A 72089-nucleotide genomic window follows, 5' to 3' on the forward strand; every position below is an offset into this window, starting at 1 on the left:
AGGGAGCCTCCTGTGTTCAATTTGTGTTCATTTTCTTTGGTCATGGGCACTACCAAAAAGAGCCTGGATCTGTCCTCTTTGCCCCCTCATTTCAGGTATTTATAGACATTAATGAAGGTCCTCCCGGACACTTTTCTCTAGGCTCAACAGTCCCAGCTCCCTCTGCATTTTCTCATAGGAGAGATGCTCCAGTCCCTTAATGATCCTAATGACTCTTCACTGGATTCTCTCCAGTATGTCTGTGCTTCTCTTGTTTCAGGGGCCCAGGACTGGACCCATCACTCCAGCTGTGGTCACACCAGGGCCAAGCAGAGGGGCAGGATCACATTCCTCCACCTGATGGCAACACTGCTCCTAATGCAGCCCAGGACATCATTGGCCTTTTTGGCCACAAGGGCACACTTGCTCATGCTATTGTCATATCACATGCTTGTCCTTGAACTGTTATTCCTTTTGTATTCCTATAAATTATTTGGAATACTTTCTCATTTTTTCTTTGTTGAATCCATTAATACTTCATCACAACATTCTTTTTTAAATTTAAAATTGTCTCCTTGGTGTAATAACTATATTGCTATCCATTTATCTTTTTTTTCTCCCCAATGGGAACTTTATTTTTCTTGATATATGTCCCATTTTTTTAAAAATCATAGAATAAGTAGGAGTCCAGTATCTTCTAAATTTCTTTTCAATGTCTGATTCAGACAATGTTTTAGGTTTAGAACACCTTGTGAATTAATTTGACTATGCCAGAAGGAAGCAATATTACCTTTACTTGAGTATACTTTACGTGGCTGTTTTCCTTTCCTACATATTTGGCTTTTGTCAGTGATGTCAAACTATGTTTGTAAACACATTCTTAATCTTATTTTTAAATGTAACAGTTAAAAAAATTAGATGTTCCTATGCCCTTTCATTGTGAAATAATTTATACACATTTAAGCAATCTCCTTCTAAAATATTGATTACTGTAAGTGGTTTTCTTTTCAGAGCTTATTCTTCATATAAAAATCCTTTTCTATTTTCAGTTTCAGAGAAAATTTTTTAGGACATTTGAGTGGCTGTAATCAGCAGCTCTGATTACTTGAAATTGTCCCTTTCACTATCACTGACCCTGAATTTTTTTCCAGCATTAACATACCACTGAATTGCCAAATTACCCATATATATTAGTTTCTGTAACGATGCTCATAGTAAACCATATAATCTGCATCATTCTCATTTTTGCTTAGTAAGGTCTTAATGAATTTTAGAAATTATGTAGTCAGGTCTGATTATGTAGGAGAAAAGCATCAATTATGTAAAAAATTTGGAGATTTAATATGGACAAAAAATAATTTAAAAAACCAAACAAAAACAAAAACAAAGAGAGAATTAATAGATTATGCAGTTTGAATTCTCTGCTACAAGCTCATGACCCATACCAAAATGTCAGGGACAATCTTGCCCAAGGCAAGACAAGTCCTAAAATGCTGTTGATGTAAGAGATATATTAACTATCTCCATTCAGGCATGATTTTTTCAAGAACACTTGCAGATAATCCATGGTAGTCTGTGGAGAACAAGTTGGAAATGTTGTAAAACTAGTGTCTTTTCTCAGGGAAAATAGTGAAAGTAGCTCAGGTGCTAAATTCATACCCATGGGTTTTGCTACACATTATCAGGCTGTTCCAGAGAGGGAAGGACCTAGTGAGGACCCTGCCAACGAAAGGGATATATCTATACCCTTACACATAAAACTAGAATGGCTGTTTCTCTTTATCTATGTTATCTAATCAGTTATTGCCAGCAAGTGTTTTGGCTGCTATGCAGTATCTGTGAAATTATCCATAAATTTCAAAAGTTCACAGTGGAAGTACATTATTATTGGTTTGCATTCATGTTGAGCATCTGTTTAAAATGTTTGTTATCCATTTAATCAGGAAGCAAACCTCCCTCCTGATCTGTGAATTACTCATTGGTCAAATGCCAAATCACCATCAAGAGCCAACAGCAAATAATCGACATGATTAGCTTTTAGCATTTCAGGGAGTGGGTTTTGATCTCAAACAGTGAGTGCCATATGGCTCATTGCCTTGTTGTACAATTCCTGGAGTGCTTTTCAGAAATTAGCATTACGTTATATTTTTATGAGACAATTACTTTCTCTTTTTTTTTCTCTCCTAAATCTTGAGTATCTAAACTTTATTGCATACTATGCAGAACATAAAGAGCAGAGACACAGATCTACTTCATTCCTGCCTCTCTGTAAATAGCCAGCATGGGTGCTTCAGGAGGAACAAAAGAGCAAGGCACCTGAATATACTTCTCAATATAATTTCCCAGGTTTTGGCCATCTGTGTCTCATGGGGTTCCTCAGACATGAGAGATGTATTTGTGTTCAATCTCTTTTGATACTATTTTCCTCTGTGAATTCGTCAACTTTCTTCTTGAGCCCATAACAGCAGTTGTCTGGATGTGTTAAATTTTTTTCTTTTTTTTTTTTTTTCTTTTTTTTTTTTTTTTGATGATGATGATGATTATCCAGGGTGGAGTGTGCCATTTCCTTCTGATTATAAAGAAGCTACATAAATACAAGTTCAAGCTTGAATGAACATTGTACAGGTTGAGGAAAAAAAAATCAGAGAGAAGCATGTCTTTATCAAAGTAAGAAAATATTAAAAATAACTAGTTTGAACTAAGCTTTAGAAGTCCTAGCTGTATCAGCAACTAAGGAAATTTGGTTAAAGAATAACAGTAAATCTATTGCTCAATAGTTCTGCCAAAGAACATTTGAATTCCTTTCTAAACTGGTGTAATTCTGTATTTGCATTTGCAGTTTTATTAAGAAATTAATAAATGGAAATACTATTTTGGTGCAATACAGTTTCCCCTTGCAAAATCCAGAAGTTTAACACTGGAAACACACTGCCCTTTGTGTTTTCTCGGTCACAGATGCCGATGTACACAAGTAAAATGTTACTTCTGTATATGTATTTTTACTTCATTACCCTCCATATTCCCATCACACTCACACAACAACTCTTAAAGCTCAGGTTAAATGCCTTCTGTACTTAGAGACTAAGTAACCAAAACACCAAAATAATCCAGGAAGATGTTCTTAGCAAGAGAGAATTTTTGTAACCACAAATTAAAACAGAAGACTAGAAATAAGGCTCAAAACCTATATCAATTTAGTAGGCCTTTTCCCAAAGGCTTATTGCTCTATTCTTTTGTCAGAAATGTTCTACATGGATATATATAAATATTAGAGAGAGAAAAAGGCAGTAAGAAATTTTTTTTGCTTACATGGTGACTATACAACCATATATGTTTTGAGCTTCAGAAAAAGTTACACTGAAAAATCAATGGCTATGTTTAAAAATGTGTCCTATATTACCTTCTTGAAAAGCAGATGATGCTGTGATAATGAACAAAATAATGAAAACCACTGATTTTTGGTGTGAGAAACACTTGTCTGATTTTCTTCTCATGTTTATCTTCTATGATGTTCATTCTACATAGGATACTGTATCTCCAATTCTTCTCTCATCCACAATAGAACATCCCAGTGCACAGCTGCTTGGATGGGTCAGTCACCCACCTGTAATCCTGCCCCACAGATGGTGCAGTGTGATGCTAAAGCATGCCTGGCATTATACACAGCCAAGGGACTTGAGGACCCTATGTTCATGTAATTGTAACTGATACATGACACAGCATGCTCAGTCTTATGCATAGCAACCTCTGGGAAAGTGAGAACACTACAGAATCAATAAGAAAAGTGCATCTGCTTCTCTGGGAAACTTTGTTTTTCTCAGGTACAGCAATTCAATACCACTTGTCTTCTCAATATTCCGTTTTCTACATCTGTTTTTGAGTGGATGTCAAATGGGGCTGTCCTCTGATGCTGTAGATCATTAAATGTCATGTCATCACAGCATTTTAGCTGCAGGGATATCACTGCTAACTCCTGTGGAACCAGGGTGAAAATGTGCTCTCACTTATATTTAACAACTCCATCTGAAAATTCTTTTTTATTTTTTCAGCGTAGGCAGCTTTTTGTATATAGTTCCTTATTTTATGAATGCTAGTTTTGTGGTTGTGCCACCGTGGGGCTGTGGCTGCTGTGGTGATGCCTGTTTGTCCTCAGTGTCCTGTGTGTCTATTTTACCACTTACACAAGCAGCCTGATGTTGTGGTGGGGACAGCAGCCAAAGGCTTGTGTGTGACATCCAGTACACAGAAGGCAATTCTGTGTAACTGCTCCTTAACGTATTAACCTATAATTAGTCCAGAGCCAGTAAGCTACAGAAGAAGAGAAGCTTGAAACAGAGCATTGAGTCAGATGGAAAGGATAGTTCAAAGCTCCAATAACCTCTCTGAAAAAGTTCACCTTTCCCTTCATGCAAGCACTGAAATAGTTTGTTTTCCAAATCATTTCCTTTTGTATACCCATCCACCTACTACTCAGCAACTTTTCACTGGTCTGAGCTACTTTTGTGCTTTACTCTACAGACTGTTTTGGCTTGGATTACAACTGTAAAGCTGCTGATGGTACTTGAGCTCAATGCTTGTTTGTCAGAAACGCGTCCATGCCTCCCACACAGAGCCCTTTGGGCTTGTGTTGCAGCCTCTCTGGAAATGAGAGATTCTAATTTGTAAATTATCTTGAGTTCTCTCCTTCCTCTCAGACTGATGTTACCCAGCAAGCCACGGTGATCCTGGCAGCCACTGGAATCACAGCACGTCAGTAGCCATGTGATAGATGATAGCCCACTGAGATCTCCTGTAACCTTAACTAGGTCACATGATTGAAGCCAAGTAGTCTTGTACTTTTACTCTTCCTTATCATGGCATAATGAAGAACTAGAAGTAAGCTATGTGTTTGCCAACAGCAAAAAGAATAAATGATGTTGCTTAAATTGCTCACTACATACAGTAGCTATCAGAAAACCAAAGGAAATATACAAAATAGAGGTGCTTTCACATTTTATTTGCTAAATGTTTTCTGAAGGAAATTGTAGATAATAAAATCTACTGTTATTTGTAAGGGCAGGAGTGAAAGTGCTAGGAATTAGTCCACTGGCAAGGTAAAGATAAGAAACCAAGACAAAGAACAAAAAATAAGAGCCTTTTCTTCAAACCATCATTCACGAAGGCAAATTTACAAGAGTTGTAGCAGTCAGTACAAAATGTGGATTGAGATTTACAGCAAACAGAAGTTTGGAAGTATCACCAGAAAACTACTCCATGAAAACACAGCTAAAAGAAGATATGTGGTTTAAGTGTCTTTGTCAGTGCTTTGTTAAATGAGATTTGGAGATTTGCAGAGACATTGAGAAGAGGTTATTCTGACTTCAGACACCTAGACTAGGACTCCAGGTGCTCCTAGAACAGTCAGTGTAGGCTTCTTTAGAGGGCTGGCCAAAGTGAGGAGGTTAACTTTGGTGTTCAAAGTCTCCTTCACAATGGACATATAGGAAAACCATCCTTACTAAGCTATCTAAAGTGTTCCTAGTAAGAAGTTGTAAATAATTTCTATCAGATGCTGTCACGTTAATAGTCAGCACATTTGTTAATGTGCTGACTATTCTATGAAGAAGAAGCCACATTCTACATATGATCATTTGACCTTGTGTTAGGAGTATGTGCTCTGAAGTTGTCACTTCAATTCACATAATTAACAAGTGGATTATTTGTGTTATTGCTGATAACTAGGTCTAAATAAGGTTATTGAAATAAATTGACTCTGCTGTGTGAGGAGAGTGAAAATGATGCTTGCCAGTGAAAACATTAATAAGTAATGAAAGCACAGAATAAGATTTAATTAAAAAGGCATATAAAAGCAGGCAGAAAGCCAGAATAAAAAGACAGAGAAGTAGCACTAACTAATAAATACAAATGAGGTATTGTATTTAGCAGGCCAGGAAAGAAAAGAGACAGACATAGACCAGTGTTTCACTTATTTTCAACTACAAAGAATTATCAACTATAGTACAGCCCCAACATGGAATAAAATATTTTTTGTTGTAGGCATGGAAAGATGATGATGCAAATCAGGATTTTCCATTAAATCACTTAAAAATTGCCAAACTGTAAGTCCAGATTCTATTAATAGTTTTTTGATAAGTCAAATGAATTCCTAAAAATCAAGTATCTGTCTGAAACTAGATCTGCAGAGATCTAGGATAATCTTTTAGGTGAGGAGAATTATTTCACTAACAAAATATTATTACAGATTTTCTTTTAATGGGGAAAAACAATGAGGTTCATTAGAATCACTTTCCTCACAAAGAGATCTTGTCTTACAAAAAATGTAATTTAGTTCATTATGGGTTGTTTCCATCAATTTCTTTTTCATCAACTCATCAGTTTACCTGTGCCACATCAGTGTTTCTTTTAGTGGATTGAAATTGCTTATCAAAGAATTTATTTTTTTATCAATCATGTTTTCAGAGCTTGGTAAGACATCTAGGGATTTTCTTCAAAGACAAATCAGATTTGAAATTGCTACAATTAAACGGCACACCTGGAACTCAGTAGAAATATTATAGCAAGCGTATTAGTTACTTTCTGTGTATGATCACTGAAGATGCTTTCAGACAATGAAAACATGTGGAAAACCATGGTAGGTAACATTTTTCAGCTCCTTACAGAGAAGTTAAATGCTTGCTGTAGTTCTTCACTCACTGATATTCCATAGTATGTTTAATAACCATAAATTGATCAATTCATCAATAAATCAGTCAATCAAGGACATTGAAGATAGGATCCATATCATATTCTGTAGCCAAGTGAGGGACTGAAGAGATGGGGCTGTCACATGAAAGGTGGTGGTGGGGGGAGTGCTTTCCTAAAATCCTTTTTGTTTGTTTGGTCTGTGAGCATCCCAGGAAAGCTGAGCCCCTTGTGGCTGACCAGTCTGTCTGTGTCCCACTAAGGGCACACTGCTGCTGGATCAAAAGGTGGTTTGGCTAATATGTTCAGGGTCACAGCATAAGAGGCACCCCTCCGTGGTCCCCACTCTTAGCTGAGTGTGTCACCTCTGCCAGTGACTGCCATGAACACTCCCTGTGCATGGAATAACACACTTTATTTATATATACACTGTCAACAGAAAAGTGTGGCAGGTTGATTTGAATATTTGAAAATTTGAAAAGGTTTGAAAAGTTTTGAAAAGGTGATAATATCTGACTGCAAAAATGTATTCAAAGCAGTATAAAGACATGCTCTAATCACCAATAAAAGTTAGGTCAAGGTAATAATTTAGCAAGCATAGAATATTGTTCCTTCACAATAGACATCCCAATGAGAGAGAAGACAGGTTCAGTCCATCAACTGATCCCACAAGTTACAATGGAGTCTTTCCTAACTTCTCCCTATTCTTAACTTACTTTTATACTTTTTCTTTACTTTTAGTTGGAGGTTGAGTGGCTCTAGTCATGCATACCTTTGTTAATGATGGGTGTAAAATTCTCTTGCTTCATTCTTAAAATAATAATCAATAAAATATAGAGCACGTGCTCAGTGAAATATGGTTGTACCTTCAAGGCAGATAATTTGGGATGTGTGTTAGTCTAACAATTAGATTATAATGAACCTAGTTCATCCAAGGAGAGTAATTTCACCCCAGTTGCTGGTTCAGCTCCATACCTGCCCTACATGCTATGCAGCTTCTACTTCTGCTCTATTAACTATTTTGCAGCAGTGATATTAAATTGATATTGTACTGTATTGCTACTTGAAGGGTAAAGATAAAAGCAGACATTGAAAAAAAAAAGAAAATGCAGGTATTTGCCATTTAATAATCAAACTTTTTCTGAAAATCTGATCTGTGCAACAGGACCCAGCTGTCTTCTATCATTGCTATATTTGGCATTTATAGCAAGAGAAGCCAGATTTTCCTGGGTCTCATCCAATGGTGTAGCCTGACCTACCATGTCAGGCTGGTGGAGTATGAGGAAATGACAGATGGAGAGAAGATGAGAAAATGAAGTCAAGGAAAGGGAAAACAACTGTTGAGGAGTTGAAGGAATATAGACAAAGAAACAAATGTCTGGTCTGTTCCAAGAATGAACAGAAAAAGACATAAGAACATAAGAAATGTGACAGGGAAGAGTTCAGGCTTGTAAAACAAACTGTGGAATGAAAGAGACTGAGAAAATTCATTCTAGGGGGCAAGAACTGGCTGGAACAATATTGTGGTGAGCAAAGAGTGGGAAATATTTTAAAAGGCCTAACTGGAGAAAGATATGAAATGTGAACAAAGATGGTTGTAAGTGCACAAAGTATAGGGTATAGTATTAAATGCTGCACACACAAAACAATCAATACATTCCAGTAAAACTTAGTGGATTCTTTGTACCCAATGGATGATATGTAACTGTTTATGAGTTATTTATACAAGCCCTCTGGAAAGGCTTCAAAATATATCAGTCCTGGTTAGACCTATTTTAGGCTCTATCAAGGATAGATGGTTGTCCACAAGAACTGAACTGGCAGCTGGCCTTGCTGGGGCTTCTCCAGGATAACTTGATACTTTCTGCTTTCCTAGGAGATGCAGTTGCAGGAGGCAGTGTGCAGCTTGCCTTGGCTTGTGTCAAGAAATGTACTGTGAGTTTAGGGAAAATGTTGAACCAGCAGAGGTCCAAAGCACGGTTTGAAGAATATCTGCAGTCCAAGGAGGAATCAAGCCTTCCCAAAGAGATTTGGGAGCATTATCTCATGCAGAAGAAAAAGCTGGTTGCAGACACGGAGGAAGCAAAGGCACTGTACTGAGAGCAGCAGCCTGGAAGGGTATGAAAGTTGAATAAGGAGTTGGTTGTGGGAAATGTGAAATACAATAGAAATATTTTCACTATGATATTTTAAATAACTCTTCTACACATGAAAATATATACATTATAATTAAAACTACTCATTACAAGCTTTATAATTAGGAGAACTTTGGGCTTTAGTCTCCTTACAGAAATCCCTATAGACATTACCATTCCAAAACATCTTTCTGCACTTAATGCTGTTTAGTTTACATGCCATTGTACCATAAACTGTCTTAAATTTAAATGTTGGAAGAAACTGCTTTCTTAGCATTTTTCAAAGAAGTGTGATATTTGTTATACATCTGGAAATAATGCATTATATAGCTCCCTCAGAACATTTTTTCTAAAGTGTATTTTAGGAACCTTAGAAATTTCAGTTATTTTTATCATGATTAGTTAAGTATAGGTGTTGAGTCTTGCTGACAGGCCATTTTTCAAAACCTTATCGTATGTCAATGAGTGGGTGGTCCTAAAGTCAGGAAGTTATTGTGGAGGGAAACCTGGCTGAGGTGAGAAAACATGTAGAGTTAAAATCTGCCCAGAGGCAGGTGGGTCACCACATTAATGCTGCGTGGCTTTTTATTATGATAGTAATGTTTTGAGTACGTGATACACTATCATTCATACATAGTAATTCCATTGTCAATTCACGTGTTGTGAAATATTTAGGAGAAAAAAGCCACAATACATAAAAAATGTCATCCACAAGTTTTCACCAAAACCACAAGGATCAGTTTTCACAATCTTCAAAAAAAACTTTCAACTTCTGAGAATTTTCTGAGAAGTATTTACCCCAGGCATAAGCACCCTTTAAGAAAACCTTCTTAATATGAACCCTGACAACTTTGCACATAAGTGGCAGCATTTTACCATTTTTACTATTTTTCAAAGTGTTATGATGAGACTTAAAAAAAGCACAAGCCCAAACCAAACTGCTGTGCACTTCTTGCAAAATATAGTACAAATCCCCAAGTATTAAAATGTCACTTTCCTAATAACAGACCGGAGACCAGAAATTTTGTGCTATTCTATTATGAGACTGAAAAGCAATATCAAAGGACACAAACACAGCAGTATTTTGATTTTCTAACTGCAAAGGACATACAGACTATCGACAATATGTGAGGGATATCTCTTTTTTTACCTCCATTACTGAGTCAATATGATTTGCACAGAGGAAATGAAGAAATCAAACTTTCCCCCTTTAGCCATGCACTCACAGATGGGTAAGTTGCACGTCTGGTGATAACAGTAGCAGATGGTGATATCTTTCCCAAGCAGCCCAAATGTCCCACTCCATGACATTTCCAGGTACACATCTCCACAGCACAATGTGACAGCCACAGACACTTCAGCATCCTCTTTGATGTGTGCCCAAAGGATGATGTGAAAAAGGCTTTCAAATCCCTGCAAAACCCAGACCACCAGTCCTACTGCAGTTTGAACATTTCACACCTCCTCTCTCAAATAGCACAAAATAATTAAAATAAAGCCACATCAAATTTCTTTCCCAAAGGAAACAGGCTTTGAGTAAATGTTGTTAGGTTGCTTCCACCTGGCTGCACTGAATTTTATAGCATCCTTTGGAGGATCATTTGCAAAAGACCATGTGGCTCACAAAGTTTTTCCTCAGACTGGTCAGGTACTACTGCAAAGACGCAAAGATCCCAAAGCTCTTCTCATCAGGAAAGACCTGTCACTTTTCCCCTTTTTTCAAGGCAAGAAGGATCTGTGGTGTATAAATACTGCAGTCCATACCCTCTGTAACAGTCTTGTTTGCACATATGAATACTGCTTCTTTAAGAAAAACAGACACTGGCACCAGTGTAAGAATGTATGTTTTAATACTTGCACACATACAGATATAGGTCTGTTTAGAGCAAAAAGGCTGAAGAACAGGCACACACAACTGGCACAAAAGGGGAGCTGACCTTTCAGTGTTTACCCTGGTGGTGTTTGCAGTGGCACCTACCTGGCTGACGTTGGCGACGGCGTTTTGGAAAGCGCCAATAGACTTTGCAAACCTGAAAGCTTCTTTGCAAAGCTTGTACTACACTGCTTGCTTGAACTTCCTCTGCTGGGGCCCCACATTCTGTAAGCAACTAATTATGTTTTATAACATAAACAGGTCAGTATTTTGATGTGTATATCCTGCACTCCTTTAAAAGGTTCTATTCCTTCAAAGCAGCAACTCAAATCCTCACATACCCTCTTGTTGCTGTAGCTGTAGCAGTAGCTGTGTGAATTTGCCTTCCACTGCAAATGCTGTGGATGCAGCATTTTCCCCACCCGTTGGCTGTGGTGCTCTGTTTTAACAGTGGGTTTGAGGAAAGAGGATGTTTGGATTATGGGATGCAGAACATCAGAATATGGAAGACGAATGAAATGGGAGATTCCTAGGGAAAAGCAGCTCTCTAATAAATATTCCTTTATATTTTTTCAGCCACCTGTATACCCAGGCCTATACCGTTGCTGATTTTTTTAATGCTCTTACTTTACAGATTTGCTGTACAGGCAAAAAAAGGTGGTAAATAAATGACATATCTATTTAGAAATGTGCACAGTTATTCTGAGTGGCAAGGTAGGAAGTTAAGGAATTGTAAGGACATTGCTCCTGCTCAGATTTCCCAATGTGAGGTAGGTAAGCAAATACAGTAATAAAGGTGAAGAGGCATAAAATTAAGGGCTAGGTGTTGCTGTGACAGTACGGAGTCCTGTTGCTTGTAGGTGGAAGACACAGCAGACATGGAGGGAGGGAAATGTGGGGCAAGGACACAAGGAAGTAGAGAGGAGAACTGGCTGATTTCCTTCTGTTAACATTTGACACTGTTCAGTTTAAAGGAGAAATAAGGGAAGAAAGGTTCTTCCTGCACCACCTGCACTGGAGGCACAGAGCTGAAAGCTGCTGCTGCTGAGGGTGGCAGTCCATTCACATCATGGTATCCTTGCAATGGTTTTAGTCTTCCATGTTCATATCTGTATCTCCTTGAGACAACCAAATGTGCCCCATGGATCAATTCCCAAAGCCATCATTGCCTCAAAAAAGACACTGCAGCAGACACTTTTCCCTGATGCTGGAAAATAATTTACCCAGCATGAGGAATGAGTATTTAGAGGTGCTAACAGTCAAGGCTACGCTCTGAATTGCAAATAACTGGCAAATAAGCTATTAATTAAAATAGAAATTGATTCCATCTTGTGGGATTTAAGGAGAAATAAGATTCTCACAAGGTCTCTTTTGAGTGCTCTTTTAGAACAGCTGAAGGCAGTATTTTAATTTTCAAATAATCCAACCCCATAATTAAAGTTACATTTTTTGCCACAAATTTTAAAATATTAATGAAACTTGAATAAGTCTGGCTGAAGTGCTCCTGGGCAAAATATAGAAATATGCTAATGACCACGTTCTTCAAAGATCTACTTATGAAAGAGCTATATTCCTACTGACAAAGTTCATTGCTTTCATTGTCCTTCATAATTGTAATTAAAACTTCTTTTATGAATCAATTTTTAAACCATTCTTCCCTTTCATGAGATTTTGGAAACTTATATTTAATTATACTTATCTGGAAATTTACAGGGAATACAATAATAACAAAAATTAAAAATATTAAAATCTTTATTTTAAACATTGTGTTGTTTTTTGTCATTTAGAATGAGCTGGTATTGAAAACTGAGATGATTTGTAGGATGACATAAATTAATTCTTAATAAGTTGACCATAATTGCATATAATGGTATAATTTATAAAGACCCTGTTTCGCACAGAAGGGTATGAGTATTTTATATAGAAGAAAAAAAAAGATTTCTAACAACCCATAATAGTAGAATTAGCATGTTTATTCATGCCAACGTAAAATTAGAATTAAATATTCTTACTGATTTTGCCCACATTGAAAAGACATGTGGTTGAGTCCAAGTAAGGCTTGGGACTTGTAAATCATGCTGTTTTTTACTGCTTGATGGATGTATGAGATCTCTAGAAGGTTGCTGCCAAAGGGACACTTACTAGGGTGGCATGGATGGTGTGAGATGTTGCAGGTGCTAATGCAGATGATTCTGTATTGGCACCTGAACACGTTTCTCACATGAAGGGCATCTGCTGGTGCCACTGTCAGCCTAGTTTGTTGTTCTCTTTCAGTTGTATGAAGTTTGACCTAAGCAAGTAGGCTGGCTCTTCTCCACTTCCTATCCGCACCACCGCACACAGATTTTAAAAACCAGGCTGATTAAAATGAATCCAAGATAGGGGCACAGACATGGCAGAGGCTTTCCCAGGGTAAAAATATGTTCTTTAGGAAAAGATTACTCTTGACTAGTCAAGACATGTGAAATCCTCTGATTATGCTGCAGGAAACTGAGTAAAGAGTGGCCCATGTAAAAGCAGTTCCCCAGGTCCTTTTCCATGTGTGTTTGATTTAAAAACCAAACAAATGACACTTTGGGACATGTTCTAGTGGTGGACTTGGCAGTGCAATGTTAACAGTTGGCTCGATGATCTTAAAGTTCTTCCCCAACCAATGATTCCATGATTCCATCATTATGTACGTAACAGGGACAAGACAGACCCAAGCATTTCTGTCAGCTGGAAACTTTCATGCCTTGCACTGTTTCTAGCTCTGGGGCTGGGCAGTGCTATTTCCTATACTTCTCATCACTTCATCCATCTCCCAGCTTACTTACAAGAGCTCTGAACCTGCAGGGTTTGGAGCATTGATATCAGTTCAAGGTACTTCACAGTGCCAGTCCTTCCAGTGCTGTGTAGCTGCTGCTTTTGCCAGAGACAGGGTGATAGTGCTGCTGAAATCTGACAAATTCACATGAAGTTATAGTTTGTAACCATCTGCCTTACTGCTACTGTGAAGGACAAAGCACACAAAAAGATAAGAGGACATCAAATCTGACACCAATATGTTTTCACCTTCCTTCCAGATAGCAAAATGCATAATTCACATGCAGTCGCACAGTAAAAGTCAGCCTGGAATTTGCTGGCAATACAATATTTGGAATCTTAAGATGATGGCTTGATACCCAGCATCTTCTTCACTATCAGTGGGAACCTCTAGTTTGCTCAGTAGCCAAAGCAGCTCAGCACAGATGCCTGTATCATTTTTCCCACACGGTAAAGGTCACCAGTCATTTCTCCTCCAATATTCCCAACCATTTTCAACACGGAGTAGAGATGAGGCCTTGTGAGGTGTTACAGCTCCATGGGGAACACGTGTGAGGCTGATACTCGCAGGCTGTGTGTGCCATAGCTGTGCACAGTTTGAGCTGTACAGGTTGTGCTGGAAGTCTCCCCAAACACCCCACATCTCTTCCCGGCAAGTTGCTCTTGCAGAGCTGTTCACTGGGTTGAGCGATAGCTCTCTTCACATTTAATATAAAATGTAAGAAAAACAATGAAATCTGATATTAGGTTTTGTTCCAGACTTATCCTTACAAAACTTCTCTCTTGAAGTACAAGTTAGTTTTGGGCAAAATGCTCCAGTCTTGTCTCTGCAGCAACACTGTGCACAAGAGCAACACTTAATTCAGTTAATTTTACAGGACAAATAGCTGGAGACAATAACCTCCAACAAAGTTCTCAGTTGTATTCCAAATCAATCAGTGGCAAAGGGATTTAGAACAAAGTGTTTCTGCACTTAAGGCTTGAATTTATTGGAGCTGTCTGGGTATATCAGTCTAGGCAGAAAAAACAACATGCTCATAAGTACCCTATTCCCCCAAAACAAAAAAAATCATATGGTGGTGAGCTTGAGAGTGAGCATAAATGTGAGACTACATCAATAAGAATATATATGGTACCATAAACCTGCCACAATTAGTTCTTTATTTCATATAGATTAAATGTAAATATTGGTTTTCAGTGTGACTGCATTTTACCAGAAGCGCCCTCACCACTGGCTTACAGAAGTGTTACTACACATCCTTCTGTCTCAAAGTATACTTGATTATTTTGTGAAATAGAAGTGACAGACAGAATGTTGTTCTGACTCACTCTAATGTACAGGTTGGGGAAATTAATCATGGGCAATCAGGCTCAAATTCCTTTTGAGAGGGGTGGAAATGGAAACCTACTCCTTCAGATGCTGGCTGATTATGTCTTGTGATACTGTGTAAAGGAAAAGGCAGTATGTGTCTTTTGCTTTATTTTATGAACAGCCATATTGAAATAATGATTCTATGTACTAAAATCTGATGTCAGAGACTATTTCAAAGGAGTCCAATTGTTCTTTATTTCAAGAGCTTTTTGTTTGGTAAACAAAATACTTTTTGATCTTGATGCACTTAGGAGTAAATTAACCAGTTATATAATAAACTGCTGTTCAGAAATCAGAACAATTTCCTGTATCTTTCTTTTAAAATGTATCTTCAGAGTAATTTAAATAATGACATTTTTATTTTTAATGGTATCCTGCCTTTCATTCACACCAGCTCCCCAGTGGCCTGCAGTTCTGACATTTCCCCATTGGTTAAAATCTTTGTTGGATTTCATACCAGTTGAAGAATGTTAATTGATGATAACTTTTGTTCATTGTTGATCTTAGACAAAATCAAACTAAAAAAATAAACAGTCCTTAGTCTGAATTAGAAACAGAGTAGAAGCTCCCCTTAGTAGAAATAATTGCTCCCAATTCCTGTAAATGCACAATAATGCCTTTTTCAAAGTAATGCAGTGATATAAAGTAATATTCTGAACTCATGCAATCACTGTATTAAAATTTGAAAATGAAATTTTCAGAGTAGTAACAAAAAAGTAAAAGCTTAATTCCATTTATTTATAACAAGTATAAAAACCTATGTTCAACTAATTGTTCTAGGAATCATTGCATGACTTTTTTTTCATAGATTTATATATCTTTATATAGCAATCTATATTTTTATATATGTTTATATAGCAATTTATATTTGACTATTTACTTTTGCAGATTTTTATGATTACTTTTTCAGTTACTTCTGTGAAATAGATGGTGAGGGTGGTGCAGAAAACATTCCTGCCAATCTTGCACTTTATCAATGCAATGGACAGTATATGATACCACATATGGCTACTTTTCCTGAAGGCCAGGAACTGTGATGTGCTAAAAGTATCTGTTAGATGCTGTTCTTTCAAATATTTTTCTGAGAGATGGATGGTAGATGTGATCTTTGGAAAATCTGCTGGTATACCACCAAAATAAATGGATACAAAATTTTCTCTATGATGCTACAATTGAACGTCACGTAGCACAAACTACACTGGGGAATGCACAGTAATACCAAAAGGAAAAGGTATGGAAGATAAAGGAAAAGGCATGGAAATGCTACCTGGTAAATGCAATTTGTTCAGGCACTTGTACACCTGCTGATAGGTGGTACAGGATCTTAATGAATCTTTTTTTCTGGTAAATCTAGCCAAAGGAAAGCTATTCCTCCTCATTGTTTTGTTGTGTGTTGGTTTTATTTGTTTGTTTGGGTTTTTTCTCTGTTTGTGTATGTGTGTGGTTTTTCCCCCCCAAGTTTTTTCTCTGCATTACCAATAAAGCTGTGCTTCTCAAGGAGAAGTCAGTTCACAAAGTCCTCAATAATGATGTGTCCAAGATATTTGTGGCTGAAATAATCCATCTATCAAAAGATTTTGCAGCACTGGAGTAATTTTGCACAGCTTTGTAATCTTGCACACCCAGAATAGCAGGGACACTGACACCCATCATCATCTCTTTACTTTATTTGTTGTTCTCCCCAGAAGCCTTTGAATTTTTTTTTTTTAATCTGAGTAGAAAATAAAAAAAAAAACCAACAAAAAACAAACAAAACAACAACAACAACAACAACAACAAACTACCAAAAAACCAAACAAAAAAAACCAAAACAAAACAAAAAAAACCCCAACAAAACAAAACAATTTTGGACAGTTTGGCAAAAGCTTAAAGCAAGGCTTTGAGCAGAGTTCATCCATTTTAGTCAGCAACTTTCTCATGGATATATTTACTTTCTCTAGCTCTATGTATATTTAAATGTAGAAAAAAAAAATAAAAAAAGAACACATTAAACAAGAGTCACCAAAAGAAAAGACCACTCAGCAACAGAGGAGGCATATTGGATCTCAGCAACGGAGCATTCAAGAACTTGCCCCACATTAGGAAGAGACTTAATCTGAAAATTGGTCTCTCACTGTACAGACGTGTCTGTTGAAATGTCTCCTGCTTGCCCATTTTTGTATCAGTCTGAAACAATTGGCCACATTGTTAGTACAGACAGATGGGGGTCCTGATTTGGGAGTCACTGGAGTTTATGTGTCTGACAGAAGGTTTGTGATAAACTCAGTAATATACAACTCCAAGAGTTAAACTTCAGGTGTATAGCAAGTGTTTCTAGCAAAAAAATGTTCCCATGATTATTAGTTGCCTTTTTAGTCACTGACAGGACCAGGTAACAACTAAACACTGTTTTTGTGAGTCTAATTTTTAGGTAAAAACAAGATGCAAATTGCATGGATCAGACTTTTTAGTGGCTATTTTAGTCAATACAGTGCTGTGATGTTATAACATCAAGCAGAAAATCACAAGGTGGATTAGCTAAAGACAATTAAAATCAACAGAAAAATGGCCTGGATTCAGATTCTTCCTTCTGTTTTAAAGTCCAGCTCTTATAGTTCGGCAGATTTGTTAAATATTCTTTATATGTATTACAGTCTTTCCTTGTCTTAATTGGCAGTGTCACTCTTTCTTAACCCAATTATCCATATTTGTATACTCCATATATTCTTTCTATTAGGAAAGCAAATTGATGGTGAAGTAAAGTATCTTTTATTTATACCCTTGTTTATGTACAATAACTTCTGAAACTTGCTCTCATCAAACACAGGAAGATTCAGAGAGCAGAAGATACTATTTTCCCCTCACACTTTACATCTCTTTTAGACAAAGTTCAGGCTAAAGTCTTCCTTTCAAGGATTTTCTTAGTGCCATATTGTCTTTGCTTGTGCAGCATGTACCTGGTGACCTATTACTAATTTCTTTTTAGTGGGTTTTTGGTTGCAATTTTTGTTGTTGCAGTTACAGCAATTCAGAAAACAATTACTCAGTCCATCTGTTTGAATATGCACATGCACTGTCTGCATGTGCCATTGGTAAGGGAGGATACTTAGTTTTAGTTTCAGGAGATGGAATGGTGCTTAACTGTTTATTATAATAATTTTAAATTGTGGGTGGCAGTTATTTATCCAGTGGCAGAAACTAATCCAGAAAAACAAAAACAAACAAACAAACAAAAAACCCAACCCCCCCAAAAAAAAAATCAAAAAACAAAACAAAACAAAACCATACCAAACCAAACCAAACCAAACCAAAACCAAACCAAACCAAACCAAAAAAAAGAGAAAAGGGCCCCTCTCATTCTGATTAAGAAAAGAGATCCAGCAATGTTTAATTATATTACACACAAAAATTAGTGGATATGTCAAAATACTGTTTGTCAAAATCATAACACTTTTATGTGGCTACAAACCATACAGCCATAAAACAAATTCAAAGGGCACAGTCATGGAGTGTAAAGGGTTTATTCATTTGCTGAAAAATTAATTGATAACCAAAAAATAAAAAAAAAAAGAAAAAACCAATTTCAATTAAGCCTATCTCTTTTTGCATTAACATTTATTTTAATGAATCTGAAACTTGCATCATAAAATGTCTTCAAAAGACAAAGAACAAATATGATCAAGTGCTTTCAGGAAAAAGTATGGTGAATACTCAAAATCAAAGACAGTAAGTGTTATTTGATCTATATTCTGTTTGAAGCCCAGCAAGTATCCACTGTTAATGGAAAGGGGCAACTATTGTAATTTCCAGTTGATGTGAATGCCATAAATACCCTCACTGTCTTAAAATTTTTCAGTTTCTTGTGTGCAAGCATTATTGGGTCTCATAATACAGCTATTCTACTGCTTTATAATGAAATAACACTTATGCCTGTACACAGAATTAAAGACACTTTACTAGGTGATAATGCTAAGCTATGCCTTGATGGCACAGAATCTGCATCTTGGCCTCCAGAGGCCTAAAGAGGATGGAAACAAGATATAGCAATACAAAAATTATTAAAAAAAAAATCCCAATGGGACATATAGATTCCAGCAAATACTTATAATATTTTGTTTCCTTCCTGCTTCTTTAAACTTTTCTGCATGGCTAGTCTGTAAGTATGGCTCATCCTTCTGTACCCAAAATGACAAGTGATAAGTTGTCCTGGTGCATGAGCACTGAGAAAACTTGCATCTAGTCTGTGTTGCAGCTGCAGAGTGGTGTTTTACCTCACACAGTATTGTTACAAAAAAAAAAAAAAGTTTAGTCCAATACTTGAGCACAGAAATCCAATTCCAGGATTGCAAGAAAAAAAAGTTATTGAGATCAACAAATATGAAGCATAAGAACTTTTGAATATCACAGTGTGTAAGTAAAAAAGTATGTATAGCATCCTGCACTTAGTTCCAAAGACTTTAGGGAAATTATAACTAAAACTGAAAAAGAGAGAGCACAAGAAGCAGCAGTGTGTTACTTGCATGGCATTGTTTCTCTTGGGCCCACAAAATTTGGAAGCATTTATAGGGCTGGTCTGAAGCCAGCTGGATTCTGATGAATTTTAACCTCAGCCTCTCAGTTTTTGAAAATGAAAATACAGAAAACTTCTGGAAGCTGATACAGCAGTCCTGTGAAGACTGGAAGTTGGTCAATCCGGCCGTTAGTTCAATGTAAGAAATTATACTAAGTAAATGAAATGTCAACCTCATCAGCTCGCAAAAAAATTTCAGTCTAGAAGACTTTGATACAAAAAAAGTATATGTATCTGATGGCTATTCTTGATTGGCACAGAAATGAGTGCTTACAAACTTTTGAATTCTATTTCGCAAAGAGAAGTCTCATGTGGCTGGTTTGAATCCACAATAAAATTCCTCTCCTGATACCTCCAGCCGTATTGACACGTTCTGGACTTTTGCGGAGCTCACAGCTTTTACTCTTTCCTGCGTCTCACCAGGAGCAGGCCAGTTTAGCATCCTCTTGCCGGCTGCCAAGGATGGAGGCGGTTGGGGACGGGGCCTCCCTCGACTTTTCTGGGCGATCGCTTTTGCAGGACCGCGGCCAGCTTCTGCTTGAGGCTGCGGTGCCAGCCAGCCCTTGCTGCCCGCCGGACTCCAGGTATCGCCCCGGGCGCTGCTGCGGGTTCCGCCGCCCCCGGGTGCCGATGCCGCTGGCGGGGCGAGGGTGCGGGGCCGGGGCCAGGGGCGGGCGCGGTGCCCGGAGCGCGGCCGTCCCGCCCCGCGGGATGCCGGGGAGGGCTGTCCGCCGCACGTCACCGCCGCCTGCCATAAATGCCCGGCGGGGCGGCAGCCGTGGGGAGAAGCGTGGAGCAACTCGGGGCGGTGGTGGCGACCCGGAGGCGGGCGGGGGAGACGGGGGCGGCGGCGGCTGAGCTCGGCGGCAGCCCCGGCCGCGGCTCCGCTGCTGGACACGTCCGCGCCGCTCCGCCGCAGCCAGCGGGGCGAGGCCGGCCCGCGCCCCCGGCCCGAGGCGGGCGTGGCGAGGAGGCGGGCGGCGGAGCGAAGCTGGCTGCGGGGAGAGCAGGCAGCCGCCGCCGGAGGGGTAAGGGACTGGCGGGGAGCAGCATCCTCCCCGCAGCATCCTCCCCGCGGCTGCGGGCGGGCCGGGGCGCTCCGGCCGGGTCGGCCGCCCCACGGAGAGCGGGGCCGGGCGCGGGCGGCGGCGCGCCGGGGAGCGCTGGGCTCTGCCCGTGCGCCTCTTTGTGTTTCCCTCCCAGCGGCCGGGTCCGGCGTGGCGGGATTCGCGCGTGCTCGCCCAGGATGAAGGAGCGACCTCGGCTTTCCTGCCTAAAGCGCTCAGTCGTGTGGCGGGCGTTGTTAGAATATCGCGTTCTTGGAAGTGGTGCTACTTTTTCTGAGCGTTTTCAGTGCTTTCCCTTGCTTGGTGGTTAGACAAACGCCCTCTCCCCCGTTTTCGTGTCCGAGTTGAATACCTTTAGTTTCATAGGGTTTTGCAAATCGTAAACCAAAAACTTTAATCAAGGTCATATTTTGAAATTCACTAAGAGGGGATACTTTCTATCAAGTGAATTGTGGATTTCAGTTTACACTCTGGCAATGACTGCAAGCCTTTAACCTTCTTTTGTTAAGTTCCAATACTGGAAGACCTTATCTACAGTCTAATCTTCATTCAAGTCTGGCTCCTTTTAAGTAGATATGAAAAGCATGCTTTTTGCATGCAAGCTCTGAAATGTGCATGTCAATGCAATATATAAAACCACTTGAACAAACTGAACTTCAGAAGACTGGAGATAAGCTATCTTCCCAAATCAACAGTGTGCACTTTTACAGTAAAAAATGCAGCCTCTTGCTTTCTCCCCCTAGAACAACAGTTACAAAATCTGTATGAAGTAGAGATTTTGTTGATTAATAAGTCCATACAGGCCAGTCCTTCAGTCTACAAATTACATTACTCTCTCTTATGCATTTACAGCCAGCAAACCTGGAAGAAAGACTTTGTCTTGGAGCTAACTGCTGAGCATTTTGAGATCATTCATCATGAAGTATGTAGTACAGGAATGGCTCAGAGTAACTACCTTGCTATTCATAGCTCAAGCAGTTTCTGCAATGGTTCTTCCCAATGCCACACTCTTAGAGGAACTTTTGGAAAAGTACATGGATGAAGATGGTGAGTGGTGGATCGCCAAGCAGAGAGGGAAAAGGGCTATCACAGACAGTGATATGCAAAGTATCTTGGATCTTCATAATAAATTACGGGGTCAGGTGTATCCACCAGCTTCCAATATGGAATATATGGTAAGGAAAAACGGATAGTGACATGCAGAAAAAAAAAGTGTTCTTAGAATAGTTGCTATCACTTTATAAAACAGCATACTTTCAGTATTAGCTTGCTTGTTTTCTCATTTAAAGAATGTGTCACTTGTTTGTCTTTTTTTTTGTACAGGTATGAGCTGTGAGATAAAAATGCCTGTTTGCAGATCAAGTGTCATGCTCTACTTATATTAATGTGTTTAATCTCTCATAGCTGTCCTAAATTTAAGTGGCAGTTCCTCAGTGTTAGGGGCCAATTTCCAAAACTGCAGTACTCAATGAAGTGGATTGCAATTGTGGCCAAAAAAGTTACCATCTGAGAAGAGTACTGAGCAATGAAGTTTCAAGACAGCATGCATGTATTCTTTCCCATGCTTCTAGGTCGGATGGCATTTCTGAACAAAATGAGGGTCTTACAACAAGGAAGTCTTCTATTTAAGTTGGCACATGTTACTGGAGGGCTGTATATTTCTGTGTTCAAGTTATTAATGTGATTTCTGTTTATTTTCTTTTCCTTAAGAAGCCTCTATATTTGGATTATTATTAGTGGCATTAAGTTGCATGTTTCTGAACTTTGTTTTTATGACATAGTTCAAGGCTAATTCTATCTCTCCTTGCTAACTAGATGAAATCAGGTCATTAGAGCTTTTAAGAAGTCTTGAGGTTTAACAAAAATGGGCAACTTTTCTTTTATCTGCACTCTTTTCCTGTGTCTACATGGTATATCTGTTCATGCACCAGAGAAAAAGCATTGGCATAGGTTGAGTTGTTTATATCAAATATTATACAGGTTTCTTGACACTTTCCATGACAGAGGTTTATATTAACACATTTCCAGATCAAAATATCTCTCCTAGACTGGAGTGGTGTCTTTCAGGTTGGAGATCTGTTTGAACTGAGCATATGTGGGTCCTGGAGAAACCATGCTTGCTTAAACCATCAGTAGAATCATAGGATGGTTTGGGTTGGAGGAGACCTTTAAAAGTCCAGCCCCCATTAAAGGCAGTTTAGCTTAAGTTTACCTATGTGAGTGTTATCGTATTAGACCAAGAGCCATCAGGAATGGAATCACAGGATATATTGCCACAGATCATCTCCAAACAAAGGGATGATAATACCTGTAACCGCTTTAACCAATTCAGTTACAATTGTCTGCACATACTCATATGCTTTGTTTTCTGTTGTGATTTTTTCAGACTTTGCTATAATAGAGGTTACCATTTTGTTCCCAGTCACTCAGGCTTTTTTCTGGAAAGCTCAAGAACAAACTATTAAGTATTTTGGTAAAAGAAGAATTGGGAAGATTGTTGCTTTCCCTTGTTAAAATACTGCAAGCCTTTTTCTTGAGATCCTCTGAAAGCGTAGATATTTGTAGCTATGTGGTTTTTTCCATTCCTAATGCCATACTACATTTGCCTGTCTTATATATCTTGGAAAGAAGAATTTGGATATATTCACAGAAGTAAGGTTTTTGACAGCTTTATTCAAAGATTCCTCCAGCACTGCACACACTTGGGCTTAAATTCTGTGTTAGGTCTACATCTGGAACACGTTTTTTTGATTTTGTTGTTTTTTCTGTGCTCTCCAGTGATGCCTGAGCCAGAAAGTACAAGTAGCATGGAAAAGCAATTACCCAGTTTTAACATCAAGGATGTTACTCAGAACAGGGCAGCAGCTTTCAAGAGGGTGGGATTCAATTTTTGGCATAATGTCCTAGGGAATGAGGGATTAGGATAGGCAAGGTTTTGAGACCTGTGAAGGCAAAGGGTCTGTGTAAAGTGTGTGGTCAGAGGGGTAGATACCTGTGGAGGGTAGAAGGGTGTGGAGAGAGCCTGAGTGGTCAAGAAGGTGTTGAGAAGCCATTGTGATGGAGAGAAAGAGCATTTGAGGAATAGATACAGTTAAACTACGATCTGTGACTGTGATTTGGATCAGAAGTTTATGGAAGGAGGTTAAGAGCACAGACATTTGCTAAGAGAGGCTATTTGAAAAGTCGAAACCTGTTAGTAAATGGGGAGGAAGATTGTATCTGGAGGAAGCAGGTGAGATTTGGTATTGGGAATGGAGACAGGAGCGTTTAGAAGACAGTGGGAACCACATGCTGCTTGGACAGAACAAGGAAAGGACAGGACTGCTGATTGTTTGCACATATATTTTTATGGTACTCTTACAGATTTTCTTTTCAATGTCTTACCAAAGAAAATTATTAGTGCTCCCGAAGAGGGAAACCAAGCATCCATCTAAATGCTTGCCTGATGTTTAGCAAGATAAATGAGTGCAGCTGAAATACTTTTCTCTACTTTTGGTGTGGTTTGTTAGTATAGATATGCTGGCAAACAGGTCTCCTGCTGTTGGCATACTCATGTCCCTGTAAACTGCCCTTTATATTAGTAAGCCCTCTCCTTGTGAATAGAGCTAGTTCTGCTTGGGGGAGTGAAGTTTTATGTCTCACTGAACCTGAATGGAGATGAGCAAGGTCCACGTGCCTCCCTGATAAACCTGTGTCTCGATAATCTGTGGCATAGTTGAGAAAGTTAAGATATTCAAGAGTGCTTGGAGCTGAGAGAAGTATGTGGGGGCTGCATGCTCTCACTGCCCTGTTAGGTTACCTAAGATGTTCCAGACTAAAAGGCAGCTCTGGTTGAAGTGCCTCTCTCCTGCTCCTGCTGATGGAACGCACCCGAGTTGATGATGAGACTGATCCAAGTACTTAAAGAATCAGATTTAATTTCAAAAAAATGTAATTTTAGGTTTTTATTTTCATTCTGAGTCATGACATTATCTCCCTGTGTGGCAGAATCAGATGAGTACCAGTGCTGATAAAAGAACATTGGAATGCATAACTAAGGAATGGGTGGGATGGAGAACCACATTGGGTAGGAGCAATTGGTTTTATTATTCACTTAAAAAGTCCAGCATTACCTTTGAGATAAGGCCTGCAGTATAAGATCTTGGTTCCATTAAAAACAAAACAAAACAAAACAGAACAAAAAAACCCCAAAACCCAAAAAAACCCAACCAAACAAAACCAAACCAACCAAACAAAACCAAACCAACCAAACAAAACCAAAAACCAAACCAACAAACAAACAAAACCCAAGAAAAATTTAAAAGTTGCATTACTGAGCTGTGCACTCTTTCCATATGCTTTAAAAAAGCAAACATTACTGGGCTGTCATAGTTCAGAGACCTAAAGTTACAGTAAGATTCACAGTAGCTATGAACAAAGTGTTCTCATGTTTGTCTGGCTGAACTTACTGGATGAAAAGTTCATCTTCCCGAGTACTGTGGCTCTGGTGGTGAGCAGTAATGGATTCCTAAGATAAGAGGATAAGAATAAAACATTTGAAAAGAGAAACTTCTGCAGTGAAGCACCCCAGTTTCCAGCAAATAGCAGCTTAGGGACTTCCTCAATCTGCTGTTGTACTTTCTGCATCAGATACTCTCACATGGAATTTTCTTTATGAATCTGAAAGCTTCTGAGTCCACTTGTATTTTTTGAATCCATGGCATCAATTTGCAGAGCTCTATAAATTTAATTATGCAGTGCGTGAGAAAGTACATTTGTTTTCCTTTAAACTTGGTCTTTTATTTGATGCCTTATTTTTCTTTATTGTGAGAAATTATAATTTCCTCAGTGATCACAAGGCTTTCAGCTGAAGAATCCTAATTCCTTTACTTGAAAACTGTTCTATCTGTAAAGCTGTTCCATTTTCCTTATTTCCTTTTAATGCAAAGGGGACAAACCAAAGTGTGGATAGTTATGGCATACTGCAGATTGTTATAGTTGTATTTATTTTCTTCACTTCCTAATAATTTTGAACATTGTTTTACTTTGTGACTTAGTGTCCTACAGCTGACATGTTTCATAGAGCTATTCACAATGACTTCAAGATCTTTCTAATGTGCTAAAAGGTCATTTGCTGTACTACTGTGTATATATAGTTGGCTGTTATGTGCAGCAATGTCCTTATTACTTTGTATTCATTCACGTTGCATGCTATAAATAATTTTGTCTTCCAATCACTTAGCGTTAATGAGTCTTCTGTCTTTATCTTTTATTTTTCCCATCCTGTTTTTGCCTATATTAAATAGTGAATACATATTGCATTCTCTTTTCTTGGGCTTTTGTGGAGAAGGTGTGCTGCAAAGACCATGGACACAACTTGTAGGGAATCTGAAAAAATATTTTGTATTCTTAAATCCCTTTTCTGTCATTTATCACTTCTTCCTTTACCTTATGATAGCTTAATTTTGTTTGTCTATTATTTTTATGTAACTTAGGAACTCTGTGGAAAACTTCACTGCACTTACATGTTGAAAACTTCAAAGTGAAATATATGTGGGAGTAATTATCTGTATATTTCATATTTTTTTTAGTTACCCTGTAAAATCATCACAGTGGAAGTCAGTTTTTAGTCTGTGGTTTCTCAGGATCTTCTAGAAGCTTTTAAAAATATTATCAACCATGTGCTGTTTTTTTGTTAATGTGGTAACAAGAGAGATAATGTACTTCACAGTAATTAGAAGTTTAATGAGCAAGTTCTTCCAGGTTCTTGAAGGATATTGTTTGGTCCTGGCAATTTGATACTGTCAGTATTTTCAGTTTTGGCTATCATTTCTTAAGGCTGATTTGGATTTTCCACCTCTCCTTCTGTCTCTTTTTCTATATGGAAGAATTCTGGTGTGAGAATGTACATAAGTTCCTCTGTAGGGAACAGTATTGCAAAATTTCATGAAACTCCTCTCAGTGGCCTTATATGACCTTATGACTGCATGTTAGATCATTCTTTCCTAGACCTCCTCCTTCAAAGCTGAGAGTATTTGGGTTGTTGACATTATGACTTAAATAGAAAAAGAAAAATCTTTTTTTGAGGTTATGATGAACAGTGTGCTATGAAAATGCATGGCAAATGCATGTCGTATATATTTTTTTATCTGGATTGCTTCCTTTTAAAGAAAGGTGTAAGGAACATTTTCTTTTTGCTGCGCACTTGAATTTAACAGCACTGGAAAGAAAGGAGAAATGAAGGAGGTTTTCCTGCTCTCCTTCTAAAGCACCTGAACAGAACTTAGAGCATTGTGTCATGCTTCCAGCATCTCTCCTGGGCTGCTGCCACCAGTGTGGCCTTCACACCATGTGTGCACTTGGGGTACATCCGTGTGGAAGAGGCACTTGGGTGAGTACTGGGAGCTGTGGCCAAGAGCTGCTGGCCCTGTTCAGTCTGACCAGAGCAGGGGGGCTGTGGCTCTGCTGCTCTGCAGATGCTCAGGTGTCCTTGCCTGGTCCTCTGCTCTGCTGGAACTGCCTGTGCGTGCCCAGCCTCTCTTGCCAAAGACCTGTCCTTTAGGGAAATAATGGGAGCTATCATGCTTTGTCAATGGGGTTTGTTGTGGATTCATGTGAAGTAGTCCTCTTATTCAGTTAGAAAGGGTTTGTTGCATATTAATAAATTCTTACTAGATTGTAAAGGCTTAATAAAACTTGAAAACTTTCTAAACTCCTAATACTTTTTTTAAGCATTGGTTGTGTATCATGAACAGAAATTGGAATAACTTTTTCCCAATAATTTCATTGGTAACCTTGCACCTAAGTAAATCTGAATATATTAATGTAAACCAATCTTCTAAATGATTATTGCAGCCAAGACTTCAGAAATAGCCATTATTATTTGGATAGTGGAAGTTGTTAATTCCTCTATATTCCAAACAGTTAGGTTTGCAAAATAAAATGATTCACCAAGAATAATATTCACAAAAGTAATTTTGGTTAATGAATTTATAATGCACTCTATTTTAATCATTCTGTTAGTATTCATTCCTTGATTTCATACATATTTTCCCAAACAAAGAAGTCAAATGATTCATGTGAGAGCCTCATTCCATGCATGTGGCTTTGCTGTACTTAAGAGTATTCAGGTTTCAGCCTGATAGATAGCAGAGCATTTCAACTTGGTATTTCTTGGCCCCGAGCCATGCACTGCATATTGTAATTACTGTAATTGGAGACACCGGTGTCTTCTAGGGCAAGGAAGTCTTTGCTTATTTCATTATCTCTAGTCTTTTGGACAGATCTTGCCAATAAATACCAGGGATGTCATTGCAAAGCCCATAACTTGTTTCTATAAAGTTTTTCTTTGGTAGACTTGTGAAGAAAGTACAAAGTTCTAAAGGTGCTTTTAAAACAGTTCAGATTAGAATATTTCTTTGTGTATAGCCGTACCTATATCTGAACATGTTTTGTTTATAGTTGTGTGTAGCTGTACATATTTTCTGTACAGCTGTGTGGTTCTTTAGGAAAATTCTGGATGTGTATCTGGCAGCAGTGTTGGACCCATATTTTGTTCACAGGGGGGAAAAAAAGAAATATTTTTTCTTAGTTTGGTATAATGTTTGGTATAATATCTCTGAAGGTCTTAGTTTGAAAACCTTGGTAGTGATGTGTTGAAAGTGCTAATACCGTATTATTCCTTTCAAAACCATTACTGATTCATAACTTCTATGAAGGGCTTTATATTTTGGGAGGTTTGAAGATTTGTCTCTTCATTTCAGTAGCTTCAGAAGAAAAAAATGAAGAAATACGGCTTATTTAGATTTTTAAAATTTTCCTGTAGGCAATCTTTTGTTATAGTTAAATAGAAACCATTGGACTTTGGATTATATGAACCCGCTAGTGGATAGTGCTCTTTCATGATAGTAAAACATTATTTATGACATCATAGGGACTGAATAGGGATCAAAATAAATTTTCATGCTATTTTGTGATGCATTTAGGTTCTACAATCAGTTTAATCAGGGAGTAGCAACTCCTCTCTGTGTATCTGTTCCTAAATGAGTTTTTTTAATTTTTGTGGTATTCCTAGGAGAATTGAAACAACAATAGAAAACATAAAGGAAAACCTTGTAATGGATATACCCGTTCTGGTGAATTTTTCTGTTCTGAAGTGCTCTTTTAAATTTCCTAGACCTTTTTGACAAAACATTTTGATGTTTCAGTGTATCTTCCCCATCTTGCCAAAACTCTTCAGGGATGCTTGATTAAAAACAATTCCTGTTCCTTTTGAGCAAAAGGCTTTGGTTTGTGGAATTGCCTAAGTGGCTGAAGAGCACTTTGGGTGCCAAGAACAGAGCAGCTCTATTCAGAGTGAACCTGCCCTCTTTCCCTCTGGTTTTCCACTTTTCTGCTTCACTTCAAAGATTGGTAAAAGTGCTTCAGCTCCTTTGCCTGTGCTCAAAGGCTACTGACTCTGCATCAAAGAACACAGTGACGTTGACTTATCCTCTTATTCTCCCTGGCAGTTTTAGCAAAGGATTGTGCAATGTGAAGTGGCCAAGGAAAAAAAAATGGTATGACTTCTATTGATGTAATGCCAACAACAACTAAGCAACTCCAAGTAAAGAAACTGAAAGTGGAAAGTAGCAAAAAGGCTCACTGTCTCAGAGTTTAAGGGAGCCTTCCCAAAATAAAATAATTAGCAACACAGGACAGACACTGTTCATCTTTTATTTTTGCTGTCAGAGAAGTTTTTTGTCCCCAAATTAAAGAAGATCGTTAAATATTAATCAGTAGTAGCAGAATCTAAGCTGAAGTATAAAATATGAACAGAACACAGAAAGGATCAATGAGATTTATAAAAGTAGCTCCCTCTTGCCTGTGATCTTCATGATAATAGCCTCAGAATCTTCCTCAACTAATTTTTTTCTTCTTAATTTAGAAAAAAATACTTATTTCTTAGCATTGAAATGCTAGATATGAAGTTATCCTGTTCTATGTAAATATAATCAGCCTTAGATTTGGCATGAGTCACTATAATTAAAAATCTGTGATTCAAGCAAAAGACTATCCTCTGGTAATATAAAATGGACCTCTGGTAATATAAAATTTCACTTCATATTTCCTCTGGAAATATAAAATTTCACTTTATTATGAAAGAAGATAACAGTTTCTTAAAATGAGGCTTTTAAATCCAGAATTTGGCTGCCTGATACATATCACAATAGATTTGTCCTGAATTTCCTGTTGGATCTTCAAGTGGTCAGGGATTCCTTTAATACATTTTTCAATGTTTTTTTAGATTTTATTTGAAAATATTTCTGAGAGTAATGCCAGGTCCCATATGATCAATGAATGCTTTCTGGCAGTAAGCTCCATTCACTTATGTCAAAATACAGTGGTCATCTTTTAAAAGTATTTAGTTTGACACATATTTGAGATACCATAGCTAATTCCTGTTCAAAGTTCAGGAAATTCTGTAACATGTCTAAAACTGCTGTATGAAAGCAATCAGTTACAGTGATTTTAACCTGGTAATCACTACTAGGATTTGAGGTAAGGGCCTGTGCTCTGGTCAGTCTGTGATTAGCTATAAATATTCATGAATACTATTTGTAATGAATGTGCAATTCATAATTTGATAATGGACAAACTAGAGAAATCAAGATCAGCTTTCATGCTGTTGCTTCTCTTCTATTCCTGTTAGAACATAGAACTGAATAGATGATTTTTAAGTCATGTTCTAATAGGCAGTCTCAATGCATTCCTTTTAAAAAGTAGCAAAGAAAATGCACTGTTTCAGAACACCTTGGAAAGCTGAATATTCCAGCATGGTTTTTTTAACATGCTTAGAGTACACAGAGAATTAAACGTGATTAGTCATGTCTGCTGGTTCCTATTCCTGGTTTTAGTTCTTCAACACAAGGAGCTCAAACACATGAAGGTGTAATAAGGAGATACTTCTAAATATTGGTGCAATTTTTTCAGTGTTTGGGAACAATATTTTTGGCCATATACCACTTTCCTGTTTCCAGGCAAAAGCCACAGTTTTCCTGCTTTCTACTCTTTTCCAAAAGAGTAGCTGAAACCTCAAGGTCTATTCAGGGATCTCTGCCCAGTTTAAAGCTCTATAAACTCCAGTCTGCCACATGGTAGCATGTAAGTTCCTTACATTTCACTTCTAGCCAGGTAGTAGTTTTCCAGCAGAAAATGCCTGTCTTAACTTTCTTGGTAGAGGAAATTTTAGCATTTTAGCTATTCTTTCTTTGTGCTTAAAGAATATACCAGTACTAGTTTTGTTGGGTTTTTATTTTCAAGGCAGTTTTGCCTGGTGTTTTTGCCTGAGTTTTTGTGGTCACTGCAGCATAAGGGACCTCAGGCTGTGGGGACCCCACATTTTTTTCTGACTCAAATGACTGGAGGTAAGTTATATGACTGAGTGCAAATTATTTGCCTTTCAGGTGTTCTATTTATGATTAGTTTTCATGGACTTCCTTCAGTATCTTTGTACTGATGAAATTGCCTCACTGAAGCATGACTCAAAGACAAGCTGATGAAAACTGCCAATGCCTGTTCATCAAGAAGAGATTATGTCAAACCAATCCATTTTTACTTTTTTAATCACCCAATAGTTAGGGAAGTATTAGGTACCATATTTTGGCTCTGGAAAGATCTTGACACTCTCTACCCTGATGTTTTTGTGAGAGAAAATTGACAGAACTTCCTTTTAAACAGGCAGAAGATTGAAGGTGTTGGAGCCTCTTCTGTTTTGGTTAAATGCTTATGACTTGTGTGAGCAAGGAGTACACCTGAAAACTGCAGTGTGTGTATATATATATATATATATATATATATATATATATATATATATATATATATATATGTATATATACACTCACATGCATACATATATAGGTATATATACATATTTTATATATATATTGTGGGCACAGGATGGGGTTGTTCTAAAGAACATGATCAAAATTAGAACTTGAGAAGTAGAAGTAATGGCCAGAGATGAACATTATGAAACTTAACTGCAAGGTATGGAACAAGGAAGAAATCAAACTGGTGAAGTACAAGGGATAAAATGTAGAGGTAAAACTGAGATATAAAGATGCAGGACTTGCACTGACTTAAAAAAATAATATGTGACACCAATCTGTAAAAGGAGTTGTCCATGTGTGAAACTGATGAGAATTTGCCTGAAATGGAAATGTCCATTTTTGGTGGTTTTTAAAGAATGGTCTACCCATTCTAGAGAGAATGAAAGAGATTAGTAAGATTGATTATGAAGGCAGGATATGTGATTTATAAGATCATTGAAGGAATGAAGCAGCTGAATTTGGTTAATCTGGGAAATAAATCAAGGTAGTTACAGAAAAGAGATTTCTTTTTATGTGACAATAAAACATCAGCTAGCATTGCAGAGCAGGAGGTTTAGGTTGCATACCAAAGATATCCTCTTTGCTCTTCAATCATAAAAATACAGAAAGAAATAAAAGTAAATATTATTCTGAAAGTACAATTACTATTTTAAATTATAAAAATGAGGATAATACACATATATTTGGCTCAATGGAAAAAGCTAGATAGACTACAGTCAGGATCAGTCTCTTGAAGTAACTTTTAAGTGTACCTTTCTGTTTTTCTGCATTGGTGCCATGCAGGTGATTTCTAGTTTTCAACTGTATTTCTGGCATATTTGCTTATTGCATTTCTCATTCTATGTTTCATCTTTACTTTTTTTTTCCCTTCTCAGTGTCATTAGCCTTAATACAGTGGATTCCTTTAAAAAGTAAATAAATACCCATACTGTACCGTGGTATTTACTTTACCACTCTTTCCCTATATTTAGAATGTATACAGCAATGAGGTATTTATACTATGCCATGGTAAATGTTTACTTTCAATGGTGCCCACTGTACTTACTTTTCCATCTTTACTGAGCTTGAATTTTAGCTCTTCTTTAATTTCCATATAGTCCCAGTCCATATGATTTTTTCTGCCTTCCAACATATGTGAAAATATATTCAATTAAACTGTTACCACTGCTGAGGTTTTTTTAAAAATTACTTTTACTGGAAAATGTTTTTTGAGCTACTGGCCTTTGCAGTTCTGTTGCAATACCTTTTGGTGTAATAGGTGGACTCCTGCTCGTGTGCCTTGGATGAGAATGTACATTTTTGATTTAACAGTTGTGCAACACAAATGGTGGGATTCATCTCACAAAGTTTTTGATGTTTGTGGTGCATATGTCTGCATTTGAGCCAGTCTCCTTTAATTAGTAGAGAAAAATGAGAACCTCCAACACACAGTTTATCTCGTTTAAAAGTGGGTGGCTAAAATTATCTCCTTCTATCGATGCTTATTTGTCTGTGTAACTGCAAAAGTTATTTAGATAATTAGCTCATATGTATAGGAATTTAAACAGCTTGGAGGCTGTTTAAATTCAGGGTACATTAATCCCACCTCATGTAATTTGTTTGGCTGTAGATGAATTTTAATTTAAGATGTGGTAGTCTCACTGAAACAGCAGCTCCTCCAATAAGTAGAGCATTGGTTTATGTCCACACTGTACCTGAACCCTGTGTTGGCAGAGGTTAAATTCCAAAATTTGTAGTCCAGTATGTAAAGCTAAACTGGCATTAGTTGTGGTTTATATAAATGGGATATGGTGTAAACCAGAAGCAGTCATAGGATCCATATTTTCTGCAACATCCCTGCTGCAAAATGTGGTGCAATATTCTGGGGTAGAAGAAGAGTCAGCAGCTGGAGGCAGTAACTACTGCTACCATTCAGTTTAACCTGCCCAGCTGGGTTTTGGCTTCAGCCAGGGTAGTGTTTCAGAACATTTGTGAAATACTGATAGTGCCACATCTGTATGTCTTTGATGGTGCATTAGTTTTAACAGGATACTGATGAAAGAAATGCCTGTGTTGACAAGTGTTGTGGTGCCATTCAAACAGATTTGTAGAGCAAAACAATTGGTGCTGAGAGCCCGACATTCATGCTAATTGCATTTCAGGGTTTGTTTTTTTTTTCTGCTCTGTCTCTCTGTGTGGAATGAATACCCATGAACAACTTCAAAGTGCACTCTAGCAGTGTTCTGCAAAACAAAAGGAATAGTTCCAAGGAGGTTCATACCGCTGAGCAGTTTGTATTGTTTTCATTGTGTGTCTATCTCAATGTAGAAAGTCAACCCTGATGACAATACCATATCCAAAAGATAGATCTCATGGTAGTTTTCTGACAAAGTGAGCATAACTTGATAAACAAGTTGAATTACCTTGAATGTAGTACCAAATGATTTCCAGTCAAAGTGCTTGTCAGACCTGGGAATCAGCTGCCTTGATGCACTTCCATCTTCTTGTGCTCCCTTCAGTACCCTGCATTTACCAAGGAATTCTCATAGAGCAAAGCCATTGAAACCTGGTCAATGAGAGCATGGATGAGGGAACTAGTAGATGAGAAGTCAGGTGCTGTGCATACCTCTTTTTCAAAAAATTATAGTCTCTCTTTCTTTGAAATTTCCTATACTTTTAAGTGACAGTGTTTGAAGATTTAATTGATACTTTGGCAAACAAAAGGATCCTTGACTATAGCTATGCAAAGGTTTCTTTTCAATTTTACCATTTCTTTCAAAGAGTTGTTTTAAAAGTGTCCTTAGGTTAAATCTGTAAATACTGACTGTTTCTGAGTATTGTGGAAGAACTTCTTGAATTAAGCTTAAAGCTTAATTTAGGTCAGCTCAATATATATTTCAGTAGCCATATTTTAATATCACTAATGACATTGTGGTTAAACTTTGAGAAATACTTACTTCCGGTAGGACATAAATAAATTGCTGTGACTCTTCATATTCTTCCATTTTTATTCTAGTTTCTTTTAAAATCCCAAGCATCTCGGCATTTTAAAGATCACTAATTAGTTTTCTATTTGAAGTTATTCATTGTGTTATTTGATCTGAATGAACATGAAAACTTAGGTGTTTATCTTTCTTTGTATATGGAGATGCTTTCATTGTTTGAAGCCCAAAGCTTGCCACCATGTAAGTGAAACAAGGGAATGCTATTAAAATCACAAGAATAAAATTTGTATTCCAGTAAAGAGGTATGTTTTAAGTACTAAGGCAGATTATTTTACCTGTTTGTTTCATTTAGCCTACTTTGTGAGTGAAATGCATTATATTTAGAATTAATCTGACAGGATTAGTATGAAAAAAACTTTAAAATAAACAGTCTTTTATCCTTAGAATTAAGATGCACAGTTTTTCTCAATATAATTTCAATTAGAATAATTAGTTTAGGAAAGAAATTTGGATCTCCTATTTTAATTACTGAAAGAGAAGAACAAAATTCAAGGTAGTATCAAAAATGTAAAGCAGTTCCTCCCTGTTCTTGATCCCATCTCTGAAACATGTTGGTAATTTGGTAGAAAATCTTCAGAATTCTTCAAATTCCACCCACATGTAACTGTAGAATTGGCCTTTAAAAATACCTTTAAGCTAATTTTCTCAGAGTAAGCTGTGATGTGGCATGGCAATCTTACAGATTTCTTGCGCAAGTTTTTAATTTGTTTTCAGAAATTTCATACGTATTCATGTTATTAGCACCCATGTATAATTTTTGCATTACTGGAGTAGTCAGATAGAAATTAAAGATGACTTTTCTAATCCATCAGGGATTAGGATACCATTTATAGAATCACAGAATTGGTAAGGCTGGAAGGGACCACTGTGGGTCACCTGATCCAACCTCCTTACTCAATCAGGGTTATTCTAGAGCCCATGGCAAAGGATAGCATCCAGATGATTCTTGAATATCTCCAGTGAGGGGGACTGAGCAACATCTCTGGGCAACCTGTTCCAATGCTCAGTCACCCACACAGTAAAGTTCTTCCTCATGTTTGGGTGCAACTTCCTATGCATCAGTTTCTGCCCACTGCCTCTTGTCCTATTGCCTGGTACTACCAAGAAGTAGACTGGCTTCAGTCTCTTGGCATCCTCACACCTGGAGTTTTTCCTCCCCAGGTGCAGGACCCTGCATTTGCCTTTGCTGAATGTCAGATGGTTCTTCTCTGCCCACCTCTCCACCCAGTCCAGGTCCTTCTGAAGGGCTGCACAGCTCTCTGGGCTATTGCCCACTGCTCCCAGCTTTGTGTCAACAATGAAACTCATGAAGAGACATCTGCCCCTTCATCCACATTAAAAAAGTTAAACAATATTGGGTCCATTATTAAACCCTGGGGGACACCACTAGTGACAGGCCACCCTCTGCCACTGATTACAGCCCTCGGAGATCTGCTGTTCAGCCAGGTCTCAAACCACCTCACTGTTCACTCAAGTCCACAGTTCCTGAGTTTGCCTGTGTGGATGGTGTGCGAGACAGTGTAAAGAGCCTTGCTGAAGTCATGGTAAATGATATCCACTGCTTTCCCCTAATCCAGTCAGGTAATTTGTTCATCATAGTGGGAAATCAGGTTGGTCAAGCACGATTTAACCTTTGTGAATCTGTGTTTACTACGCCTGATCACCTTGTCTTTCATGTTGGTAGAGATGGCCTCCAGAGTGGGGTACTCCATTGCCTTTCAAGGGACTGAGGTGAGGCTGATTCTGGTAATTTCCCGGGTCCTCATTCTTGTGCTTTTTGAAGACTGGGATGATATTTGCATTTTTTCACTCCTCAGGCACCACTCTGATCTTCACAAGCTTTCAGACACGATTATAAGCAGCCTCACTATTGTGTCTGTCAGGTCTCTCAGCACTTTTGGCTACATCCTGTTAGGGCCCATAGACTTGTTGATCTCAAGTTTGGATAGGTGTTCTTTGACCCAATCCTACTTGACAGAGGGAAAATCTTGCTGCCGTCATTCCATTACTCTGATCTCCTAGACCAGAAATCTCTGAGGGCTGGTCTTGTCAGTCAAACCCAATGCAAAAAAGGTGTACAGTAACTACCTTCTCTGTGTCTGCTACCAGGGGGTCTGCTATCCCCTCCATTTAGTAACAGGTCCACACTATGCTTAGTTACTCCTTTGTAATTGATATTTTTGAACAAGTCCTTTGTTTTGTCCTTGTTGTCCTTGACCAGATTCTTGAAGGGCCTTGGGCTTCCATCTCTCATTTTTTATTTATTCTGGCAACCCTGGCCTGACCCTGCTTCCATCTCTTGTGCATTTCCTGGCTATGGCTGAGTAATGACTGGAGCTCCTTATTCATCCACACAGGTCTCTTGCCCCCTTTGCCTGATTTCTTGCTAATCAGGATGCCTCATCCTTGGCCCTGGAGAAAATGTCTTTGAATATCTTTCCCTCTTTTTATTAAAGGTCATTATAGACATCCTGGAGACTGGGAAACCTTTTCATTTCTACGTTGATTTGGATTTTTGTTTTATGGCTTGTGCCTTCATAGGTCTTGGAGGCACAAGTAACTACGACTTCTAGCACTTGTATCTCTTTTTCGTCTACTGGCTGTAGGAGATTAGTGATGTTTTATTCCCATTTTTTCTTTGAAGTCTCTGGTAATCAAGAAAGTGACTCTAATCTCTAGGAAATTCTTTGTAACTGAGACATTTGGACATCCTTCCAGAATGTTTTATAAAATTTGTGTTCCTTAGCAGAGAGTTGGTTTTTTTGTTTGTTTGTTTGTTTGTTTGTTTGTTTTCGGGTTTTTTTGTTTTGTTTTGTTTTTGCTTTTTTTTGTTGTTGGTTTTTTGTTGTTTTTTTTGTTTGTTTGTTTTTTAAATTTTAACTTCTATTGAAGTCATTTCAGGAAGGGGAGGCTTTGATGAGAAAATGAGCCCATATAACAATAAACACTGCACTTAAGGAGGTTTTTTCCCCTATAGTGCAATTTACACTTGACTGATTTTTTTTTACATCTGAATATGTAACACTTTTGATATTTACTCCATCACATCTCAAAATATACTTGAGTGATTAAAATAAGGAAAAAATTAAGTTATGTCTTGGTACTCATAAATTAATTTGCTTCGAGGAAAGTGTATTATGATGAGGGCTAGGAAGTGGGAAGTGTGCTTATCTCTATCTAGGTAAGGTAAAGAGAGTAAAACCAATATTTTATAGTGTGGATTACGACAGAGAAACAGTTAAAGAAGACGGAACTTTTTTTCAAGACCATATCCAATTTCAACAGTACTTAGAGTGTGGGTGTTCATCTGTCAGGAGGATTAACGATGAATTTCAGTTTTTCATCGAAAAGCTCTACTTTCAGTGTTCTGGATGTCTCTGTCATGCATAGCTTTCATCACTCTTTAAAGAAAATTTTGTTAAAGGTAATTACTTCACAGGCTTGAAGAGCTGATTCAGGCAGCTGCTATTGATTGCCTAGCTCTAAACTTAAAAAAAAAAGTATAATTATTTCAGTTGAAATAGCTGCATAAAATATTTTTAAACTTGTGTGGTGAGAAAAATAGAACAATAGTGCAATTCCTTTAACCATGACTGATATCTTAAAAGTGGAAGATGTGGGGGGATGCTTTACAAGAGAATATCTTCTGGCTTTCTGAAGGTTGTAAGAGCTATTAGATATTGTAGCTAGCCTTGGAGATAGGAAGGTCTAAAACTGAGCAAGTGCCAAAATTTTTGTTCTATCCTAAGTCTAATTTATTCTAAATTTGTATTTCAGAGTCCACTTGGCAAACCCATTCTTAATAGCAATTATCTGGGAAATATATTAACTTTATAACTTGTTCATCCTAAGAACTGAATCTACATATTATAAAGATTTTGAGGTGACTTAATACCATACAAGATATGCAACAAAGAAAAATTATAGTAGCTTTTATTTTAAAATACTATGATCTTGTGATTTTGTGGTAGAAGATGAAGCAACTCTGCTACAGCCATATAAGAAAAAAGTATAAATGTGGAGGAATTGTGTTAATCTTCATGTGTTTTTACAATGGGTACAATAGGGAGAAGAACATTTTATGGTGGTGTGACAACTAAAGGGAAGGGGAAAAGAACTATACAAACTGTCACTTCATGATTTAAGATTAGAATATTTTCTTCTGAAGGTTAAATGTTGTGGTTTATGACACAGAACTAATGGCCTAGGAGAGTGAATGGAAAATTTGTACAGTTTTCTAAAGTCAGTGGTCTTTGTATCCATTGGTGGGTTAAAAGATTTATTCTCTCATTATTATACTGTTTGAGTATTTCTGTCAAAATAAATGTTGCATTTTGGGAGTCAAAATATACCCTGAAAATTGTTTACTTGCTAATAATATTAATAATAACAGACAAAATGCCATCCAATGCATAACAGATTTCTGAAATGAAACAAGAACAGATATTCCAGGATTAAACTGAGTGATAATAAAGACTTTACATAATAATGGTCTTGTATAACGAAGGACATACTTGTTTTTGTTGAGTTATCTAATTAATAATTTGAAAACTGCATGTCAAAATCCATAGAAAAATAAATTTTAGCATGTGGAATTTGTCTGTTATATTTGTGCAATCTTTGCCTGTGTTAACGAGTTTTCTACCTTTTATCTGTGCCAAAAATTAGTAGACATGATCTCCAGTGTCTGCATGGGAATTTGGATCTGGAAATATTGAATTACTGTTATTTAGATAGCATAGTCTTAATGAGATTTAGTCTGAATGTATGATGAAATACTTCAAGTTCTATCAACATGTTTTTCTTTCCTGTAGGCATTCTAGTTTCCTAACCTGAGTGTTGGTATTAGTCAGGTATCTGGAAACTATTTCTGCAGCTATCAGAAAATTCCAAAAGCCAAGCAAAATTATGGATACTTTGCCCTAGCGCAATGAACCACTTTGAGCAAACCCCAGCTTAGTGCAGTAGAAACTATGCATTCACAGTATGGTATGACTTCTTCAAGAAGAGTATATCTTAGTATGCTTTTGAAAGAAAGAAACTTGGATTTGCCTTTCAGCTGCAAGCTTATTCTTCCATCTTCCTTCAAGAATAAAAATTGAGGATAAACAACAATTCATAATATTTATTTTTTTTTTACTTCTTCTAATCATGCCTCTTTACTATCATGAATGTCCCTTTTTTTGCTAGCCTATCCATAAAATCAGTGAATGACAACCTTACTCTAGTTTTCATATTTTGCATTGGAATTGTGTATTATTTCAACAAAAGGTGATTATAGGAAAGGAAGAGGAAATCTCACTCATTTCGCATAGGTTATTAGTTTAGAGGAAATAAAGCCTTATTTGAAAGCAGGTTGGATAATACCCTTTCAGTTAAGAAAAATGCCCATTACTGAAAAACAATCTCACAAGACAAAAAGTGCACTTAATTTAGCTTGGAAAATTGAACTAAACCTTTCAGTTTCATATTTGTGCTTTATTCACTGCAGTGTGGCTGCACATGGTTTCTAAAGGGAATGCTGAGAAGGGATTAAAACTTTTTTTCTCTTGATGAAAGCATTTTTCTTTCTTACAAAACACAAATGCAGTGTACATTTTTCAATTCTAACTTTTCAGTCTTCTGCCTCAGTAAAAAACTTCAAACATTAAAAAAAAAATTGACAATTTTTCTTTTCTTTCTTTTTTTTTTTAAAGAATAAGATGCACAGCAAATATTTTTTAAGAAGATTTCCCTTTGTTTTCTTTTAAATTTCAGACATGGGACACAGAACTGGAGAGATCTGCAGAGTCATGGGCTGAAACCTGTCTGTGGGAGCATGGACCAGCAAGCCTTCTTCCATCAATTGGACAAAATCTGGGGGCACATTGGGGAAGGTAGTTTAAGACATTATTTTGTGCAATATATGAGATTTTTAAAAATCTAACAAAGTTTACTTGTTAATAAAAGGAGAAAATGTCTGAAGCTGCAACTTTTGAATTATCTAATACACTGCTACTGGCTTTCCTAGGTACAGACCTCCAACATTTCATGTCCAGGCATGGTATGATGAAGTGAGAGATTTCACATATCCCCATCCTCATGAATGCAATCCATATTGTCCATATAGATGCTCTGGTCCTGTTTGTACACATTACACGCAGGTATGTAGGTGTGCTTGATTTTAATCACCTATGGAAAAGAGTGGTAGAGATTTTCAGCTAGGTTGCTGTCTGACAGAGCACACTGAACTTGCAGTACATTCCACAGCATAAAAGCACAGAAAGGGTTTGTTTGGACCCCATAGTTACAAGCACTGGGTATCACTGACAAAGTAAGGTTGTCATACAAATCTTAAGATTTCAACCTCTTAAATATCAGCAGGATTGAGGAAAAAGCTCACAAACTCCAGTGTTAAAACTGAGCATTACTGCTCAGTGCTTTTTGCATAATCTGGATAGCCCTTCCTATAATATGTTGATGAAACAGCTCATTAAAAAAAAAAAGTATTCTTAGGTGAAATCCTCAGATCAAACAGTAGTCTTAAAAACCTTGCTTTAACTTTAGGAAGATTTTTAAAATTAGTGATAATTTGCTTCCTATTTCTGAAATCTGTGTATCTAGCCTCAATTTTTGTTGAGGGGTACCAGTCATGCTTTCAATGAACAGAACATGATCTTCAGATTATACTATGGTCCACATATAATTTTTGATATAACATTGGAAAACTTAAAAATTATTAATTTTAGACACTTCTGTTTACTAGCATAATTTACAATTGTATCTAACTTTAATATAAAGTTACCTATATATTCTTATTTACTGTATATATAACCTATAATTACATTTACTGTTACATGCAAGATCAATACATGTATACAGCTTTTTTATGGTACTAGTTCTTCACAATTGTTATCTCTTTCAACTCCTAAATCCTGCTGGATCTACAGATTTGGCTTACCTTGAACAAATAGATTTTCAACACCTGTCATATTTTTATCATTTGAACATTCCAGACTTTGTCATTTTGATTATTTTTGAGATTTGTGGTGAAAGGTGAATAGAGGAGCACAGCCACCTTAGGTTGCAATAATATAAAAGCATATTCATTTAAAATCCATTACTTGGGTCTATTCAGTGTATAAGTATTTTTGTTAATGTTTTTATCCTTTCTTACCTCCTTTTACTGCTGAAAAATATCTGCTGTCTCAGTCCAACCAATCAAAACCCCTCTGGGTCTTTAGGTTGTACTGGGAACTCCAGCACATGGGACCATACCTTCTAGCTCAAAATTATCAATTAATTGTGATTCCAAGAATCAGATCTCCAGCTCATGTCTGTAAATGTTTTGCTACACTTTCAAATATATGCTTAGAGCATTTGTAAAAAATTAGAGCCATATTTTTACCACCTAGGTAAAACTTTTCTCTCTAATAAGTCTCTAATGACCTTTGGACATCTGTAATTAGGCCACTTCAAGTCTTTTATAACAGAGGAGAACACATCACTTTGGTAATTTGAATTTTGTATTTTGGAGATAGTTTTGATTTTAAGTTGATCATCTTTGGTTTTCCTCTTTTCTTTTCCATAGGTTGTTTGGGCTACAAGTAGCAGAATCGGTTGTGCAATTAATTTGTGTCATAACATGAACATCTGGGGGCAGATTTGGCCAAAAGCAGTTTATCTTGTATGCAATTATTCTCCTAAGTAAGTAGATTGACACCCAAAAATATCTTGAGAGGACAAGATGTTTTGTAAAAGTTTTATAAAGGAAATAATCTGCAAGGAAATCAGTCTGGATTTTCTGGTTTTTATACCATTACAAAATGGAGCACTGTTCCTATTCGGCTGCGCAAATACTCTTGTGAAGTTTCTGGTGCTTCAGTTCTCTGGCCTGTATTTTAGTGCATATACAGCATTAGAGACTTTTATTATAGTGTTATATTTTTCTGAAAACTAAATGTATCTCTCCACTGTGACTTAAAGGAATGTAAAAGGAAGTCCATGGTTAAGATAAAATTTTGTAGGATATTCCTTCTAGGAGAGAGTGGAGCCTATTCTCATGAAGTGGAGGAGTTTAGTCTTATGGTGCTATGCCAGTCTGAAAAGATCTTACAGTGATTTATGTCAGTTCTTAATTTTTTTTCTTCATGGACTTTTCAACTAGATCCTGTATATTTGGTCTAGAATCATAGAATCATTTGGATTGTGAAAGACCATTAAGACCATTGACTCCAGCCAGTAACCTAATGCTGGCAAATCCATCACTAAACCATGTCCTTGAGTGCCTCCTCTACACACCTTTTAAATACTGGGATGGTGACTCCACCACTTCCCTGAGCAGCCTGTTCCAGTGCTTGGCAATCCCTTCAGTGAAAAATGCTTCCTAATAACCAATCTAAATGTCTCCTAGTGCAACTTTAGGCCATTTCCTCTCGTCCTATTGTTTGTAACTTTGGAATATCAGAAGAATGTTATCATCTCTGTGCCTGCTGGTTTTCAATTTCGTGATATATTAAGTGCTGTTTAATATTAGCATGTTAATATGCTCATTGATGAAGACTTTTCTTGCTATTTTTTTCTGTAAAGGGGTAACTGGTGGGGTCATGCTCCTTATAAACCCGGGCGCCCCTGTTCTGCATGTCCCCCTAGTTTTGGAGGAGGCTGTAGAGAAAACCTTTGTTATAGAGGTATGTAGTATTTCACCATTACAACTATGAACAGGAATAGAAATGTAACTTTTCTTTTGATTTCTTTCCTCACTGTGCTTTAACATAGTGGAATAAAATATATTATGGGTGTGCCCAAAGACCAGTTAGGCCCTACTTTACTGTGCTGGATGGGAATATGTACTTGTGATACAGTGACACTGAGTTTCACCAGAGGGAATGAAGTGCACTGAACTCCTGCTGATAATGCTGATTCAGGGGTTCTCGTACACAAGGATGGAGACACATTGTGTGCTCTTTATATGCCTTTCTGGAATTACACTGGCAGTCTATGAAGTTATTTGTTTATAGGGAAAAAATATCTCAGTGACATAGACATGTAATGCGTGTGAAAAACCAAGAACAAGACCCAAGAAGACATTGGTAATTAAATGAAATGTCAGCTAAGATGATTATTACTTTACAATTTTTGGAATAGCATTTATAGCATTGAAACACAGCATATTACAAAGCTGCTACTTCTTTTTGTTCTACTCTGTGAACAACTCATTTAGCAATTTTTGTTAATAACTTCTGAGATTTCATATGGACCATATGAAAGCTGCATGTGTGTGCCCAAATAGCTTTCTTATAGTTCTAAGTAAGAAATGTAGATACAGTTATGAGTGTTTCAGAATTATTTTCACTATGTATGAATAGAAGAGCCTCATTTTCAGGTGAATGTTACTATGAAATAAGCTTTAATTGCATGCTATCTATGAGCTTGGTAAAACTTTGCCCATGTGTAACAGAGATTGTCCTTTGCCAGTTGGTTTTATGATGGCATGAAGATACGAAAACAAGAGCATTAAGAGCAGTTTCATACTTCAATTGTGCTACATATGCTGGGGAAAAAAATGTATCACAAACATAGTTGAGGTGTTTTATTAATCTTGAGTTCTCCATCTTATGAAGCAGTGGAGAGTTTTCCTTGCTTTCTTCCTTTTGTCCACCATTTTGTGAGAACAAAGCTGTTTTACTGAAACATGGTAAGGGATTTACATTCCGCACTGATTTCATTTTTCTTCTGAGAGATTTTTTTTTCCCATTTTCTGAAACAGAGGATTCAGAAAGGCCTTATTCCCCCCATGAACCAGAAGAGGAAACCAATGAGATTGAACGTCAGCGATCCAAAGCCCAGGATGCAACTGTGCAAAGCCGGCCAAGAACACATCAACCTTCAGCCTCCACAGGCACTGATGACAGTGAGAAAAATGAAGTAATAAGCACGCAGCAAATGTGTAAGGAATTTACCTGATTTGCAAGTGGTCAACAAAATTGAATTATCTAGTATCAAATTCATTACAGTGAATTTGCTTTTTGCTTGTTTTAGCTCAGATTGTTTCATGTGAAGTAAGGCTAAGAGATCAGTGCAAAGGAACAACTTGCAATAGGTACGGTAAATTTTACAGTTGTCATTTTGAGATTTTTCTGAAAGGCTATATTTGTACATGACCTGGAATATTTTCCCTTTTTGTAATCCCAGGATTTAAAACCAAGTTGTATTTAATTCTCTTAGGTATGAATGTCCTGCTGGTTGTTTGGATAGCAAAGCCAAAGTTATTGGAAGTGTACATTATGAAATGGTAAATACTTTTAAATTAGATTTTGTACGAGTAGAGTGTTTGATGAAATGTCTTTTCTGTTGGCATACTAGTTAAAATTGTATTAAGAATGGATTTTGAGGATGTCAGCATTCACCAAAATTAAAAGCTTACATCAAATGTTTAAGAAAGCTTCAGATGAGATAAATTTGCATCTGCTATTCTGTGTATACTATACAAATGTACTTCATACTTACACATACACAGAAATAGAATTTTTGTGCCCACATATTTACATGCAAATATGTGAAGGTGTGACTAAAGGAGGAGTACAGCAATTTGTGGGTATGCTTGTATAAATTGTTTCAGTAAGATGGACCTGCTTGTGTGTAACCTGAATACTACCTGAGAGTATATAATTTACTCTGTAGAATGGGAAAAAAGTATAGGAAATGATAGCTACTGTGAACAAGTGTACTGTAAATGAGAAAAGTTTATCTCTGAGTAAGGAAAAGTGGTGGTTTTTTTGCTTGAAATAACACCTTCATAGACCAAGTCAAACATAAAAGACTCTCTACCAAGTTGTTAATGACAGATTTTAAGTAAAACCTGTTTTTTGTCTGACATGGATCTGCTTTTCCTGCTCTGTTTTTCAGCAATCCAGTATTTGTAAAGCTGCCATACATTATGGCATCCTAGACAATGAAGGTGGTTGGGTTGATGTGACTAGGCAAGGGAGGAAAAATTACTTTATCAAGTCTTACAGAAATGGTGTTCAGTCAATTGGGTAAGTTTTTCCTTAAAATTAAAATGTATGAAAAGTTTTTAATATATTTTTATTTCATACAAAATATATCACATTTTTAATAATATTTTTCTATGCTTTTTGTCATAAAGAATAGGAAAATGCTGTAAAAAGGCATGTGGATATAGAGATAGTGTATCCATTCTGAAACTTTAGCCAGTGTTTAATGGTGGACAGAGAGTTGGCGCAATAGTAATGTGAAAGAAGGTGAAATAATTTACAGAATGACTTGGGCAGTAAGATAGTGTTTGTAATTAAAAATGTTGAGAGTATTCAGTTAATTAATTGATAAGACTACATACTTATTTTCAAAAACTAGCACATACTGGCAGATTATTTATGTTTTTTGGACATGGACAGAGCAATCTATGACAGTTAACAAAGCAATAATATTACAAGTTCATGTTTCTAAATGACCCTCTTGCAGTGTGCGTATGAAACAAGAAGAAAAGACGTCTCTTCCTGTATGCTTCAGTAATTTCATCACAGTTCCACAGTTTACATATGACATTTTTCACAAATATTTTGTATGATTTTTACATTGGCCAGTGATGGAATAATAAGTGGAAACTTAGTTTGGAGGTATACTGCACTGCTGAGGTGCCTTCCCTAAGACTGGTATGGGAAACAGCTACAAATACTTGTAGACATGCTAAAGAAAAACCCAGAAAAGGAACACACAGAAATTGAGAATGCTTGGCTGTTTCATATATAATTATCCAATGATAGGAAAACATCAGTATTAATATATTTGAATATAAGATATTAGTGGTGTTTGCAAATTATGCTTCACTGTATCATAATGTGTTTTTCAGAGCTTTACACTGATGTCTTTATTTCTGTCTATAGTTGGTACATGTGTAATAGTGGTATGCGCGTAGCTCAGACGGGTAATATTGAGCTCAAAGAAAACAGGATTTTTCTGAGTGATATATTTGGCTCACATGCAAACCCAAGAGTCAAGGACATGGGTAATCATCAGTGGCCTTGCTCTCACTCTGTGCTGTGCAAACAAATGATGCAGGCTATGACACCTGCCATCATTTCCCTTTCCAACAGATATCTCTAAGCCAGCATTGAGAGGAGCATTGACACGATAGACCAAATTCAGTGGCCTATAATTTGGGCTACCTGTGTAGCACTTTAAGGGTTCATATCAATCAGTTTCTTTGGATCATCTGATGACTGGACTCTGGTTTGATGTACCTGCCTAAAAAATGAAAATACAGGCAAACATTTCTCTTTTTTACTTGCTTTGATACAAAGAGAGAAGTAGATCTTTATTATATCAGTGCTAACATATGAAGAGCCAGCACGCTTACAAATATAGGAGTAGATAAGCTGTAAAAAAACTCTTTAAACTGGAACAAATTGATTTCCCATCAGTTGAAATCTCTGAGTCTCTGTGTTATATGAGAAAAAACTGTATGATTTTCCAGCCTACAGAGTGTATTTAGCACCTATCTTCTGAGAATTGGAACTCAGGGCAAGTTATTTTGGTTGTTTGCCGAAGTTTCAAAGCTTCAAAAGGTCCATCAGCAAGGCAGGGGATCCCTTGCAGCTACCTGACTGTCTCCAGTGTCTGTAGGTGAAGCCTTGCATAAACTACTATTTAATCTATTCGAGAATAGATTAAATAAAGTGGATCTCGCCTATACTGTGTATTGCAAAACGAACACAGAATACAGAAATATGTCAGGGCAGCAAGTGTCCTAATTTTCAGCTCCTTGGACTTCTTATCAGGATAAGAATACCAATGTTTTTTCAGCTGTTGGATTTTCTTAAGATAGGGTACTGTTCTGAGTATCTCAACAAGCTAGTGAACAGTAGAATACATATTTCTATATCAGTGTTTCACAGTGCTGGGGCAACAGAAGTATGAGCTACATCAGTGAAAGTAATTGGAATCCAATAAATGAGCAATGTGCAATTAATGGGTCAGACAAGTAAATAAACTGATGCAGGCAAACGGTGAGGTCCGCAGGAGCAATTTGCTCTAAAATAGGGAATAATTTCCTTGGTTTGTTGTTATTTCTGTTTTGTTTTTTGTTTTTTTAATTTTTTTTTAATAAGTAACTTTATGGGTGCCAAAGACATCCTCAGCTTTTTTGTTACAGATGCAAAATACCACAATCAGAGGCATATCCTAGGAGTCAAAAGAGAAGGAAAATAGAAGATGGGGGGAATAAAATAGAAACATTCATCAACTTGTAATGAAACAACATAATCTATGTATCTGACTTTTTATAACAAGAGGAAGCAGGTACACCTGAGTGCCATATAATTACATGCAATGTTATAGTAGGTTTTTAATGATGCTGATGACAGGAGATGCAAGATCCAAAAGTAAAATTTAATGTAACATTTCAGGAAGGCTGTGAGGAGAAACTCATCTCAGTGTTGGAATTGTTTATAGGAATGAACCTTTAGCAAAAGGTGAATGAGCTCTTCTGGTAGATGAAGGCTTCTGAGCAACCACATGCTGCATTATGAGACACCAATATATTGCTTAATTGGTTCCTATCACAAGTTCTCTTTGAAAATTAAACTCCTGAAAGAGTTTAACACACATTCCTGTTTTTGAAACACATTCACTGGGAGTACAAAGTAGATGTGTCATTACAATAAATATATTTCCAGCTGGGGACAATGGGGTGCAGTGAGTAAAAACTGTTTGGGGACATTCTCTTGGGTTTACTTCCATATTTTCTCATAAAAACAATTCTAGCTAAAATAAATCACTGAAATATGTTATTTACTGATAATTTCTAATATGTCTTTTTCAGAAAATACCAATCTGCTAACTCCTTCACTGTCTCTAAAGTAACAGGTCAGTATTTATTTCTTACAAGCTCAGTACTACTGCTTTTTCTAAATGGTAAACATTTACTTGTTTCTATTTTATTTTCTTCAGTTCAGGCTATCACCTGTGAAACCACAGTGGAACAACTTTGCCCATTTCAAAAACCAGCCTCACACTGTCCGAGGTAAAATTCATAAAATGTTATTAATTTAAAGTGCTGCTCTATTTTCTGCCATTTACTGATTATTTTAAGTCATCTTAATTTGTTGAGAAAGGTGACAACAGTAGCTGTAAAAATAAAGTAAAAAATGTTCAAGTGATATTTTAGTCTTTGGTCTCAGTAGAGGCAAGGTAGGTAAAGATTATCTGCAGGTTTTTTCATTAGGAAAATCTCTTTTTCTTTCACTCATTAAGATCCTGTTGCTAATCTTAGTGAAATCCTTACACTAAAGACTGTGAATTAAAGTACATTTTTATTTTGCTTTGTCCATTATTATATATATGCACCTTGGGTAAAGTACACTTTATTTCAATTTATTTACCTGTAAAGCAGATACAATAGAAGGATAAAATTCAGATAATTATCATAGAAGTTAGCAATTTGCTTGGGAGTTCTGGAGAAACTGGATTAAAAAAAATTTTGAAATATATCTGTTTAAGGTGAAGCCTAGTCTGCAGGCTGGCTTTAAATATCTGTGCCATTTCTTTGAAGCCTGTGTTTTAACTCTTCGAAAGGCACCTTTACCGCAATATTTTGACAAAAGAATTTGGTAACAGTTCTTAAAACCATAGATGAGTCAAAGGTAAATACACCGTAGCATGATTTACCACAAATTAAGCTGGAGATATCCACAGGATTACTTTCATAGCAATCCTACAGCCAACACAGGAAACAAGTACAAAGCCAAAACTGCTAGGAAAACATCCTTTCATGTAGCACTTGGGTCCATGGACTTGGTGTTTGGCTATGACTCCTGGCTTTCTAGCTGGAAGATGTGAAGAATTAAACTAAGAACTGGAACACAGGAATGGATGGGTACAATCTCCTATATGTTTCTTTTTCTTTTCATTATTAAAAACTAAAGCTAGCTTCATTAAGAGAAAAACAGGTTTTGTCTTTAGGAAAATTAAAGAATATGTACAAGGTTTAAAATGACATAATTCTGATGTGTCAACTTAAGGAACTTCACAATGGCAGTGATTCATTCAAGATTCCGTGCATGCTCTTCATTCTGAAAATGTAGTCTTGGGAATTAGAAGCAGTAGTCAGTCATGGCACTGATTACACAACCTCATTTTTCCCTCTTACTCCCAACTCATAAATCAGCAGGTCTTCAACTTCTTTCTTCTGACAAAAATATCTTTCCTGACTCTTATCAGCATGTTTTCGTTACCCATCTGGCAAGACTCTAGCACGCCCAAGTGATTTGACTTCCCAAATATTGATTGGAGCCTGGATTACATTTCAGAGAAGAACACTTGCCCAGGGCTGTCCCATATAGGTGGCTCAGTTTTTCAAATGAAGTAGCTCAGAGTAGACCTAGAATCAGCTGATAGTTCTTGCTTGTAGCATATCACAGTTAGCAAATAAAATGCTGACACCTTTTGTACTACACTTAGGTTGCCACATGGTTTTCCTGTGCATTTTGAAGGTATAGAAGAGGTGAATCACAGAGAAAATTTTCCTCAAATGTTGACAAAATGCAGTTAATAAAGACAGTGTTTGTTTTAGTAGGTTTCTGACCTCCCAGAATCAGCTAGGAGTTTCACTGTTTTCCAAGATTTTTCATTCTAGCCACATATGCCAATGCTCAGTTTCATTATAGGTTGCTTGTGTCACCAGGTCATCATTATCAAAGCAGGTCCTCAGTCACATCTGCCTCCTCTGAGAAGGTATCTGACTGTACATTTTGTATAGGGCACTTAGATAAATTATAGAATAATGAAAAGGCTGTCTTCTCACTGACTTTTCTACTTGCCTCACATATGTTTAACAAGAATACCATTTACTTATCCAAAGGAAAAAAGACCAGACTTGTTAAAGTATGATTTTAAGCACTTCATATGAACTTCAACACATCAGCAATGCTTTCAGTTGTATGGTCAAAGCCTCGCAAACTGAGAGGTTTTAGATAGCATTATGGACCCATATGTATAGACAATCAACTTGATTTATACTTAATAATGCTGTCATTGAACATGATACATTAATCCTCTGATACTCTTCCTAACTGTATGTGGTTTTTGTTTTTGATATTTCAGGGTGTATTGTCCTCACAACTGTATGCAGGCAAATCCACACTATGCTCGTGTAATTGGTACACGAATTTATTCTGATGTAAGTACAGGGATTTACATTGTGTTTTAAAATGAGACATAAAATTCTATGAAAAAATTATAAGGTAACTATAAGACAGAATATTGATATACAGTTTTCTGTATATCTGTATATTCTTTTCAAAAATTCTTTTTCACAGGCGTCCATTTAATTTAGCAGTAGTCAGATGCTGAAGATATGGAGAATTATTTAGAAATTCATTGTAGGCTTCACTAGGCTCTGGACTCATACTTTAAATTTTTTTATCAAAATTCCCACTGTTCAACATTTGTCCAACATTACCAGTGTATACTCATTTAAACCCTTGCACTTTAGATCCTGATGCAACCATAACTTCTATCAGACTATACAAAAAACATTGCTCTTAAAATAAATGTCTACAGTCTCATTATTTTGAATATTTCTTATCTGTGTGAATAGCTACATATTTGTGACAGAGTTTTGATATATTTGTGTAAAGTAACTCACACTGTCATATTGTTTTAACAGAACATATTATTTTGACTTTTTTTTTTTTGTCATTCTGTTTGCTAGTCAAAGTTTTTCCCTGTCTTTTCTACAGCATGTTTAGTTCTGAGGTGGGTAGAAAGTCTGAAAAGAGATTTCTAATTTATGCCCCTCCTTTGTCATGTCTCTATGAAGAAGCCAGGATATAGTGGCAGATAAAGCTGTTTGTATTTTTGGCAGTAAACTCTAGTTTAACTGTCTTGTGGATGTCATAAAGAGTAGTATGGCAACCAGCTGGTCAGATGATGATTTTCACTACTTTGCAGTTCTTTGAAATGTATGAAAACAGTATGTGAATATTTACTCCTCAGCACTGTGAAACTAACTGATGTCCACTGGATTACCTGGGTGTCGTGTCCTGAAAACACTCTTGTCCATAAGTGGTGTCATGGGTGTGAATAGTATTTCCAGTTCAGAAAGATAATTGATTTGTGAAGTGGATGCTTAATGTGCATAAAAGGGGCAGTGAAAATAGATTCAATGCAAGTCCAGATTGTGGAAGATTATTTTCTTTCAGCCGTGTGGTTGCAATTAAGAACTACAGGCAAAGTTTCCCAGTGAGTTAGAAAAAACTGTTGTAGAAGAAAGACATGCTTGTGTTTAACCTTGACAGCAGGAAGTCTAGAATATGTATTTTCTTTGGCTGCAGAAGTCCTAAGTGACTTTAATTAGAGATATAGAGTTATACTTTAAAATTATTTTAGGTATACTATCTCATTATTCATCTCCATTATATGGAAATGCGTGCAGCCATTCTGTTTTCATGAAAGAGTGGGCATAAATACAGGTCAAAAAATAGAGATGCGAGTCTTCTTATCAACTTCACATGCTGTCAGGATAGACATTTACACTGAAGGTGCTGCTCTAGATTATGTTTTCAGTAGTTTTTGGTAAAGACAGTATAGTGGTAAAGGAGATAAAGAGGTGTCTGCAGAGCAGAATTCTTTTGACTTTTTCAGTGTGTCTGTCTTACTTCTTCCAGGGGCTAGAGACCAACAAATATCTTTTATCTACAGAGTTTGATGGAGTTGTATAATTTTATGCCATTTGAGGACTTTGGTCATACTAATTTTTGCTTCAGTAACTGTATATAGAAATATGTCCTGAAACTTTTGCAAAAGTATTCATAATTCTCTACTATGGTAAAATATAGAGAACATGATGTAGAAAGCTCCATATTCCTATGATGGTGTGTTAAAGACACTTGTGGTCTTTGTAGAGTAATGCTATGCTGTTGTAGATACTGGTATTTGTTGAGTATCTGAAGAAGGAAAATAATTAACTTGATATTCAGATCCCATGACCTGTTAAAAATACTAACAAGCTTAGGAGTGTTCACAACACAGTAATAAAGTGTGGCCATATAATGCTGTATGCAGCGTTCATACTAACTTTAAAATACTGCCTTATGTGTCCTCTGGAATTTCTTCATCAAATTTACAGAAACAAACCCAAATCTTTGAAGTTTTCCAGAAAGTGACACCAATATACTGATGTATACCACAAATAATATGCTGAAATTTATGATAGACATAGTGAAATCATGTTTTGCTTAAATCAATAGGAGGCTTGCCTTTGTAGTTCAGGGAAGTGTGATCTGGATGACATAATATTGAGCATAGGAAATACTGTGACATCACTACTGCAATCTGATTCCATTTAGATGCATGTCTAATAGTCTCATTCCAAGACAATGAGAAGTTATTGAGAGATGAGGCCAGATAATGCTTTGTAAAAAAAGATATTCTGTATAAGTTTATAAAACTATAGGCATCTATTCATAGCTATTCCTACATAATTCATGATTTTGAGTTCATAGTTATGAATTTATACTCATGTAATTGTTCATTTATTCGAAAACTATATGAATTTGTTCTCCAGTCTCATCTGGAATGTAGCATCAGACTATCAGTTTATTTTTCATCTGAAAATAGCCTTTGAGCTGGCTTCATGAACCTCTGTCTTCTGACCTCTCCTTTTTCACATTTTCCATTCAAGTGTCTTGCCATCATTTTGAAATGTTGTGCATTAGCCCAGCCATACTTGATTGGTCCACTTGTGGTGTCAGCCCTAACAATGGCCCCATCCTTTGCTGGAGATCGTTTCCAACAAGCAGTCAGCCTGCTCTGTCAAAATCTCCATCCCTTGACTTTTCCTTCCCTTTTTACTTGACTAGAAACTTCCAAATAATGTTGGAACAGCCTCCACATCTTAGCCATCCTCAAATGTAATTATGAAAGTATACCCCTATGTCATGATGTATACGGTGAGGGTACATTTTGGTTACTATTATAGAGGTGAAAAAGCTGATCTTTCTTTTCCCCTGTTATAACTCCAGCCTTTTTTATATCTCCAGTGGGAACTGAAAACAAAGTTACTGCTGTGTTATTGTACTAGGAATGAATAGAATGAATAGTTTTCTTCTAGTTCTTCAGTGTAGTTAATTGCTTGTAAATATCATCTTTTATTTCTTCTGACTGTAATCCTGTACTGCAGAGGCCATTATTCCCCCTGGGTATTTGAAATAGCACATGATCAGTCTACTCTTTAGTTACTCCACAGTGTGGATAAATAAGGCATGCTATAATCTTAACAATAAGGCATCTATTGGTGTTCAGGGTATAAAGAACATTTTGCAACATTGGGAGGAGGAAAAGTACAGAGGGGTATAAATGACATCGTTTCTGGCGTGTTCAAAAACTGCGCCCAGCAGTGTGGAAAGAAAAAGTCTAAAATGATTATTTGGATAAATTATTTCAGATTTTTACTTCTTTAAATATTGTTACATTAAAAGAGAAACTATATATGAGTGAACCTGGCAAGTCCTGTGCTTCAAATGAAAGTAGGAAAATAATTGTTGTTTTAAATTCCTGATTTCATATAGCATTGAGGTTGAAAATGTCTATGATAACATATATAAATTATTCCAATTATAACTGGAAGAAGTGCAGTTTATTGTTTAAATTGTGGCCTGTTTGAAAACTTTTCCCACCAAAAAAACTTGTCTCTTAAGTGGAGATATACTGAAGCTGGAACTGCACTTTGCTATGCTATGTTTTAAAGATTGGGGCATACCTTCTGGAATATCTAAGTTTCATTCTTCTGACAATTATTAAAATACTGAAAGACTAATAGAGTACTGCAAGTTTAAATCAATTATTTAAATTAACATTATCAAGACACTCACTGAGAAATCCTTCTGTGGATATTGTTTATTCCTCATGCGTTAATAAGGGGAATTCGTGACCAGAAAATAGAGGTTTCAAGCAGCTATAAGTGCTGTTAACAGAGAACTTTCATTTTAGACCTCTGTCTTCTGATGCTCACATTATACCCTTCATCTAATTAGCTTTTAGTATTTACCCATGCCTGGATAGAAAACCATGATGCTTCCTTTAATCATGAATAATTTTACTAATGTTTGAGATTTTGGCTGATAGATCATTTAGTTTGAAAGGCTGAAGAATTCAAACATCTTCCTGATCTTTGAACTGAAATAGCCTGAAATAAATTATTTTTGCATCATGGTGAATGTGATCTGAAATCTCTTTCTGAATTCCTATAAAATGGCCTAATTTCTAATGAAGCTGGTTTAAATATTGTAAGACTAATAAAATTAGTCATGCAATAAATAGAATTATTTTATATTTCCTAGACTTGGTTTAAACATCTGTATTTGTCTTCTTCTACAAAATGGTGAAATGAAAGGATGAGTGCAAAGCTAATGTGTGTCTTCACTCCCCAGATCTCCAGTATCTGCCGGGCAGCAGTGCACGCGGGTGTGGTCCGCAACCAGGGCGGCTACGTTGATGTGATGCCAGTGGACAAGAGAAAGGTCTATGTGGCTTCCTTTCAGAATGGGATATATTCAGAAAGGTACAGAACCCGTCTGCAAAAGTTACACTTTACTCTTGGCCTCGATAAGGTTCTCAGTCTTGCATTGTATCTGCTTGTACCTGGGCAGTGCTGGAAGCCAAAGAAACGGGCGACAAGGGGTGATTTACAGAGCTTGTGCAACAGCAGCTGCAGTGACTCTGGAGAAGCTGTGCTAGTGGAGCTGCCTGCCTCCTCTAAGCTCATGCAACATTACCCTGAAAAGCTGCTTATGAAATAAAGTAAAGCTCTTGTTTGCTTTGCTGGTTCTGTTGCAACTAACACAATAAGAAAATTGCAGTTACTCCTTTAAGGATTTTTGAAAAAATTGTTAATGATGCAGGTTCATTGGTTCCTGATGAACTGTTCATTAGTGATTTACCGAACTAGTGATCCTGGATCATACTTAGCATTCACAAACATTGACATTCACAATAATTTAAACATATTTTTATGTTCTTTTTTAATAATTTGTTGTTAACAGTGTTTTTTGAAAGACAGGGGGATGCTGTGAAAATTCACTGCTTGTATTGAGTGTATTTGTACATTATGTAATGATAATACATATGTTGCAGATTTAATTTAATCCCTGAAAGGGTTCTCCTGGTTCTAAAGGAAGAAAGAGAAATCACTTTTAAAACATTGTACCACTCTTTCTGTCCTGTAAAGCTAAGAATGTTTCTTAGACTAAAAATTATGATTACCTTACCAGACTATAGTCTTTCTGAGACATTTAAGTGGGAAAAAACCTCAAAAAGTTTCTGTAGAAAACTCAGAAGTAGGAAACTATTAAGTATTTTCGTCTTGTTTTTAATTGTGGGTAGGAGAATGTCTTCTCTCTTACCTTTCAACAATTCTGTAAGCTTGTAAAAGACAGATTTTCTTTGCTCAATGGATGACTTATTTTACATATTTTTTGGCTTTTCTTTGTGATAATCTAATTTCCTTAGAGTGCTTCCTTACTGACACTTTTGCTCTCAGTATAAATATTCTTGAGTAGAGAGGCAGACAGGAAGAATACTGCAAATTTGACCATTACTTATACTATTAAATATTAGATACTATCTGTAAATATAAATTTAAAATATGTACAGATACACATATATTAATCTTCTTGGTAAAGTTTGGGAGGTCAGAAGTTTGGAAAAGAGTCACATACAAGTTTTCTGAAGCAGAAATGATGAATTTTGATGCTGTTCCAGCCAACCTGTTCCATTGTGCCTTTCCTTGATTCCACCTCCATTTTCCTTTCCTTGCCAGATAATCTTCAGGCAGGGCTGGCTAAAGAAAAAACAATGGACCATTAAATAGGACATGCTGGTCCAACTTTTAAGGCAAAAATACTTATTTTATCAACATTTCATTGCAATTGGGTACTTTTGTTTCTTGTCTTTGAAGCCAGATACTTATCCATTCAGAAAGCATTCCCTTTGGTTTTGTTAGACATTAAGTCTGCAGAAATCTATTATTTATTGTATAAGCAACTAACAAACAAGTGATCTCCTAGGTGTGCAAGTTCTCTCCAAATACAGTTGCTAGAAGAGTAAGAATAAGATGTATGTTTTCTCTATTTCCAAAACACTTCTAGCATTTTGCTTCAATTCTTTAAACCATAATCCCTCATCACAAAGGATTACTATTAAATTTTTCTATGTTGTATTTCATTTCTATTAAGCTTTTTGGGGAAAAAAAAATCTGAAATGTAGGTATTTTTTATTTGCAGCAGTTTTAAAGAAATCCTAGATAGATAAATTTAGGAGTTGTCACAAGAAGTGCTGCAGGACAATAGAATTAACAATTGAAAATTTTAAAAAGTTGTTAGTGGAATGTCCTAAAAATAACATAAAAACTGTTTTTATCTTTCAGTTTACAGAATCCTCCAGGAAGCAAGGCTTTCAGAGTATTTGCTGTTGTTTGAATCTAGCAAGTAAAACATTCAACAGGCAAGTGAAACCCAAGCACTTGGAAAAGATTAATACAGGCCATTTCTTGTGATTCCTAAAATTTGTATAAAGCTGTAACATTATTGTACAGAAGATGTATACTGCTTTCCACCAAAAGAATTTAAGTGACATATAAATCTTAATGAAAAAAATCTGTAAAAATAAACATGGGAGAAAAATTCATTTGAAAATCTATAATGATATATAACATTACTTTGAATCCTGTGTTAAATATTGCTATATTTTCTTAGCAGTTACTCTTATACAGTTAATTCAAAGCTCATAAATGTTCTTTGTTTTCTTCATCTGAATATATTATTATATGGTGCTTTATATATGCCACTAACAGTAACCTTAAAACTATACCAGAGGGAGGCCTGAGTTTTTATTTTCAATGTACGTAAAAAAAGTCATCCCAATATTTAGATAAAATAAATCATGCCTTAAAGTAACGTAAATACATATATAACTTTTTGATTTAAAGTAGCATTAGCTATGAATGCATCAATGAAGAGCTAGATTGTTCTCAATTTCACACTAATCATAACAGATAAAAATACCTATTTTGAAATAAATTGGGATAAATTTCATATAAAATATAGGAAGAAGCCCGAGGTCATGCTAGCATGTTTTCCTCCGAAAAATATTCTTAAGACACTAGGCCATTCATGTCTATTATTTTAAAAATAGATTAATAAAATATTTATTGGATGCTGCTAAGCTCTTTATTTCAAATAGCCATAATTCATTATGACCCAATCCTTCACAGATATTCCACTGTTTTGGGATGGGTGTGTGAAACAGACATATATAACCTTGAAGGATCTCATAAAATCTTTGTATTGAGTAGTGCAGTAACCTGAAATTAAGGAATAAGCTTGAAGTCCTGCACAAACACATGCTTTATTTTTGCCGTGTGATTCCTTCAATTTACCTAAATTTGGGTTCACAAAAAATGTAATATTGTACAAATCCAAAAAAATTTGCAAGCTTATAGCCTTGAGCTGTACATGTTATCAATATGCTAAACATTAATATGGGAGTAAATGTTTAAAAAAACCAAAGAAAATGGTAACAAAGGCTAACCTTTCTCCTTGTGACCTGGCAAATACTCCTGCAGGCCAGGAAGTATAGTGGCACGAAGCCCAGTGACAATTATGTCATTTGTTGCTTCACAATTTTAAAGAATTCATTTATGATGAACAGCTTGATACATTAATTTTACCATATTATGGTATATGAAGAACATGTAGTGGTGATACTATGTTTCTTTCTATGAAAAGTGTATTGGTGCTTTAAGACTGAAAAGCTGTTAAACTTTATTTTTGGTATATTTTGTTTCTGTTGTTGAATTTATTTCACTCCAACTTGTAAACTTATTCATATTCTTCATATTTCAGAATACTATATTCTGCCTTCTCTTTTGCTACATGTACTACCTCATGTAGTTAGGCAAGCTTTGTTAGTTTTTTTAATCGGTTTTGAATAAAATTAATTTACATTGTAAGAATACCTTTCTTTGGGTTTGGCTTTTTTTTTTTTTTTTTTGGTCCTGATTCAAGAGAAAAAATGTAATACCCACCCTGAATATTAGTCTTTGTTTGTTTTTCTGACCTAAACATTGCAAGGAGCCATAATCTGAGGTGCTAAAACTGTAAAGGCAGTTTAGACCCAAAACTTTCATTAATTGCATCAGAAGTCTTATGGATAAATCTCATTTTTTCAAGTTTTGACCAGGGTCAAATCGATGAGGGAGACTAAGAGTCTTTTATTTACAACCCTTTTTTTTTCTGCAAGTAGTAGCCATTGAAAGAAGCTTTTTATATAGATTTTGCAATACTGGCATTAACAATTTTTCAGGATTGAAACCAAAGTGCAAGTTTCTGTGCAACAGGGCATGGGTGGACCCTTGGGGCCATAACAATAAAATTAGTGCTTGGTGGGAGGAGAAAGAGAGCTCCAACATTCCATGTGTGAATAATTGCTGTGAGCAGCTCTACTAATCAACAGAGCAACAAGAAGAAAGTTACTCACCACCCTTTATCCTCACATGTTCCATTGCTCAAATTTTTGGAGTTCGATTGCTTTCCCCCATGCAATGACAATCCTGTTCTTATCTAAATATTCCAGCTAACACCAGCTTTTAGAGAAACTTTCTTCTGTATTTACTGTAAGTAATAAGTCAATGAGGAGACATTTCCAGAAATTTGTAGAGTGGGAGCTACACTTTGGTATTTTTTTCTGCAGCAGAAGCAACTCTAGGCCAGATGCTCACAAGAAATTCACACAAAGCCCGAAAGAATAACTAAGAGTATTAGAAAACTTGGCTGATGAAAAAAAACATACAGAAAAGTCAGTTTTTGGCTTTAGTGAACTTGGGACATTTACTCATAGTACTAGCTGGACATGAATTAAGGAAACTTAAAAAACATTTCCTAAAATGTGGATGCTGAGGAATTTTTATTAAAGGGTTCACAGACTTTGTTGTGTCTTGATTTCTGCATAGAGGACTGTCTGATCTAAAAATTTTGCATAAAGTGATTTTGAAACCAAACCTGAAACACAGGTTGGGAGAACCTTTGTGTAAGTTTACAGCTTTTTAACTGAAGAAATCTATTCAAGTTGTACGTAAATGTCAAGAGTGTCAGCTGTCTATGGATTCCCAGTGGATTTGAAACAGAAAAATAGCATCAGCTTTTTTTGCATGTATTGATAGATATGTTCAGGACAATGCATGACCCTTTACTTCATATGGCAGAGATGTAACCAAGGTACTCACATTAACAGTGTCTTCTGTGTGGCAATTGCTTTTGAAGTATGTTTTGAATTTGGTTTAAAAGCCAGATAACCCAGATTCCTGTGAATACACAAGGGAGGGTTTATTTCCTGCAATTTCTGCAGTCATACAAAGGGCAAGATTTAGAAACATAAATATTTGGAAGTTACAAAGATTACTCATACAGTGCAATATTCTGTTTAGAAATATATATAAATACTGTATGAAATACTGTACAGTCACACTTCTGTGGCTTAAGGGTTTTTATAGCATCTGTGGAACTCTAGGGAATTATACAAGGAGTGAAAAGCCTGAAGATTTTTGTTTCATTCAGTGCATAATATGTATCTTAGAGAGCTTTAGATATACAAATGACAGCACACTTTAACACTCAGAAAATTGCATATGATTTTTAAAAACCATGCATTGTGAATATAGGAAAAGAAGCCATGCTGTCAGTCTTAGCTTTAGCCTGCCTTTGCTGTCAGAAGTAAATGATGGAGATAGTATTTTATATATGGTCGTTATTTTTATTATTGATATTATTCTTAGTAAAGCAGAAGTCCTTGACATGACAAGTGAAAATACAATATAATGTGATTCCTGCTCCATGTTAGCATGGGATGATAATGTGACACCTGGAATTTGCCATCGGCTGTTCAATGATCTGTGCTGTCTTGTTCATCTTAGCCTGTTTGCTGGGAGACAGATTCCTACATCATTAAACCATCACACCATTTTGTAAAAGTGCTAATAATGAGTGTTAAATATTCAGAAGCGAGCAAAGCACCCCAGTCAGACTAGCTTGGTATGGTAAGGCACAGGAAAATAGAAGAGACGAAAGGCAGAAAGTCAAGAACATGCAACCAAAATGGCCATGAAGCTCCTGTGTGTTACTATCTGCATCAATTACTGCAGTAATAACCCCAGTTATTCAATTCAATATCTGCCCCCAGTGCTCTATCCAATATTGGTTTTGTCTTTGCTAGCAATGGCGTTAGTCTCTGAGGGTTGGCAGCACAGTTGGTTACAAATTGAGATTCGCTGGCCAAACAACACTTTGTCTTAGTAGGCACAGAAAAGACTTCAGTTGCCAATATCAGTAACTCTTGGGCTTTTAAATCTCCAATTTTATTTTAAACCATAAGCATTTATAACAATATCAGCAATAATGTTGAAATTTAATGTGGTCTGGTTATGCAGTTTAAAAAATGTTATTTTATGTGCTTGCAGTTATTTCTGAATGAATGACTTTTTATTACAATATCCATATTAAGAGTATGAACTTAAAATAAATGCAAGAACTTGCCTTTAGATTTGCTCACATATCTGCAAGCTGAGAAATTCATAAGACTTTGTGGAAGTACTTATTATTTTTAGGATCCTCAAGAAATTAGAAGTGCTAGGAGGTAGTAGGACTTCCAAACAGCCTACACAGTTTGAAAAACAAGTACTTCAGCGGCTTAATTATTCACTTAGGCTTGTTTATATGCAATGTAAATAGCAATCTGGCTCTGACTTCTTATAAATTGCTGCTACTGTACATCTCAAAGATAAATTGAAAACAGTTGCTAAATAAATCTCCCTGTAGTCAGTTCAATTTTCATTCCATATTTATCTGTTAAAATCCATCTGTTTCTTATTGGTGGTTGTTTGCCTACTGAAGATCATGTCCTCTGAATAAGTATTTCTTTCATTGTGTCAGAACAACTCCAAGACCTTTGAGGCTGCAGGCTGCACTGAACACAGAAACAGAGCAATCATTTTATGCAAAAGGACTTAGTCTCAGATTTTGGATTTAGCTCGGTTTGTACACAAAGAAGAGCATTGTATGAATTGATTTAGTACTTACTGTACAGGAGGTGATAGTCCTACTCTAGCACAGCTATAAAACTGAGCCAAGGAATAATTTTGTGAAATTCTCTGAGCCCTTCTCTCTTATCCAATAAGAGCTGCAGGATAAGGCAGATCAGTTTGCCTTTTTAAATAACAGGAATAGCTAGACAGATGGGTTAGGTGGCTTATTAATAAAGGCATGCCCTTCTGCCAGTGATTGAGGGTTTATGCATGTTACACCAAACATGTTCAGTGATGTGCAGATGGTGCAGATGCTGTGATTTTTTTTGCTTGGCACTAATATTAAAAGGATTTAAATTTGAACACTTCTGGTAGCTTTTAAAGCATTTTAAAGCAGTTTTCTAAAGTAACAAGGCAATTAGTTTCTAACTTGTTATTGTTTTGTAATATGTAAAGATTTGTCCTGGAAATAAGGAATTCATACCTTGACTGAGATGCACTGTTGCATCTACAACACAATAAAAGTATTGTTCTTCCTTTTCTGCTAATGCTTCAGTTCAGTTTGTAGTTTTAATTACAAGTCCTGGAGAAGTACAGTGCAATCAAAACGCCTAAATATAATTGAGGAAAATCATCATCTCAACCAAAGTCGCTCAGAAGACATTAAGCTCTTATTTATCTCATCAGTACAGCACCCAAACAGTAACTCAGAACCACTCCTATAAAAATGTCAGTCTATGGCCCCTGAGAAGGCTGAGATTCCAACCCAGCTTCTGATTTAACATAAGTCAAAGGCACGGAAAAAGTTTTAACAGGAAATGTGAGACAAATTTGCAGTAAAAGCTAGAATAGTTGAGATATTAGAGAATATGAGAAATGCCTCTTAAGGAAGGCAGGGCACTTTGATGTATTAGGAGATGAACCTATGTGCTTGTATTACACGATCCATGCGTAAAACTAGTAGATGCTATTACAGAACAGAGTAAATATTAATAAAGATTGATCTCAATATCTTAAAATTGTGTTTACTATCTCAGACCAAATAACCTTTAAGCAACATCTGAAAGCTCATTATGTTGTTTTTTTTGGTTTGTAAAGTTAGGCAAATACTGAGGTTGGGGGGCTGGGAATGAGAATTTTTCTGGAGTTTGACTGGAGGGGGTAAGAATTTGATCAAGTATACTGGTGCACAAAAATCGGATGCAAATTTTCTAGTTCACTCACAAGTACTCAAACTCTCAGAAAACAGTTTTCCTGTGAGCTTTATTCTTTCTGCCAACAAAACACTTAAATGGGTATCCATTTGAGTTACATTCCCTTGTTTTGTAGGACTGGCAGAAGAAATTGATTTGTAATTAGTTTTTAAATATATAGGTCTGAAGTTATTTAGTGATAGCTATATGATGAAATAAGAAATATGCCTTGTATTTCAGAAATACTTCTTTATGCCTTGAAACTGCTTATAATACAGAGCTACAGCTCTCAGTGTTCTCTGATGAAATAAAGACTTATGGATCTTCCACCTTTAAGAACTATTCTAAGAGTCAGGAGGTGATGGATGTGGAAGATGGTGTGGGGGAGTTGTTTGTTTTGTAATTTTGCCATAATTGGTTTCCCAAATTGGTTAGATTAGTTAGCAAGTACATCTTCCTGTCTTCTAAACAGAGTGATCTCCTAAATTCTAGAGTTAGATATTTAATTATTTAAATTTATAGATGTAAAAGTGCCAAACTGTAATTTATTTTAAATAATTTACAAAAACTTAAAACTGAATTTATATTCCTGTAGTCTGTTCAATTTAAGACTCTTGTCTTTGCTTGTTGTTTCCAATCTTTTCGTTCATCGTGTGTCTCTGCCAGTTTGGCCAGTAATACTCTCCTGATATATATATTTCTAGGCAGCAGTGTGTTAGGAGTGAAAATCCAGAGAATATGTATCTATAAAATGTTGTAAAAGTTGTAATAATGTGTGGGTTATCCTCACAGTACAAGGAAAGTAATCTGCTTGTGTGGAATGCAGGGTTTTTTTCCCCAAAGCCAGTGTAAAGGAAATACCATCTTTCAACCTACTGCCTAACTGATATGTGTTGTTATTCAGTAAAACTTCTGGGGTTGACCCCGGAGTTACAAAAAGTGTCTGCACAGTTGAAGTTGCTACCCAACTCTCATAACTCATGCCTAGTGACAGAAGTGACTGTGAAACAGAGGCAGTGCCTCTCCTCCCACCTAACCCAGCTGCTTTGTGTCTCAGCAAGAGCACAAATGCCTCTTTTCCTTCCTAGTCAAAGGTGTGAGTTTCAAAAGAAGAGAAAATCTTGAGAGGAAGTCTGTGGTGCTATCACTCTGCACAGCAGGGCTAGAGGGATGGCAGACTCCTTGCAGGGCTCTGTCACTGGAAACGCTCATGTGAAATCGCAGAGAGAGGAAGAGAGAGAGGGAGGGAGGGAAGGAGTCCTGCCATAGCAGGAGCATGTACAAGGAAGCATGATAACAAAGACATCTTCAGCATTGTAATAATAATGACAACAGACTGTTTTTGAGCTCCAGGAAATTTAGCAAAAAAGTATTATGAAGCGATCAAGCTCTATATTACTAGATATAATGGTGCAAAATTCATAAATGAGAGGCTGGATTTTCTTCTTAGTTAAACTGGTGTAAGTAATTTGACAGAATAATCACACCAATATCTGTGATGATCCTCAAAAACTTGAATAAGCGTAGCTTTTATTTCAATAATAATAATAATAATAATTCAGCTGTTAGCCAAAATTTTATGATGATGTAATGATTTTTTATCTTGGTATTTCAGATGTTTTTAGTGGAAAAAGGGTAAACATTGTCTCTTTTGAATGATGTCTTATGTTGGTATTAGGTGCTTTAACATAGAGACCTTTATAGCTAATCCACTTCACTGGGACTTTTATTGCTCATGATCATGGAATTACAGAATGGCTGAGGTGGGAAGCTACCTCTTGAGATCATTGAGTTCAGCCCCCCTGCTCTAGCAGGGCCACCTAGAGCTGGTTGCCCAGACAGTTTTGGATGTCCCCAGGGACACCACATCCTCCCTGGACACCCTGTGCCAGGGCTCAGTCATCCTCATAGTCAAAATTCATTTACTGATGTTCAGAGGAAACCTCTTGTGTTTCAGTGTGTGCCCATTAACTCTGATCCTGCCACAGGCACCACTGAAAATAGCCTGGCTCCGTCCTCTTTTCATCCTCCCTTCGGGTATTTATGGACCTTGGCAAGATCCTGCCGAGCCTTCTCTTCTCCAGGCAGAACAGGCCCAGGTCTCTCAGCCTTTCCTCATTGGAGAGAAGCTCCAGTGCCTTAATTATCTGTGTGGCCTCTTGTTGGACTTTCTTTAGGCACACTGGTGGCTCATGTCCCATTGGTGTCCACCAGAGCCCCCAGGTTCTTTTCTTCAAAGCTGCTTTCCAACTGGGTGTTCCCCAGTATACAGTGGTGCTCAGAGTTGTTCCACTTCAGTTGTAGGACTATGACATATGACCTGGCACTTTAGCCACTCCTCCCAGTTTGTGTCATCAGCAAAGTCCCTGAGAATAGGCTGTCCCCCTTCATCTAGACTGTTAATGAAGATGTTGAGCAGGCTTGGACCCAGTACAGGTGCCTGGAGAACACTGGCCTCCAATGAGACTTTGTGCCACTGATCATGACTCTGGGTGCTGCTATTCATCCAGTTTTTAATCTACCTCACTCTCTGCTCATCAAGGCCATAACTCATTAATCTTCTCTGCAAGGGTCTTAAGGGAAAGAGTTGATCTATTGACAGAAAGGATCATCTTTATGCCTTGCCTCTAGTGCTTTTTACTAGTCTGTGATTAATCTTCTCAACCAGTGGCTGCAGGATCAGGAAGTTTAATGCAGGGATTAGTAGGGATTAGTTGATGCTTTTCATTCTTTAGGTGGGGGCAGTCTACAGGCACTGGCAAACACTATTCTTAATGTTATACATATTATATATATATATATTTATACACACACATGCAGTCATATTTTCATATTATTTTCAAAAAATAACAAAAAATAACCTTTTCAGTCTTATCATATGACTCTTCAAGCTGGATGTATGTCTGTGACCTTCATTTAGCTCTAAACAGTGTCCCGAATTTCCACTGTCAGGAGCTCAAAATACCCACCTCAGAACGTGTCCTTTACAAAATGGAACAGTAGGCTGAAAGTGATGACCAGTTTTGCTATTTCAGGTGACTGTTACTCAGTCTTGTAATCACTGACAGACATATTCAAATTTAAAGCATTGTGTCAATCTATTCATGCCTATTTGCATAAACTAAAGGCACAACTCAGAAAATAATGTAAAGGTGGGAAGTGTTGCAGTGCCATGAGATAAGACAAAACTCTGTAAAAAGCAAATGTTTTTTTCTACATTATATAAATAAACAAAGCAGAGAGATTAGAGTGTGATGAATGAACTGATTTAAAACAAAAAACTATTTGTCTGATTTCAACAGAGCTGCTCTATGGGGGGCAGAGGAAGTGAAGTACATTGGTTTAGAAATGTTTGGGGAAGTAGCATGAATTATTGAACATTCAAAACAGTATGAAATTATTACAGAGGGAAAAAATACTAACAAAGAAGTGAACAAGTTTTTTTGAAATGCTTTGCTTCTTTATCACATAAGAATGATGGACTCTGGTTTTACTTCAGACAACCTGAGTTGTGTTTATAATTCCAGGTGGAGGCTTAATCTTAGATCTCGCTCCTTTCTCTCCACTACACACATTTCCTCAACAGTCTTATCCCTGCATGTCTTTTTGGGGTGCTTTGCTGTGATCCAGCTGGGTGTATCTCTCTGTATGCCAGCTTTTTTGCACAGCAAGCTGACTAATCTTGTTACCTTCTACTACTGTGAATAAGAATAGTGCACAGAGACACAGGAAGATGTTCTTCCAAGCAAGGTATGGTTTACTTCAACCAAAGGAATGAAACAGGAATGGTCTCATTGCTAGAGGCCTTTCTGCCCCAGATAAGCCTTGAGCTTTCCCTCTCTTCTCTATGTGGCCTGGTCTCAAACTTGGTATGTCAAGTTTGGAGATGAAGTTACAGTTCTTTTGGCTTTCAGACAACCTTTGTGCTTGACACAGCTGACAGCTCCCTTGATCTCATTATGCCAGGGCATAAATGCCCTGGCATAATGAACAGGATTTATTGGTTTAAAGGACACAGATTTAGTAAAAAAAAAATCTGCTAACTTTACTGTCATGTGGAAGAATCAACTGCCTGTAATGGCCCATTGTCCCAGTTGTCTTTGAGCTGCATAGCTGAAACTCTTCTAGCCCCGAAGCTTTTTCTTCATTTTCCACTTTGGCAAACAATCTTAGACAAGAACAACACCAACAACATTTTTTCACTGTGACTTTTAAAAGCTCAAGCCAAACTTTCAGCTGGTGTCAATCAGGCCAGTGATCTTGACTTCAAGGAAAATTTGCTAATTTACATGAGCTGATAGTATAGTTTATCATTCTAAAGCTACAATCTTCAAAAACTCACATAAAGTAAACATTTGCAAAGCTTTTTAAAAGGACACCTAAATTGCTTTCATAGTCTGTCACCTCCATAAACTTATACAACAGAGCATGCATGATTTCCTGTTCCCAGGCTCATTTCCTGGTCAACGACACAAAATGGTAATGCAGGGAAACAGACAAAACTCTTTTTAAATTGATGGTGTTTTTAAAAAGTTACTGCTTTTGAAATAAATGTTTCATAAATGTTGGTTATACAATGGAGTATTTCTCTTTCAAAGTGAAGGTTTCAGGAAGTAAAGCAGGAGAGAATTGGATTTGCTGCATGGATGGGACAGAAACTCTAGCTTGCACCCTGAAGTAATTTTACTGTCATTAAATTTCTTTGACTGAGAGAGAGGCTCTCTTGGCAACCCTGCAGAGCCCCCAGCACACAACCTATTTATGCAAGCTGAACTCAGAGCCAGAGTTTAAACTAAGCACAGTGAAAATAATGGTAATGTAAAAAGCCAGGTGTTTGGAGCAGTCTCATACAAACTAATAGTTATTTGTTTTTATAGGTGTGTCCTGGTGAGCCAGTTCTAGATGATATTTTGTCAGACCCCAAAATGTGCCATATCCCAGGGGAGTGGTCTGATTTTTTTTTCTCTGCATCTAGTGAATATTTAGGGGAACTCAATAAGAAGCTCTGTAAATTAATTTTGTCGATTAAATCTTTGCTGTTATTTGGTGGAATATAGATTACATCCTATGAATATGTATAGTATTGCAGAACCCAAACCTGCTCCTTAGCATTGCTTCAGGAACACTCAGAGGGAAAAATACATACCCCTCATGTTCTCCATTAATCAGGGCAAAAAAATCGAATTATACAAATGGTCCTAATTGAATCTGAATGAAGTAACAATGGTGGGCTTTTATTTAATATGTACATATACGGGTACTCATATATGTTTGTTGGCACCTAACCTGTACATTTATAGATAAATTTTCTAAAAAATCTGATTTCTGGAGTACAGGGTTAGAAACTACATGTAGGTACATAAAATCAGAGTAAAACAATACTTAATTCACCTAGTCCTTTGAAAAATCTATCCCTGCAGAAGGCACTTGTAGATAAGATCAGAGGTATTTTGAAAATGTAATAATTTTAGTAGATGATTCTGGGGAAAAATAGCTACTAAATCCTGAATATATTTAAACTACATTATGAAACAATGTAATAGTCATATTTTTTCTTGTTTGTTTCCATTAGCCTTTTAGAAAACCGGTGTATGTGTGTGTAAATATGCAGAAAATATTAAGGAGTAGGGAAAGGAAGACAATAAGAGAAAAAGAGAAAAAAAGGAAATATCTCTTTTATAGGTTGGTAGAAATATTTCTATATTAAAATAGGTGTGATAATTTTTGCATTCTGTCAGAATGGATAAGCAGCTCCATTTTCTAACCAGATAGTAAGTAAAACGTGCTAACAATTGGCCTGGCATTTACTTGTTTGAAATCAAACTGTTTGAACACTGGGAAAATACCATACTATCATCTGTGAGATGGTTGTTAAATTTCAGTATTAAACTTTTTACATGGAATACCATAATGCATATAAGTACAATAACATTTCACAGAATCACAGAAGGCTGAGCTGAGAAGGAATCTCTGCAGGTGTTCTGGTCCCCTGCTGAAGCAGGGCCATCTAGAACTCATTGCCCAGGACCATGACAGCTTTTGAATATTTCCAAGGATGGAGGTGCCACAACCTCTGAGGGCAACCTGTGCCACTGCTCCATCATTTAATGCAGATATATGATGGAAAACAATGTATGCTCTATACCACCATTTTCAAGGGCGAAACCAAAAATTGTCCTGCTTGAGAAATATGTAGGAGCTTATGATCAGTTTTGAAATAAAATTTTCTTATTTCCTTTTCCATTACTGACTATACTCCCATGCCAACATTTGCTTTCTCTAAAATGTCATCACTCACACAGTCATTTGTCCACATATTATTGTTAAACATCCTCTGTATTTGCAGGGTCCTGAAGGGGTAGTTTAAATTGCAGATGATTATTTCTATCCCCAGAGGCAGTGTTTCCTTTCTATTTGAATGTATAAGCAATCCAATATAATTTTGGTTTTGTTGTTGCCAGACTCAGTAAAAATAAAATCAGAACTATAAAGTTTGTATGCACAGCAAAAACAGATGTATTAATATGAGATAAAAGTGAATAGGCAAATTTGAATGAAGGCAAAATAATTTGTCAATGGTGTAAGATGAGGATGTTTGAGAGGCAAAAAAAGTGTGCTAGGCTTTATAATAATCTTTTTAAACTGCTTAAATTTTATACAGAATAAAAGTCTACAGCTCCTGCATAAACTACTACTTGCTATTGAAGAAGAAAATTTATTGAAATGAAAATTGACATTTGACTGGAACTTGGCTGGGCAAAGTTTTGTGGGCTACAACAAACTACTTATCTTGATATATTTGACTTACTAGTATCTTAATGTATTTCTCCCACTCTTATCTGAGAATAAGATTTCTGAATTTGGCATAATTAAAATTAACTTCAATAACTTCAAAAACAATACCTTTAAAGAAGCTTGGGCAGGGATAATATGTCCATCAGGTGTGTCATTTGAAGACACACCTTCCCTTATACGAGCATAATTCCTCCAGTTAGGAAAGGATCACACATTGGTGGTGGGTCAAAAGACTGCCAATGGTGTTCACCACTGCCTTTTATCCAACCACCTGGAAATCATCCATTTCTGGACTTTCAGACTGTTGGCCACCCATGAGCAAGAAGATCCCTTGATCCCGGTCAAGGTGAGGGCAGCAGGGGCTCAGTAAAAGTAAGTGCTTTGCTTTTGGAGATCGAATTTTCCCATTCTATCTGCTACAACTTCTACAGGATATAATTTTCCAACAGAATCCCTTGAAAAGTGCTTTAGTTCTGAAACTGAACCAAGTCTGTTATTAATACTTACCTTCTATCTTCTTGTATGTACTTCATGCAAGACTAGGAAACTTGTTCCATACATAAATCTACACTTCCTTCCTTTCTCTCTTCTTCATTCTATCTATACTCTAGCCCTCCTGTGACTTATAGCATTAAAGAAAAGGGAGTATATATGACAGAGTCAGGTTTTGCAGAATGCATTATGCTATGAGAGATGCAGTCACTTATTGGAATGTAAAAATATTAAGTATTCAACCAGGCCCTTCTTCAAGACAACCAGTTTCAATGCCATATTCATGTAGCAGAAGAGTTGGAGTTTTTTAAATGCTTGTTGCATTCTCACTGAATGTAAAGTTTCTCAAAAACTTTTTATGTTCTGGTCCTTAATTCCCCTCTAATACTGATGAAACTTCAGTAAATAAATAAAACAAACCATCAAATTGCACTGAAGTGGTAAAGTAACTGGGAAACAGATTAGACACTACTACTAGTATTTCTTTTCCCCTCTTGGTACTTTAACCCATAAGGTGTGAGAGTATGCATTGAGCAGGCATTCAGTTGTGTTCAGCTCTATTGCTTTGCACTTGTGAACAAGCCAGATACTGGAAAATCATTAAAATTCCTCTCAGATCCATAGGCCTTTACAGATATGGGGCTGTACACTAAGCATTTAACACGGTCTTCGGGAAAGAAGAGTCAATAATATTGCCATGTACATTCATTTTGTTGTAGTAGAATTGGCTATCACCCATGTCCTGGGTTGACTATATGATGCTTTTATCCCCAGTCGTCTTGTTCTGTTTATACCAAATAATAAGTTTTACACCTTTAAGACTCTCTTCCAGACAGTGAAGAGGGGAGGGAAGAAGCGCGCAGTTTGTTTTCAGACTGCTCTCACTCCTCCACCTTCCTGCTCCTGGACTGTGTTGTCTGCGGATGGACAGACAGCCAGACAGAGCTCCTTTTTCCCTTTTTTTCTGCTTTTAGTTAATTTTAGCTAGCTGAGGCAAAGAAGTTCCCTGGACTGTGATTTTTTCCTTTTTTCTTGGACCTGTTCAAGCCTGCTCTGGACCGAACACCCAGAAGAGCACCGGCAGCTCCACCTGTGGCCCCCCTGGCCGGGCCTGGGCTGCGGCGTTTCCAGCACCAGAGAGACTGATCAAAGACTGAGTGAGCCGAGCTGCAACCCGGGGAGGGGACTGTTCTGAGTTTACTTTCTTTGGAGCAGTGAGAAGTTTTATTGTTTAATATTGTTTGGGTTCTATTGTTTAATAAACAGGTTTCTTTCCACTTTTTTTCTCCAAGGAGATATTTTCTCCCAAACCGGTTAGAGGGGGGAGGGGCAATTGAATCTGCTTTTGTAGAGAAGCCCCTTTGGGGGTTATCTCCCAAACTTGCCCTAAACCAGGACAACCCATGAAACACATAATTATGAACTATTTTTCATAAGCAAGTCTCCTTGCAGCCCAGCAAATAAGGATACTTACTGGCTACTGTGCTCAGTGCCTGTTTCTGAGATCTTTTGGAGACAAATGTCAAGCATGCAATACCTTCTAGTAATACCTGTGTGTGCTGTAAGATTATTTAGAAATCATGAACAAGTTTCTTGTTTAACAGACAAGGTGTTCAGAGTTAGTTCATAGTACGACATTTACTGCCTTTAGTTCAAATATTTTTGAGTGGTCTGAGGTGGCAGTCACATTACTAATTTGGGCTTTTAAACAGTAATGTGAATACCTGGGGTGGGGGCAGTTGTGGCGAGTTGCTTCTCTTAGATTTTAGTTAGCACTAGTTAATGGAAAAGCACCAGCTGATATTTGCTTTTGAGCAAGACATTGACCTCACTTTAAACTCTTAAAGTAAGATACAGAAACTCACATTTTCTAAAAGAAATGTCAAAAATTATGTATTTGAATCCATACATGGGCAATTGAGTGATTTACTCAACATTCACTGCTTTTGAGCACTGGGGTTTTTTGTTAATTTAAATTTTTATGGGAACACAAATAAAAGTAAGCAAATCTAAATAAACATCTATTTTTCTTTGTTTTTTAAGATTTACGTTTGTTTTGTGTAGGTTGTGTTTAACTCCAGTAGACAGCTATAGCACCACACAGCCACTTACTCACTCCCCTGCAGTTAAATTAAAGACAGAATCCAAAAAGCAAAAGTGAGACAGCTTAAGGATTGAGATCAACACATTTTAGTACGGATAGCAGAAGCCACACAAGCAAGCAATCCAAAACAAAGAATT

General features: G+C 36.8%; 1 protein-coding gene across 2 annotated transcripts; it reads left to right on the forward strand.

Moving 5' to 3' along the window:
- Positions 1-20208: 20208 nt before the first annotated feature.
- CRISPLD1 (cysteine rich secretory protein LCCL domain containing 1) lies at positions 20209-58305 on the forward strand. Of its 2 annotated transcripts, XM_064389582.1 has the most exons (15): positions 20209-20422; positions 21314-21636; positions 40053-40171; positions 40306-40438; positions 41866-41981; positions 42864-42964; positions 44044-44223; positions 44316-44376; positions 44502-44568; positions 45183-45313; positions 48118-48161; positions 48246-48318; positions 50397-50472; positions 54725-54855; positions 56719-58305. In XM_064389582.1, the coding sequence occupies exons 2-15, from the start codon at positions 21379-21381 to the stop codon at positions 56768-56770; spliced, it is 1542 nt and encodes a 513-aa protein (XP_064245652.1). In that variant the 5' UTR covers positions 20209-20422; positions 21314-21378; the 3' UTR covers positions 56771-58305. The 2 variants fall into 2 exon arrangements, with proteins under 2 accessions (XP_064245652.1, XP_064245663.1); XM_064389593.1 differs by lacking the exon at positions 20209-20422 and having other exon boundaries at positions 21349-21508.
- Positions 58306-72089: the final 13784 nt, after the last annotated feature.

This window comes from Passer domesticus, chromosome 1 (genome assembly GCF_036417665.1).
Source record: "Passer domesticus isolate bPasDom1 chromosome 1, bPasDom1.hap1, whole genome shotgun sequence".
NCBI lineage: Eukaryota > Metazoa > Chordata > Aves > Passeriformes > Passeridae > Passer > Passer domesticus.

Excerpts from the sequence above, each read along its gene's own strand:
- CRISPLD1 (XM_064389582.1), top strand. The coding sequence starts at position 21,379 with ATGAAGTATGTAGTACAGGAATGGCTCAGAGTAACTACCTTGCTATTC. Across the intron at positions 40,172-40,305 it reads CTGGGGGCACATTGGGGAAG|GTACAGACCTCCAACATTTC; the intron begins GTAGTTTAAGAC and ends TGGCTTTCCTAG. Across the intron at positions 44,569-45,182 it reads GAAGTGTACATTATGAAATG|CAATCCAGTATTTGTAAAGC; the intron begins GTAAATACTTTT and ends TCTGTTTTTCAG.